This window comes from Natrix helvetica (genome assembly GCF_964273705.1).
Source record: "Natrix helvetica genome assembly, chromosome: 5".
Classification (NCBI taxonomy): Eukaryota; Metazoa; Chordata; class Lepidosauria; order Squamata; family Natricidae; genus Natrix; species Natrix helvetica.
The window spans coordinates 115,653,807-115,725,895 of record NC_138551.1 but is presented as its reverse complement, the minus strand read 5'-3'; positions in this window follow the sequence as shown (position 1 = coordinate 115,725,895).

The window sequence follows — 72,089 nt, the reverse complement described above, 5'->3', positions numbered from 1 at the left end:
TATAACCCCAAAGACACTGATCCTGGTTTGGAAGCCATCCTGGTTGGTTCTCATTACTCTCTAAGTGTTGTGGCCCACCAGCGGTCAGCAGAGCTGGCAGCAGATTCGGACAGTGAGGAGGTTGGGGAGGAACATGGGCCACTCCTGGAGTCTGGGGAAGGCTTGGACGAGGGCTGTGTATCAGAGGCAGAGAGGGGGCCAAGGTCATCTGGTAGTTATTTGCTGCCTCCGAAGCCTCCAGAGTCTGACATCAGCAAGGCAGAAGAACAACGGGAGCCTATTCCCAGTGTGTGCATGTGCAGAGCTGCTGATGCTGCACACTACTGGCTCATATTTAACTGGTTGCCCACCAAGATTCCCCCTCACAGTCACTGCTATGAAGCCTGGTTTCACCCAGTTTATATGTGTACTTTTGGTTTTTCTTACCTAAGTGTAGGACTTTACTTTTCTCTACATTGAATTTCATTTTGTTAGATAGGACCCCGTCTTCAAGTCTGTCAAGACCCATCTGGATCTTGAGCCTATCTTCTAGGGTGTTGGCTATTCCTGCCAGCTTAGTATCATCTGCACATTTGATAAGTTCCCCTTTTATTCCCTCATCCAAGTCGTTTATGAAGACATTGAAGAGCCTAAGACGGAACCTCGTGGTGCCCCACTGCTTACGTCCCTCCATGTAGACGTAGACCCATTATTGGTCTACAGTTGGAAACAAATAGCTTGTTGGACTGTCGTTCAAGTGTGCAAAGGTAGACCAAAGTTTGAGAAAGCACAACTGTTTATTTCTTCTCTCAGAAAGGGTTTTCACAGACCCCTGGGGTGGTTGTGGTCGTTGAACCTTCTCCATTTCTACGGAAAGAAAAAACTGGGAATTCTGGAGTGAGTCGCCTCTTCTACTAGGTGTTGTCATGTTGGAAGGGATGAGGGAGTTTGCGATACTCCCAATCTCCTGCTTGCCACTGTTCACATGGTGCAGCCACAGGCAGTCCATTCTGGTCAAGATGTAGTGTGACTCATTCCCCAGGTTTTCTCCACGTCTCCTGGACTCCAGGCTCATGCTAGCCCAATGTGTTGGGCAAAGAACCGGTTGCAAAATAACCAATAAGGGGATGGAGAGAAGATAGCGGATCTCATAGAAAATCCCATTTTACAGGACAGGAGCAACTGGTTCTGACCGAGGCTTCCTTAGAAAGCAAGAAGCAAAGTCTTGGTCCCTGCAAAACCTCTTTTCTTTATACGACTGTGAATTCCTGTGAAAAGGCGTTTTTGGAAAGAGAAGCGCGGAACTAATGCTTGCGAAACTGGCGCTCAACAAAGAAACTACCCTCAAATGCATGATCTTTTGGGCTTTTTTTCAACTCTTGAAGAAAGCTCCAAATACTATGGAAATGTAGGTAAATAATGTGCTTTTCCATTTCACATATTCCCAGGAGTGACATTCCTGACTTTAGGGGGCGGTGCTCATCTCCGTTTCAAAGCCAAAGAGCCAGTGCTGTCCGAAGACGTCTCCATGGTCATGTGGCCGGCATGACTCAATGCCGAAGGCGCACGGGACTCTGTTCCCTTCCCACAAAAGGTGGTTCCTATTTTTCTACTGCATGTTTTACGTGCTTTCAAACTGCTAGGTGGGCAGAAGCTGGGACAAGTCACGGGAGCTCACTCTGTTATGTGGCGCTAGGGATTTGAACCGCCGAACTGCCAAACTTTCTGATCGACAAACTCAGCATCTTAGCCATTGAGCCACCGTGTCCTGTACAGATGTAGAACATGCAACATCTAGATGGAGGGTTTAAATTATTTGAAAGAAACGTATCTGTTAGGGATGTAACCCTAGGCTTGGCTTGGCAATGTATATAAGCTATGATTACTTTACTGTTACTTTAAATGCTTAAGAAATGTAATTGGTTTGTTACCTCAATGCAGCCATAAGAGGGAGCCAGAATGGCTTTTAGCTCTCTGTTTGTTAGACGCTGGTTGGTGTATACTGAGGTATTGTGGTTTGCTACTGTTAGCTACTTTGAGTGTTAGACTGACTATTTTGATAACTGAATTACTGAACCGTGTATGACTTGGACTGTTAACCAGACTCTGAATACCTCTATATTTCTACATAGTAAACTACTATATTTTTATACTATTTAGTGTCTCTGTATGCTGGTTTGTGCGTGTTATTCCATATCACTCACATTACGCTTCTCTGCATACTCGCTCTCCTAACGGAGAGCTCAATTACTTAACAGTATTTAATCAAAGAGTCGCAGATTTGCGTTTTATATAAGAAGTAGCTACATTTCATTAGAAATGCAGGAAAAAAGGGATGAAGGCTTCCTTGAATGGGTTAATATAAAAGGGGAAAGGAATGACATTGCCATAGGTGTATTCTACAGACCCCCCTCTCCAAACAGAGGAAACATCAACACTGATTTGTATTCTATCCCTGCCTGCAATTTTCCTCGCACCTTGCCAACAGAATCGGAAGGGAGGGGGTGGAAGCCCAGAGGGGAAGGACTAAAGAGAGCCAGCCGCACCCTGTGGAAGTTCATTCACTTCAAGGTTCTGTTACGGGTCCTCTTTAAACGGCACAGGCTGTTTTCCAAAACACAAAGATTGTGTTGGATTGGCAAACAATGGACAGCGGGAAAAGGAGAACTTCACCTACGCAGCTGCCTGTGGCAACCTTCAGAATTGGCTTCACTTCATCTGTACCAGGGGTGGGTTCCGGCAGGCTTAACTGCTGGGTCGCTCGTGCACGTCTCATGCACGCCTCTCGCGCGTACGCTTTATGCATGCTGCACAGGCATGCGCAATGCAGGAAAAATGCTTCTGCGCATGTGCAAAAGTGAAAGACAAGATGGTGGAGCCTATGGCATCACCGGGAGAACCAGTTCGAGGGCGTGGCAGGCCTGAGTCCCTGCTGGTTCCAGCGACCCTGGCTGCCAAACCACTACCTCTTCCGCCGAACCAGTCTGAACCAGTAGGAACCCACCACTGGTCTGTAACTATATCAATCTAAGTAAAATTATACTTTTGGTAAAATTATGTCCCAGGTGGTCGTCCCCCCCCCCCCCCGCATATGCTACTTGCTAGTGGGATGGTTGATATAAATGACTGTTTTGCTAATCGGTTAACTAAGATATGCAGCAGAAAGCACAGTCTAATAGTAATGGGGGACTTTAACTATCTTGACAAGAACTGGGACAGACACATTTGTCTCCTAGATGTAGAGGAGGGAAGTAGAGCATCAGCTATACAGGACTAAATTCTCATTCACGTTTTCATTTAATTTGAGGTCTATTTCACCCCGTTTTCACCTCTAGAGAGATGGGGGGCTCACATTAAGATCCTACGTCGGATTTCTCCCCATTTGCACCCTTATTTTATTTATATTAACTTTTGGAATTACACCTTGCCATCTGCCATACGCAAAATGGCCACGAGATGGCAGGCTATTATTGCCAATGCAATTTCCCATAGACTTTACAAACTGATTTTTCATTTAATTTGAGGTCTATTTCTCCCCGTTTTCACCTCAAGAGAGATTGGGGACTCAGAGTAGGAACCCATGTCGGATTTTGCCCGATCCCCACCCTGATTATTTTTATTTTTATTACCTTTTGCGATTTCTTGTCTCCACCTGTCATACGCAAAATGGCCACGAGATGGCAGGCTATTATAGCTAATGCAGTTTCCCGTAGACTTTAAAAACCAATGTTTTGATTTAATTTGAGCTCTATTTCACACCGTTTTCAGCTCAAGAGAAATTGGGGACTCAAACTAAGATCCCTCGTCGGATTTAGCCCGATCCCCGCCCTGATTATTTTTATTTATATTACCTTTTGTGATTTCTTGTCTCCACCTGCCATATGCAAAATGGCCACGAGATGGCAGGCTATTATTGCTAATGCAATTTCCCAAAGACTTTGAAAACCGCTGTTTTCATTTAATTTGAGGTCTATTTCTCCCCGCTCTTCTGCAGAGACCCCTTGGAGCAAGGACAGGAAGGCTGAAGGAGGCCGAAGGGCAGGCAACCCTCCATGGAAAACCAGACCTTTGTCGACCCTTCACAATTACAGGGGCACTGAAAAAGGTCCTCAGAGTTACAGCCTTCGCAACGTTCTCACAGTCCCATGATCAGCCTTTGGCAGCCAGCAAATGTGGAGATGATACTAAGCTGGCCACTTTCCCATCTGGCTCCCAATAAACGGAGTCAATGGGAGAAGCCAGTTTCCCTTAAGGATCTCGGGGTTCCTTCCGCAACTGCAGTGGTTTCTTTACCATCTGGGGCACAAGAGGTCGAGAAATTGGCTGTGACTCACTGAAGGGCAGTCCTTTGGATGGAATGGTCTGGGGTCTCCTGCTTGAGCAGCGGGTTGGGCTAGATGACCTTCAGGGTTCCTTCCAGCTCTATTCTGATTGAATCTTAAGGGCAGGAGCCTCGTTGTCAAAAACTGCCCTGAGGACAACAGCTCATCCTCGACTTACAATGATTTGTTTAGTGACGGAAGTTACAACAACACTGAGAAAAATGACTCAGGACCAATTTTTACATCTACGACCGCTGCAGCACCCCCTGGTCACATGATCAAAACGTAGGCACTTGGGAACTGGCGTGTATTTATGACTGTTGCCGTACCTTAGGGTCATGGGATCACTATAAGATTTGCTTAACGACCGCTTGATTTACTTAACGACTGCACTCATTTGCTTAGCAACAGTGGCAGAAAGGTTGTAAAATGACACAGAACTTACTTAGCAACAGAAATTGTGGTCATGAGTGGAGGACTACCTTGATTGCCTGATAGTCCATTGTAATTTATCTTCAGAGACTTTCAGGATCCCATAATTAGAACTTCCCCTTTCTTCTCCCTTCTGCTCACTTCCTGGGAGCCGGGAGCAAAGTCCTTCTGAAGGGCTTATTTCTGGGGCTTCTGGGGCTGGAAGCAGCCTGAGATGACTGAGGGGAACCCCCCAGATCAGGCCTTCAAGGGTTGCACTGCTGGGCTTCCCACATTGGAGAGAGAGAGAGAGAGAGACCTTCTTTCTTTCCTCTGATGGAGTTTGAGACACACCCGATCTCCTGCTTGCAACTATTCACCTGGTACAGCCACAAAGAGCCCAATCTTCTCAGGATGCAGTCTGACTCTCCTGTGGGGTTTCTCCACCCACACCTTCTGGACTCCAGTCTCAACCTGGCCCATGCACTGGGGAAAAGAACTGGATGTTTCTGCTGTCCTTATAACCCAAAAAACAGGATGGAGACAGGATGGTGGATCTCATGGAAAAGCCTCTTTCACAGGGCAGGAGCAACTATGGGAAAGGTGAACTAAGCAGGTCTCCTTGGGTGAGAACATCTAAGCAAGAGGACCGGGAGGCCCCCACCTTCTCTGGCTTGGTGGGATGGCCAATGGTTCTCATGGAGATTGTCAAATAACATGGTAGTTGGAGCTTGGCTCCCATAGAATCTATCTTACCACTTTTCCTATTCATTCTCTCACACATACACTTTTAGTGCTGTCCATAGGAATCTTTTTTTTTAAATGTTTTTTAAAAGGTGTCAAATTCATTGGCAGTTGGTGAACAACAAATTCCTCTGAATGACTTTCACAGAGTTCTCTTAAGCAAGATTTATTGAGGTGAAAAGAAAGGCAGTTATAAGAATTAAAAACCTTCAACAATTTCCCATTTGGAAACATATAGATATGTTCTTTGATTCCTGCATACTATCTAAGTGGAAATAATAAGGGTATTCATTCAAATAAATGGACATTATACCATTCTTAAATATCATGGTGTTTTTTCTCATGTTTTTACATTTGTTCTGGCTGTGAGATGCTCCTTTGTGTTCAGGTCTGGCCTCAGAAGGATAATGTAGCACTTGGGGATGAAGATGCAGACCAGCAGACCAGCACTGGAGGCCAGGATGGAGAAGACCTGAACAGCCACCATGTATTTCCCTTTGGTGCTCAGGTAGGTGGGCACAAAAGTCACCCAGACGCTGCAGAAGACCAGCATGCTGAAGGTGATCAGCTTGGCTTCATTGAAGGCACCAGGCAGATTCCTGGCCAGGAAAGCCACCGTGAAGCAGATGGCAGCCAGGAAGCCCATGTAGCTGAGGGTGACGTAGAACATGACAACGGCCCCTTCGTTGCATTGCAGGATGATCTCTCCAGGCTGGGAGTGGAGGTCAGAATCAGGGAAGGGGGCAGAAACTCCCAGCCAGATGGAGCAGATGATAATTTGGAGAGCAGAAGAAGAAAGGATGATGGAGTTGGCCAAGCTCTTCCCCAGCCATCTCTTCACTCGGTTTCCTGGTTTTGTGGCCAGGAAAGCCAGCACCACCGTGATGGTTTTGGCCAAGAGAGAAGAAATGGCAACTGAGAAGATGATGCTGAATACCGTTTGTCGGAGAAGGCAGGTGGCTTTCCTTGGTTGACCAATGAAGAGAGTAGAAGACAAGAAGCAAAGCAAGAGGGAGACCAGGAGGATGTAGGAGAGATCCCGGTTGTTGGCTTTGACAATGGGAGTTTCTCGGTATTTAGTGAAGATGATTAAAACAAGGCCTGTAGTTAGGAACAAGAGCAGGGCAAAAGAGACCAGGATGATGCCCAGATGTTCTTCATAAGACAGGAAGGTTATAACTTTGGGGATACATTGGATTCTGTCCTCATTTGGATATTTGTCATCCGGACACTTGGTGCATTTTCCTGCATCTGAGAGAAAAAAAACATATTCCCTTACTATTCTCTCCTTTTACCTTTCAGGAAATACCTGATTTGGACAACAAGTGATACCAGGAGATATTGTCTAGGACACATTTATTACTACCTCTAGTGAGAGACGGTAAGTAGTATAAGACTTTTTTTTAAATCAATTTTTGTTTAATCATCTATGAAAGTGAGAGAAGAATTGGGACCCAAATAATTTCCTGTGTGATGTTCAGAACCAAACTTTATTATTTGATGTATGTAATGAATCAGTTCCACTTCCTTTTCTCCAATGTCACCCACCTTTCTGAGTGGAGAAGGTCCCCTCTGGACAAGGAATGCAGTCATAGCAGCAAACTGGGTCTCCTTCTCGAGCCCTCTTGACAAATCCAGGATGACAACTTGCCACACATCTGGACTGAGGCAGGGACTGAGCAGAAAAAACAAGGAATGCCAAAGAAAAGATGTTAGGACTCTCCGTCCATGGAAAATGGAGGGAGAAATGGATGGAGACAAGTTCCTTTTCCTTTTGGAATTTAACATTGCAATAAGGTACTTTTCTACTTAATAGTCTAGAGGGATGGAATTGAAAAAAAGATTTAATATGATGATATATTCATATTCTCATAATACTGAGAAGAAAGTTTACTATAAAAATTTTAGGAAACTTTTATTCCATTAGATTTTTTAAAAGATAGAATAAAACTGGGATGAAGAAAGAAACTTCTGACCAGTAGGATCTTGAAAGGTTTTCATAAAACATGGCAAAGCCACTTAGGTCCCATCTGTTGAAGAACTTCCATTAGATGATACCAACTGGCATGGAAGACCTACCACCCTGCAGACTCTAGGCTTTGCCCACTTGCAATGGGACCCCAGGCTTTGGAAAACAGAGAAAAGACACCAACATTTATCCCACCTTATTGAGCAACTTTAGCCCTGAAAGAGCATCTTGTCTGATAAAAAGTCTCTGTTTTTGAAAAAGCGCCAGAATCTTTTCCTTGACATCCTCTTTGGGGACAACAAAGGAGCCCGAAATGGCCAGATCTGCTGTTATCTCTCCATTTTGGTCCAAGTACAGTTTTCTATCAGAAATATTCCAAAATTCATTCTTCTCCAGAAAGGGATGAAACTAGAATGGGAACATCCAGGAATTTGAAAAGCAGAAAACTTTGTTTCTTATCCCACATTGAATCTTTCTTCTACAATTGTCTCATGTCCAAATATGGTTAAATAGGATACAAATACTACCATAATCTTCATAAGTGAATGAAAAAGTTTGAGAAAAATTTATCAAACTATAGAGAAAATATAATAGACACAGTTGGTCAATTATAGGGAACATTTTAGAGCAGATAACAAATAAAATGAACAGAGAAAAAAAAGATTATTCATAAACTCTTTGAAAACAACCGATTGATTCCCAGAAATCATGGGTTGATCAAGAAGAAATCTGTCAGGCTAATCTTCTCCCTTGTAATCCTGATGGAAAACACCTCCAGATCAGAGGTGGGTTCCTACCTGTTTGGACCACTTTGGCTGAAACGGTAGTAACCTGGTGGCCTGGGTGGCTGGAACCAGCAGCAACCCAGGCTGGCCACGCCCCTGAACCGGTTCTCTCGGCCATATTGTTTTTGGCTTCTGTGCATGCGCAGAGCAACCGGCAGTAGCAGTAGCCAGAACCCACCACTGGCTCGATCCCACTTAGGAGCCTCAGTTTACTCGTGAGCCCCATTGGCCTTTCTCCCTGCCACTCCTGGCCAATGTTGCTCACGAGTAAACTGCAGTTAGGATCTCCCATGTGTTGCGCGCCCGAAAACGACATGGAGGCATGGTCGAAAGCTGGGAGGGGGGTCCAACACACAGGATGGGACCTGGCCAGCCCTGCTGTTGCAGTAGCTGCCTGGGCGAGCCTCTCCCCACCTCCCCAGACCAGGCCCTCAGCTCATGGCAGACTGAGGCCGCAGCCGCCACCCGCTCCTTTGTCCACCCAGCCAACGGCAGCCACAGCAGCGCTGGTCATGGCTGAGAGCTTTCTTTGCCAGCTGGCAGCCGAAAAGTTCTCCCTCTTAAAAGCCTCCAGTGATGGAGCTTTCAGATCCAAGCGCACTTTAACCAACCAACCAACCAAACAACCAAACAACCAAACAACCAAACAACCAAACAACCGGGGCTTAGTTTGGAAACAGAAGAAGAAAGAACCGGTGAGTGTCTGTGCCCAGGCATGGGGGATGTTGGGGGGGGGGGAGGCTGGTGGTTGAGCTGGAGGGTAGGAGCTCTCTGAGCAAGTGCTGGACAAGAAGGCGGTGGAGGACCTCACTTTCCAGTCGCTGGTGAGTGGCTGCATCCAGCCGGGGGATCAGAGGGGGCAGCTGAGCGAGCGCTGGGCAAGCAGGCAGGAGGGAGGCCTCGGAGGCTCATTGTCAACCCAGCTTTGCGCTCAGTTTCCTGTGGTTGCATAACCATCGGTTGGCTTAACGGTTGGGCACGGGGAGTTGGGGGACACCGCTTGGCAGGAGCGGTTTGGCTCAGTTGTTCACCGGGCGGCAAAGTGGACCGATTCAAAAAGGATGAAGGGGATCTTCGGTGGAGCCGATCGAGGGAGCAACCCTTGGCTTATTGAGTCTTATTGAGTCTTATTGAGTTGATGGGCCTTGCCTTGGGGTTAGGGGTGAGCCCAAATTGTACCCCACTGCAGGCGTCTCTCAGCTGTTGTGTGCAGGGAAAAACCTTGCACAGTAAAGAAAACCTTCTCAATGAGGTGCAATTTGGTGGTGCCGGGTGGGGCAGGGGATGGGCTGGGCCAGGCCACAAGATGCACATCTTACTGGAGATTGGCAGCTCCAGATCTTGTGGCTTTTGGGGGGTTTACTTAAAAAAGAATGCCTCTGCAGAGGAGCTGAAAACCTCCGAGGTTGCTTTGGGAGAGGGAAGACGGACAGCATTCCCCCCTCCCCCCCCCCGGTGCAACTCTGGGCCCTTCCACAGTAAAGAAAATCTTCTGGCGAGTGAGAAGTTGTTAATTTCCTTTGCTGTGCAAGGAGTTGCTGCAGGCTCCGAGGCTGCAGACGCCCAGGGAGGGGGAATACTGCCCATCTGCCTGCCCCTCCAGAAGCAACCTGGGTTTTTTTGGGAGGGGGATCCCCAGAGCACCCTGGGAAAGGACTTTGCCAATCGGCCCGCCGCTAAAAGCAAACAATGAGGTGAGGCACAGAGATGGTTGGAAGAGGGAGGGAGGGAAGGAGGGAGGGAGGGAGGGAGGGAGAGAGAGAGTGTGTGTGTGTATGTAATGGCCGGTTTCATCCAAATGAGTTTTTGTTTCAGGTGGATCTTCTAGTTTTGAAAGGAGGAAAGGAAGGGATACAAAGAGAAAGAAAGAAAGAGGGTGAAAGGGAGAGAAAGAAAAAGAAGGGAGAAACAAGAAAGAAAAGAAAAAAGAAAGAAAAGGGAAAGAAAGAAAGAAAGAAAGAAAGAAAGGGAGGGAGGGAGGGAGGGAGGGAGGGAGGGAGGGAGGGAGGGAGGGAGGGAAAAGAAAGTGAATAAGATATAGATGGGTGGATGGATTTATATATACATACATGGAGGGAGGGAGGGAGAGAAAAAAGAAGAGAGGAAGGAAGGCTCCAGAAGACTCTTTGAAACAGCACAGCAATCTAGGATTGGAAGGGATCTCGGAGGTCATCTAGTCCAACCCCTTGCTCCAGCAGGAGACCTGATATCCTCTGGATTATTTTGGTGCCTCTAAGAGAGAGGAAAATTGCCAGAAAAGGGAAGGAGTTTACTAGGACAAGGCTGCCATGCAGAGGAAGGCAGAGACAGTCCTTGACTTATGACAATTGAGCCCAACATTTTGGTTGCTAAGCAAGAGCGTTGTTAAGTGTGTTTTGCCACATTTTACTCAATCCATGACGTCACCTGGCTCTAACAGTCATGTGCAGGCTAGGGAAGAACATCTGAAGGCCTGTGTAATGTTCGAATGGGCAGAAGTTAAAGTTAAATGTGTGGCAGAAAGTGGACTGAGTGTGTTTAAATGCAGTAAGTGAGGTTGAATGTGTACAGTTTTAGAAGAGCTCTGTGTGTGTGTGTGTTTGTGTATGTGTGTGTGTGTGTGTACATACACATACAGTATATATAGTAGATAATGTATCTTTTTGTGTGCCTATACACACACTATACTATGTAATATGGATGTACACATATGGCATTTATACATAGGGTTCAATTGTGTATTTTGGATGTTCAGTAGTAGTAAATAAATAGACAGGGAAATTGTATCTGGTTGACGCAAGGAGAGGCCAGGCAAGGTACCCCTTGTCATGAGTGATGTCAAGTTGGCTACACCCACCCAATCATATGACCACCAAGCCACGCCCACCCAGTCAAATGACCACCAAGCCATGTCCTCCCAGTCACATGCCTACCAAGTCACACAACCAAGCCACTCCCACCCAGTCACATGACCACCAAGCCACACCCACAGAACCGGTAGTAAAACTTTTTGAATGCCACCACTGGATACAATCCTCTTCCAATAACTGACTCCTGTTACACACGAGTGTAAGATCCGCTCACTATTATTCCAGAGTGTAAGACATGGAAAAAGTGAATTCAGTTACAAGAGAGGAGATTTTAACTGAATGAGAGAAAAAAAATATGATAAAAGGATGAGCTGTTTTAGAGCTGAGCCAGTAAAGCAGAGAAGTTCAGTCTCCTCTTCATGGATCGTCTGAGAGCAAAGACTGAGCAGCCATCAGTAAGAAAAGCTTGAACTGGGATTCCTGCAGAGAGGAGGGGTTGGGCTAGATGGTCTCAGGGCCTCCTCCTAATTTATAAAGGTTGTCATGCCACAAAATGTACCATATTTTTAGGAGTATAAGATGCACCAAGGTTTTGAAGAGGTATTTTTTTTTTAAAAAGTAGGTAGGTAGGTAGAGGGAGAGAAAGAGAGAGAAATACAGTAGGTAGGTAGGTAGGGAGAGAGAGAGAGAGAGTAGGGAGGGAGGGAGGTAGATAAAGGGATAGAGAGAGAGAGAAATAGAGAGAGATATAGAGATAGAGAAATACAGTAGGTAGGTAGGGATAGAGAGATAGAGGATAGGTAGATAGAGGGATAGAGAGAGAGAAATAAAAAGAGATAGAGAAATACAGTAGGGAGGGAGGGAGAGAGAGAGAGTGGGTAGGGAGGGAGATGTTTCCAGGTGTATTTATCCATGTCCTGGAGAAGGAAATTGCTGACAATCTGCAGCACCTAAGACTTTGTTTCTGCTGGCACAGCACTTGATCAATGTAATTCTCATCAACCAGTTAAAGAGCTTTCCAAGAGGGGGGAAAAAATGTTTTTACACTCTGCAAACCTCCCCAAAACAGCCCATTTTTGTGAAAATGCCCCCCCCTTTAAAAAAAATTTCATGAATAGCCTTTGGGGGGGGGGGTTGCAGAGTGTTCCTGGGGTGGTGCAAAAATGAGCAAAAAATGGCCCGTTTTTCGCAAAAAACAAGCCCATTTTTGTAAAAAAAAAATTACATGCATAGCCTTATGGAGGCTTATAGAGTGCTGCTAGGGGTTGGGGGGGGGCAAAATGGTCCATTTTTTGCTCATTACTGCCCTCCCCAGCCCCCAGGAGCTCTCTGAAAGCCTCCATAAGGGTATGCATCGCCATTTTGGTGAAGAGGCGGGGCTTCAGGAGGCAAAAAATGCTGTATTCGATGTATAAGACGTACCCAGATTTTCAGCCTCTTTTTTGAGGGAAAAAGGTGCGTCTTATATTCTGAAAAATACGGTAACTGGTGTGCTGTTGTTGCTCTAGCCCCACCTAGTGGCCGGGGGCAGATAAGCCTCACTATAAGGTCTGAAGCCAGACTCCATTTTCTGTTGGCCTTTGGAGAAAACGGAAACAGCCGTTGTGACCGAGACCCCTGGTCATCCGGAGACGCCTCCCTCCCTCACACGGAGCATCGCTGGGAAGGTTCCAGCTGCTTCTTTGTTGGCTGTTAGTTAATGCTGCCTATCTCGTCTTTCTATTTGATTTCGACTCTTTGCATCTCCTCAGTTTCACCTGCCCTCTTCTCCCAATAAAGCATCCAGATCCATGCCAGGCTCCCGTTCATTGGAGGAGAATAGGGGGGCTTAGCTGCCTGTCCAGCTGCACACAGACCCACCTGCAATGGGGACGGAAGAAAGGTGGAATTCCACCAGGCTAATCACAAACCCACAAATATGGGAAATTATTTTAAAAAGAATACAGCATTTTCCAATTAGCAGTGCTAAATATAAAAATGCCATGGTATCTACTCTTTGGAACCATTCATTCCCTGAGTAATTAAATTGGCCAGATCTGTTGAGATGGTTCCCCTCCTTCTCCTCTGGATTCCTCCTCCAAAGGATCTAAGATTAATGGATCCATATTGGGACCCCCATACCTGCCATGGCTGCAGCCTTGGAGACCCCAAGATCTTTTCATCCTCCTTCCTTCCCCTCCTCGATCTGGAGGAATAGGCAGCATTCATGGCCTGGGCCAGAGTCTTCGTGACACTGTAATAATTATAGTCATTTGGGGCCCTTATTCTGTCCCATTTCCACTGGGTCTCCAGTGGGGCTTTCTGGGTGCATCTTCTGCGGCCTTTGACAGAAAAGACATTCTTTGAAAGAGAACAATGAAAATAAGGATCTGGAAACTTTTTTTCCACAAAGAAAAGGGGTTTAAAGGCAGAATCTTTTGGCCTTTCTTTTGCCAGATAACCAAACCTCCAAATACTATGGATGTATTTGAGAAGTCTGTGCTTGTTTATTTCATACCCTGCAAAAATTGTGAGGATCCAGACTTTCCCCTCAATGGGTCCTGGCAAACGCATAAGTGCTAAATGGAAAGGAAGAATTCTGTCCCAAATGAAATCATATTCCATGAAGTGAACAAAGACATTGACTTGTCTCCACTTAGAGAGGGAATCCCTGAGGGCTGCTGTATGTCCAGTTGTTGAGAACAGTTGTGATATAACCACACAAATTCCATTCCTGACAAGCACAGGAGGGAAAATCCTCATGAAATTCTCTCCATTCTCTGTGTCTGAAGCAAAGAGGCCAATCAGGGTCCATCTGAAGTGGAGGAGCAGCTGGACAATTGCTAGGTTCTGGAATCCTTCTTTGAGGTCCATCTGGTGGAAAAAGGGGAATCGACTTTTATCACTTAGAGCCCTTGAAGCTCTTAAATGACTGATCTGAAAAAGCAATTGAAAGGATTGGAGCCGTGATGGGGAAACTGAGGCATGCAGAGCGTCTTCTCCTGGCACGCCAGCCGTCCCAGCCCAGCTCCGCTAGCATCCACATGCAGGTGCACCTCCTGCCAGCCAGCTGGTTTTCGGGCCTTTGTGGAGGGCTAGGGCGGGGGACGCGTGAGTATGCAATGGGGGGGGGGGGGCTCACATTGTGCAGGAAACTCCGGTGGGCTGGAAGTGAGTGTGAATGGCCTCCCACCCCCAAGTGCTTCCTGGCTTGTGGGTTGCTAACAGTGGTGGGTTTTAAAATTGCCAAGGGCCAGGGCGAGGGATGCATGAGTATGCAGTGTTTGTGTGTGTGTGTCTGTCTCTCTCTCTCTCTCTCTCTCTCTCTCTCTCTCTCTCTGTGTGTGTGTGTGTGTGTGTGTGTGTGTGCTCACATTGTGCAGGAAACTCTGCTGGGCTGGAAGTGAATGGTCTGGGCCTCCAGTGCTTTCTCGCTCACTTGGAGGTTTCCTTCAGCCTTCAAACAGTTGCAGGGGTTTTATTTTTTATTTTTTACTTCCAGGTTGGTGCAGGAGGCTTTCCAGGGCCAAAATGGGGTGCAGAAAGCACAGGTTTTTTTTTTCATTTTGGCCCTGGAAAGCCTCCTGCACCAACCTGGAAGCAAAAAACCCCAAACAAGCCCTGCAACTGTTTGAAGGCTGAAGGAAGCCTCCAACTTCCTTCTACGCATGCCCAAGATGGTGTCCTGTCGCGTTTGAGGAGAGCTTCGGGGAGATGATTGTCCTTCTTGGGGCCTGCAGGGGTACCCTATTCCATCATTGGTTCCAGGTCCAGCTATGAGAACTTTCTGGGACCTCGGGGGATACCCTTGAGCTGCGATGTCCTGCCTTATAGCCGGAACATCGTGAGTGAAATGGGGCGGTGAAAGGAGAATGGAGAGCGTCGGTCGGCTGCCGGCGTGGGTGTTGTCAGCAGCTGCGGCGGGACACCCGGCGGGACGCCCGGCCTGGGGTCTCTGCAGCCGGCGTGGGTATGGTCAGCGGTGGCGGTGGGACGCCCGGTTTGGGGTCTCTACAGCTGCCACTCCCCACGCCATGGTGTTATCCCGGTTTCTCCCACCCCCTCCTTGCTTGTGAACATGATAAATTAGATCAGCGGGGAGTGGCTGAGGCAGCTGGCATGGATACTAACACCAGCGGAAGATGGCTTCAGGAGCTGGAGTAGGCGTGGCTGGAGTGGGGGGATCCTTCATTGTGCCCCCCCTGGTATTACTGCCATTGCCTGGGCCACCGTTCTGTGATATTATGGACTGGGTCAACGGAGTGTGGCCCTGGCGATGGATGTGAGTGCGGCTGGCGTGGGCGGAGCCTAGCTGTTGGAGTCGGAGTTGGAGCAGCCGCCGATGCGGCTGCTGTCCTCATTGACGCCATCGCTGGCCGCTTTACCACCTCGCAAGCTAGCATCTGCTGCAATTTTGGACAGCTGGCCGTTACCCTTACATATTGTCCCCAACACTGACAATTTTTAATGGACATAAGCTTCCTGCTACCCCCTTGAACACTGCCAGCTGCCGCCCCCCGTGGACATGTCATCTCCTCATTCCATCTCCCCATGATGTCATCCCGTTTGGTTGATGCCACACTCTCCTCTATGCTATACTGCGACATAACTTTATTCCCTCCGGGAACTCCCCCTTTCCCGGGGATGGCCTTCTGACCTATCAAGATGCTTCCTTAATGACGGATCTTGGGATCTGGAGAGGTGGCATGCGAAGAAGAGACTTCTTAAGGGTTTTTTACAGGGGCTTTTAAACCAAATTTTAAGGGGGGGGGAGGGGTTGATTTGGATGGCTCAGACAGGCTTGGGGGGGAGTCTGCCAGGGCACAGGCCAGCGCTAACTAATGGGCACGGGTTGAGAGGGCTAGGAAGGGTTGGGATTCCAGGGGAGACATTAAGCCACTCCATTGGGGGGTTCACCATCTCTACTGTTTGTGGGACAGGCAGATATGGTTGGGGCCGAGGGCAAAATGATGTTCGGAGGACGCGGGTTTGCTGTTTAAGAGCAATCACGCGTTCCGACCCTCATCGCCCTTCTTGCACCCCCGGGTGCCCGGGATTACAGGACCCTAATCTCCGGGTGGTGTTGCTTAACACCAGGTCTGTGGTACATAAGGCTCCCTCATTTACGACCTCATACAAGAGGACCTGGCGTGCATTACGGACACCTGGTTGGGCCATGAGGGGGGTGTGCCCCTTAGCGAACTATGCCCACCAGGCTTCCGGGCGTTTCACCGGCCGAGAGGCCAGGGCAGGGGCGGGGGGGTAGCGGTGGTTATTAGGGAGAGTCTCAGACCTCATGAGGTCACTGTGCCTCAGATAGGTGGGTGTGAGTCCCTCTTTGTGAAGTGGGGCCTTGGAGCTCAGGTGGGCCTTTTTGTTACATACCTGTCTCCCTGCTATGTTTCATCGGCCCTGCCGGAGCTGCTAGATGTATTACCTGGATTGGCGGTTGATTTCCCCAGGCTCATGGTCCTGGGGGATTTCAATCTGCCTTCCATTGGCGAGACATCCGAGTCAGCTCGGGAGTTCATGGCTTCCATGACAGCTATGGACCTAACTCAGTTAATTTAAGATCCCACCCATGATGGGGGACACACGCTCAACCTGATTTTTGTCTCTGGGCAGTGGATGAATGATCTAGATTTAGGGGATTTTTCTATTCAATCCTTGTCATGGTCTGATCATTTCCCCATCAGGCTTGACTTCCATACTGCTACCCCTTGCCGCAGGGAGGCGGAACCGACTAGATGGTTCCGCCCCAGGAACCTGATGGACCCCGAAATGTTCCTGATGGAGCTTGGGACTTTTCCTGAATCCCTTGCTCACAACTCGACCGAAGCCCTAGTGGAAGCCTGGGATAGGGCTGCCGCTGGGGCTTTGGATCGTGTTGTGCCTTTGCGGCCTCTGACCCGGTGTCGATCCCGGATGGCTCCCTGGTTTACCGGGGAGCTCCGGGAGATGAAACGCTGGAAAAGGTGCCTAGAGAGTGGCTGGAGGGCCAGCCGGTCCAAATCTGATCGAACAATAGTAAGAATTTATATTAAATCCTACTTAGTGGCGATAGAAGCGGCAAAACGGCAATATTTTTCCGCTCTTATCGCGTCTGCAGATAACCGCCCAGCCGCCCTGTTTAGGGTGACCCGCTCCTTACTTAACCAAGGAACTGGGGAAGACCCCTTGCAGGGTAGGGCTGAAGAATTTGTTCAGTATCTGCAGGATAAAATCGCTCAGATCCGGACAGGCTTGGACTCTGACTGGGTAGATTCGGGCGAGCCGACGGGGATGAATCTTGAGGAGAGAATCTGGGATGGGTTTGACCCTGTGACCCCCGAAGGCATGGACAGGATTATGGGGAGACTTAGTGCTGCCACTTGTGTGCTGGACCCGTGTCCCTCTTGGTTAGTTTCAGCTTCCCAGGAGGTGACACGAGGCTGGCTCCAGGCGATTACCAACTCTTCATTGAGAGAGGGGTTCTTTCCCACCGCCTTAAAGGAGGCGGTGGTGAGGCCCCTCCTCAAGAAGCCTTCCCTGGACCCAGCTTCTTTAGCCAACTATCGTCCGGTCTCCAACCTTCGCTTTGTAGCGAAGGTTGTCGAGAGTGTGGTAGCACATCAGCTTCCCCAGTACCTGGATGAAGCTGTCTACCTGGATCCGTTTCAGTCAGGTTTCAGGCCCAGGTACAGCACGGAGACAGCATTGATTGCATTGGTCGATGATCTCTGGAGGGCCCAGGACAGGTGCTGTTCCTCTGTCCTGGTCCTATTAGACCTCTCGGCGGCTTTTGATACCATCGACCATGGTATCCTACTGCGACGACTCGGGGGGTTGGGAGTGGGGGGCACCGTTTTACGGTGGTTCTCCTCCTACCTGTCGGATCGATCACAGTTTGTGTTGACTGGAGGGCAGAGATCGACCCCCAGGCACGTCACTTGTGGGGTGCCCCAGGGGTCGGTTCTCTCACCCCTCCTGTTCAACAAATACATGAAACTGCTGGGCAAGATCATCCGTGGTTTTGGGGTATGGTATCATCAATATGCTGATGATACCCAACTTTTCATCTCTACCCCAAACCACCCAAACGATGCCCTCGACATGATGTCCTAATGCCTGGAGGCTGTGCGGATCTGGATGGGGAGGAACAGGCTCAAGCTCAATCCCTCCAAGACTGAGTGGCTGTGATTTCCGTCATCCCGATTTGTACATCTTGTTCCATCTTTGACGATAGGGGGAGAAATTTTAGCCCCCTCAGAGAAGGCTCGCAGAGGAGTCCTCCTGGATACGTGGCTTAGTTTAGAAGAACACCTGACGGCCGTGACCAGGGGGGGCTTTTACCAGGTTCGCCTGGTACATCAGTTGCGCCCCTTCCTGGATCGGGATGCTCTGTGCACAGTCACTCATGCCCTCGTCCTTTCTCGCCGGGACTACTGCAATGCTCTCTACATGGGGCTGCCCTTGAAGAGCACCCGGAGGCTTCAGCTGGTCCAGAATGCGGCCGCGCAGGTTGTCATGGGGGTACCTAGGTGCTCCCATCTTACACCCCTTTTAGGCGGCCTGCACTGGTTGCCAGTTGTTTTCCGGGTGCAATTCAAGGTACTAATTATGACCTTTAAAGCGCTCCATGGCTTAGGCCCAGGGTACCTGCGAGACCACCTACTGCCACCAGTAGCCTCCCACCGTCTAGTACGATCCCACAGAGTTGGCCTCCTCAGGGTGCCGTCGGCCAGGCAGTGTCGGCTAGCGACCCCCAGGGGAAGAGCCTTCTCTGTGGGAGCGCCTTCCCTCTGGAATGAGCTGCCCCTAGAGCTTCGCATAATCCCTGACCTCCGGTCCTTCCGACGCGCCCTAAAAAGTTGGCTTTTCCAGCAAGCCGGCCTGGCCTGAATAAAATAAATTATTAATTTTAATTGTTAATTTTAATCTAAATCTCATTGTAAATGTCTATTGGGTTTTTTTGGATATTCTATTTAACCTTTCTTTTAACTTTTGTCATATGTGTTTTTATGTTGTACGCCGCCCTGAGTCCTTTGGGAGAAGGGCGGCATAGAAGTCCAATAAATCAAATCAAATCAAATCAACTGACCCAGGAAGCACTGGAGAGCCAGGCCATTCACACTCACTTCCAGCCCACCAGAGTTTTCTGCCCCAGGGCAGAAATGAAAACCTGTCCTGTGGAGCCCACTGCCACTTGGGCGGAGGAGGACGACGGCACGAGGAAGAGGAGGAGGAGAATGGCGAGGCTTTGCAGGAGCCGGCAGGGAGCAGGTCAGGTGGGGCTGGCTGGCTGGCTGGGGAGGGGGCAATCATGGTGCTTAGGTGGCAGCAGCCTTCATGCCCCAAGTGTGCTGGGGAGGAAATAAGAGGCCCTGCTTGAATGGGGATGAAAGTACACACACACCCTGCCTCCCTGCTCAGGTGTCGGCCACAACAGTTTGGGTGCCCTGGCTGAAGCACGCTTTCTCTGACACACACACAAACACACACACAAACACACACACACTTAGATTACTCTCTTACACTCCCTGTCTCTGTCTGGCCCCATTTGCATGCTCAGCTGTCGCCCACACCATTGGCAGCAGTTTGGTGCCTTGGCTGAAGTATGCTTTCTCTACCAAACACACTTGGATTGCCTGTCTCTGTCTGGCCCCATTTGCTGCTCCTTGAGACAAAGAAGCCTCATTAAGTAGCTAAATGGAAAGTAGTTGGGGGGAGGGGAGGAGCAGGAGACCTGCAGGTAACCACTTTCCCCACCCACCCACCCCCGAGAATGAAAGTTTCTGGATCCCCGACTCTGCAAAAGAAGATGGGTGCCTGAATCTGCACAATATTATAGCACCCAGGAGCGTCCATTCTCGGCACATAAAGCATTTCCCAGCCAACTCTCCTCTCCCTTCTTCAAGGGCAAAGAAGCCGAGAAACAAGAGAGGAGACAGAGGTTTGGAAAGTAAGTGAGTCCTTGTTGCAGGAAGGGAGGGAGAAGCAGGAGGTATCTTAGTGGGTTGGGGAGGCCCTGAAGGTCTCTTCTATCACTAGGACCCCCATGGCCTTCCCCACCCTGAGATACAATACAATAGCAGAGTTGGAAGGGACCTTGGAGGCCTTCTAGTCCAACCCCCTGCCCAGGCAGGAAACCCTATACCGTTTCAGACAAATGGCTATCCAACATCTTCTTAAAGACTTCCAGTGTTGGGGCATTCACAACTTCTGGAGGCAAGCTGTTCCGCTGATTATTTGGTCTCACTGTCAGGAAGTTTCTCCTCAGTTCTAAGTTGCTTCACTCCTTGATTAGTTTTCACCCATTACTTCTTGTTCTACCCTCAGGTGCCTTGGAAAATAGTTTGTGGCAACCCCTGAGATATTGGAACACTGCTATCATGTCTCCCCTAGTCCTTCTTTCTATTAAACTAGACATACCCAGTTCCTCCAACCGTTCTTCATATGTTTTAGTCTCCAGTCCCCTAATCATCTTTGTTGCTCTTCTCTGCACTTTTTCTAGAGTCTCCACAACCTTTTTACATCGTGGCAACCAAAACTGAAAGCAATATTCCAAGTGTGGCCTTACCAAGGCATTATAAAGTGATATTATCACTTCACGTGATCTTGATTGTATCCCTCTGTTGATGCAGCCTAGAACTGTGTTGGCTTTTTTGGCAGCTGCTGCACACTGCTGGCTCATATTTAAATGGTTGTCCACTAGTACTCCAAGATCCCTTTCACAGTTACTACTGTTGAGCAAGATACCACCTATACTGTACCTGTGCATTTCGTTTTTGTTGCCTAAATGTAGAACCTTACTCTTTTCACCATTGAATTTCATTTTGTTAGATAGTGCCCAATGTTCAAGTTTGTCAAGATCCTTCTGTATCTTTAGCCTATCTTCTGGAGTGTTGGCTATTCCTGCCAGTTTGGTATCATCTGCAAATTTGATGAGTTCCCCATTTATTCCCTCATCCAAATCATTGATGAAGATGTTGAAGAGTACTGGGCCCAAAACAGAGCCTTGGGGTACTCCACTGCATACCTCCCTCCATGTAGATGCAGTTCCATTGAGGACTACACATTGAGTTGGGTTGGTCAGCCAGTTACGAATCCATCTGGTGGTGGTCATGGGCACATTGGTATCCTTGAATTCTGAGCTCTTAGGAAAGTATCCCCTCCTTGTGGGTTGCAAACACCTGTTTCCAGTGGGGAAAAAAGGACAAAGCAATTGGGGAAATAGTTTCCTTTGCTATATTTCCAGTCTGAATTAGAGCATGGCAAGGTCCCTACGGAAGAGATCTTTCAAGGATCATAATGTATTCATAGTAAAGCAACTAACTTTGCTCTGCTCTTAAATGCTAAAGCTGTTGCACATAAAAAACAGAGGAGCTCTGATCAACTACCAGAGCCATCATTTTGACACTTTTGCTGTCCTGTAGTCTGTCCCCATGAAATGCAAGCATGGAATAAACTGAGCCTGGTTTGTTCTCAGTCTTTTCAGTGGCCACAAACTACTAGCAAAAGTGTCATTTGATCACAAGGCAAGGAATGTTTCCCCTTTTGAATTGGAGCATCCAAGAAGGGACAGGAAAGACAAAGAAAAATAACGAAAGAGGAGAAGAGAACAAGGAAGCAAAAAGAAGGAAAGGGGGGAAGAAAGAATGAAGAGGGAAGGAAAAAGAAGGGAAGGAAGGAGATTATAAGGAGAGAGGGTGTGGGTGTGAGGTAAATCCTGCCTTAGCACTTGATCACCAAGAGGCCTGTTGCCTTTTACCATCTCCTTGTCCCATCCTCCTGACCTCTCCTGGTGGTCTTCCATCCTATCATTGAGGATGCTTTGGTTACAAATCTAGGTCTCGTAAGGAGAGGGAATGGGCCTCCCTCTGACCCACATACTTTGACCTCCAGCACACACCATGGGCAACCAAGGAGAGTGAGCACAGCAGCAGTGGGAGCTGGCCGTGCCCACCATGGCCTCCAAAGTCAACCACAATGGGTCCCTCATTGAAATTGAGTTTGACACCCCTGGACTAACAGATAACCTGAGTGCTGCATGTGTTGCTCTCAAACTTACAACGTATGAGTCAAGGTTAGAAAAATTATCAGCTTGCATTCAACAGCAAAGGTCACATTAATCAAAAGCATGCCAAATGCAAATGTTTACCTTTCCATAAAAAGGTGTTTGTATCACTGAAAGCGCTGTTATTGTGGGGGGTGTTTTCAGAGAAAAGATGTTAATCATGTATGAGTTGTTTTTCTAAACTAAAACCTCATTATTCAGGTTAAATTGCCTTGTTGGCACTCCGAGATAAATAAGTGGGTTTTGGGTTGCAGTTTGGGCATTCGGTCTCTAAAAGGTTTGCCACCACTGCATTAGAGCATACACAGAGTGTAACCTAATTCAGCTTTTGTTAAATTGCTGTTGAGAGAAGCTCCATTGTAACCTAACGTGCCAACTACATAGATAAAACCTCTAGGCAAATTCCAAGTTTAGCCTAGCAAAGTGACTTCTTGATAAAAGTAAAATGTGGATTCTGCCACGTAGCCTTGCTTGTAACTTAAAATGTTTGTTCAGCATTCCCTAACAAAGATCTGAGTTATACGCCAGAAAATGGATTTCTTTTCCCTTCTAAAGTCTATTGTTTTCAGAGCGCTGATAAAAATCATGAAATCTGTGTGATATCAAATTTTGTTTCCATAGCAATGACGTTCTGTGCAAGCTGTGCAAGCTATAAGATGTTTGGAAAAGTTTTTGGCACATGCCTGTTTTTCTCTCTCTGCCTGCTCTGTTAAGGTGGGAGACAAAAAGGTCACCCAGTCTTTTGCTTTCTGCAGAAATAAAAGCTGATAATCCATAGCTTCGTCTTCAGGGTTTCACTGGACTTATCAGATTCTGAGCTGCATTCAAAAACCTTACACAATGAAGAATGCTGTGTTATATTTGGGGTCAGATCAAGTCCAAACTATTATATTTTAATAAATCCAATCTTGTTTTCATGAAGGCATTCGAATAATTTGTTAATTAGACATTGTTTAAAATATTAAAGACAGAATATTAGCAAGATTGTATTTTAAAAGTGGAAAATAATAAATAAATTTAAAAACTATAAACAATATAAATCATATTACTGTATCTCACCCCTACAATTTATTGCAATTAGATTAACATGTGCAAATGCCAACTGAAGTATTCTATTCCAATAAAGGGCCTACTATAATTTTTGAGGATTGCTGCATATTTTAATGCTTCTAAGGCCCAGATTCTTTGTGGAGGAATCTTTTTAGCTTCTTCTCCAATTGTACAAGAAACAGGGAGACCTCAGTTCCTCATATAATTTGTCAGTAGTAGAATCCAAGATTGGTCTTTAATTGAAGTTTTGTCTCTTCTAACAGCCACAATTTTCAGAGTCTGTTAGTTTCCATAGATTAAATTTAATGCCAATACCCATATTTTCTGATTTTAGACAAAGTATAAATTGTGTAAATTCCCAAATCAGCTCTGAGGGGCATCAGCTGGAGTCCTTTTGTCCACCCCAAGATACTCCTCGGAGGCTGTGATTGGTTTGGTTCTGCTGGTGGTTTCTCTCTGAAGCTCCAAACATCAGACTGATGTAAGAACATGGGGGAAACCTTGGCCTCATATACTTCAATAATTGGGCCTGATTGGGCCCACTTTCACTCATGTCTTTGATCTAACTGAGCTCCTTTGATGATGAGGGAGACAAGATTCAGTCTCAGAGAAAACAACCCCAGGTAAGGAAAGGTCTTACTTGCTCGATTGGCTGACCATAAATGGCTAGGATGTCATTTGCCAAAGACCATAACTTTTGAGCTTGATTTATTAATTATGAGAAAAGAACCCAAGTCTTCCTCACAGGGTATATAATCCAATGTGTAAGTATGATAATATCACAGTGTAAATCAGCATGTTCCAATAGGTATTTAGCATGCTAAATATGTGTACCTATAACAGAACTTATAACAAAATAAAAGGGTTGGAAAGGACCTTTGAGGTCTTCTAGTCCAACCCCCTGCTCAAGAAGGAGACCCTATACCAGGGGTCCTCAAACTACGTCCCACGGGCCGGATACAGGCCACTGAAGCCATTAATCCAGCCCACGTGGGACCATGAGGCTGCCCTGCCCAAATCACCCTGCCCACTTGCCAGTCCCCACCCACCGGCTGAGTGCACGCCTTCCCTTCGCAAGCCCCACAGACGGAAACTGCAAGGTAAGACCAAAGCTTTTGGCCGGCAGAGTGTTTCTGTGGTCCTGGGAGGCCAAACATGGGATGCACGGAGGCCCCAGGAGGGGAAATGGTGCCCTCTGCTTCAGATTCTTAGCTTGGGCTAAGTGGAACACAAAGCCATGTTGACTGGCACGCGTGGCCTTGCCTGTTGCACTTCCGGGTTTCTTGTGGACATGTGAGCATGACGATCAGCTGGCCTTTGTGCGCATGGCAGTGCCAGGGACTGGAAGAGCTGGTCTTCCAGTTTCCACGAGCACATTCGTGCCACCTAGCTGATCGTGGCATATGTGCGAGCCAGAAACCGGAAGAGGAGCTGCCTGGTGCACATGTATGGACCAACATGCCCACTGGGCAACTCCTCTTCCAGATTGCATCCCTGACAAGAGCACTTGGTGCCAAAAGGGTTCGCCATCAATGCCCTATTCCAAAGGTGGTTTTACCAAGGAATTATAAAATGGTACCAATACTTCCCGTGATTTGGATTCTATCCTTCTGTTGATGCAGCCTAGGATTGCAGTGGCTTTTTTTGGCTGCTGCCACACATTGTTGGCTCACATTTGAGAGATTGTCCACTAAGATTCCAAGATCCCTTTTACAGTTCCTGCTATTGAGCCAGGTTTCACTTAATCTGTTCCTGTACATTTGGTTTTTCTAGCCTCAGTGTAAGACTTTACTTTTCTCTACATTGAATTTCCTTTTGTTAGATAGGCCCAGGGTTCAAGTCTATCTAGATCCATCTGGATCTTGAGCCTATGTTCTGGTCTGTTGGCTATTCCTGTCAGTTTAGTGTCATCTGTAAATGTGATGAGTTCCCCATCTATCCCTCATCCAAATCCTTCATGAAGATGTTGAAGAATACTGGGCCTAAAATGGAACATTGGGATTCCCCACTGCTTGTTTCCCTCCATGCAGATGTAGTTCCATTGAGGACCACAGGCTGAGTCCATCTGGGGGTGATGCTGTCTATCCCACATATTTTTAGCTTACCAAGAAGTAGATGGTGGTTTACTTTGTCAAAGCCTTTCTAAAATCCAAGTACTGGAAACTGTGCACTGCATTTCACTGGTTCACTAATTTAGTAATTTTTGTCAAAGAAAGAATTAACATTTATTTATGATGTGTTTTTGGATCCTTCATTAGTTGAAGTAAATTGTCAATATCTAGACTGAATAATAAGGGTTCAAATATGCTTCCTTCCCTTCCTCCTTGGTAAGTATCAATCCTTGTTCTCATTGCTCCATTGAGCCCAAACCTCCCTCTCAAACAAGGACCTGGAGAAAGAGCCTGGATCAGGGCCAACAGGTGGAGCTCCATTTTGAGGGCAATCAATTTCCTATAATTTCTCTGTTAATTATGACAAATACATTAACATCTACAAAGCCAGAAAACCATGTTTTACTTCGCTGATATAAATGAGATATTTCAAGAGAAATTTGATACCATTAGATTATTAACATGCAATATTTATTATAAAATCTATATAGCTGTTCACTACCTAAAACTTTCTGTTTCTTCTGCAAGGAATGCATTTTTCTCAAATTTAACTAAAAGGATTATGGCATAAATGTTACCCACAATATCTGCTAGTCTATTTGGCCTATAATTGCTAGACTCCTTTTTATTCCACTTTTTAGATAGATAAAATGCTACTATTGCCAACTTCAATCCGACTGGATATTATTTATATGTGGAAATGAATATGTCAATAGAGGCCCCAACAACCAGGGATGTTTTTTGATCAGTCAAATAGTTGGTAGAATGTCTTCTCCAGGGAATGTATTGCTTGCATTTCAGGCCTTTTATGATTCATCTCAACATGAACATAAAGGGGTAAAATATTGATATTTTTGCTTATATGGAGAAAAGCAGCTCTTGGATTCCATGGAGAAGACATGATTGCATCTATTGCTCACCCACCACCACCCTCCCCTCACTTTACCAGAGAGAGAAAAACACACACAAACCTGTGGGAGTTTGTAGATGCCTACTAATGTTGACATCTGGACGGAGATGTCCCTGAGAGCTCCATCAATAAGTGCCAGAAGGTTCTCCTTCCTTCCACAGCTGTAGTTGGGGACATTGGCTTCTCCAGTGGAGAGAATGTCCAGCAAGGCATCTGAAGTGCGGAAAGTGCTCCAATAGTTGTCATGGATGTTGTAGCCAAGTGTGAGATTGTTCAGGAGCTGGGAATTCTTGTTGACCATTTGAATGTTGAAAATGAATCTTAAGGCAACTGGAAAACCATGAACATCCCTATTGTAAAAAAAATGTTGTTATAATGGGCAGCAACAAATACTTTTTAAAAATATATAAGCCTCCAAAAGCCTACTGAGCCTTAAGCCATCATTGATCCAAAAGCAATGATCAGTTATACAAATATGGGAATGGGCTGAGGTTCAGCAACTACAACTGGTTACACCACTACTTTAAATAAAATTCATTATTCAAGTGATAAATTAAGGATTGAACTGAGAGAGGAAAATAACCTGCAGCCCTTTCAGCTTTTTTTTCAGGCCTATTTTTCGATTTGAGTTTCTTTCACAAAATCCGACAAAAGAGAGAAGCCATGGAAATCAAAATCACTCAGGAAATTAGACATAATCCCCAATATAGGAGTAAATGAAAAATAAAAACAGAAAAGAAGGAGAGTGTTAGAATGGAGGGAGTGCAACTCTATCACCCTGGATGACTTACAGATCACGAAAAACAAACTGAAGAGAAGGAGCCACGTTGAAAAGCAACTTTGTATGCAATATTTCCGCTCCAGTGGTGACTATACCAATGAGATGGTCTCCTGTGCTGAAAAAGCTCTGTGGTTGTTTTCCATCCTGGTGCTCCAAACTCAGCGGGCATTTCATTCTCAGCTTCCCAGAGACTGGATGGGACAAAAGCAGCATCAGAAGCAGAAGCAGGAGGTCCATCATTCATGGGATGAATCAATGAATCCCTTTTCTGTTTCTAAAGAAGAATTAGAAGAATTCAAAGGACTCTCACAAGATGGAATATGATCCAGTGTCTTTCCTGATTGAAACACAGAGAAACACTCAGCTTTATCTGGAAAGGAGAGAGACGGACATTCAAGAGCACACACTCTGCCTGTCCCTAAACTCCATATTTCTCTGCCCAAAGTCTCCCCTGGAGGATTCGGCCAAAGAGCAGAGCTGAAACTTTTATCATAATTCTCCCTCTCAGGAGGGATCCCTGGATAATTCAACCAGTTCTTGGACTCAAAAATTGTTGGGAAATTCTCTGGAGGGAAATGAAAGGGAAATAATCCCCGTGTGATTCATAATAACAGGGGCAGATATCAAATTAAAGCCATCATCTAGAATTGAGAGATTTGGGGTCTCCATGCTTGAAACTGAGCCCAGAGGGAATACACAGCACCTGTGGCTGAAGAAACAAATAAATCTTAGATTTGTTGGCATAGTGATAAAAGACAAAACTCCAGGGACCAGTTAATGGCAGAGCATATCACAGAACTGAAATAGTGAATAGTGAACTCAGCTGGCCAGCGCGCGCATGCGCGCTGGCCAGCTGACAGGGCAGCGCCTCACGTGCCCTGACAAATGGCTCCATGTGCCACTTGTGGCACGCATGCCATAGGTTCGCCATCACGGCCTTAGGAGATAAATGCCTCTTTGTTGATGTTATGATATTACTTTTATAGTTTCAATTTGGGTTTTTGAGAAGAGTTGGTTCCTACTGTGCTAATAATTGCTTTAAAATTAATAAATGAAAGTCAACAGTTAGGGTGTTTGGAAAATAACATCATAGCCATAGAAGGCTATTTGATGGTGAGTCAATAGAGTGAATTAACATCTTTCCTTATTTAGGGTACTTTTATCCAGAACTGAAAGTTCACTCACTCTTGTTCAATGAAGCCCCTTTAGAGCAGGGGACTCAGTGAATTTGCTGCTTAAATTTTGAAAACCATCCAGCTTCCTTAGCCCAATATGTTAAAGTCTGTATTTCCAAGGTCCTATATCAAACTATAGTTAAAATAGTTCATGCTTAGTACAATTCCAGTCCCAGCATCTGAAGAGTATCTTAGAGATGGATAAAAGAATTTTAGCTTCTGCCCTCAGAACCAATTTAGGAAGTTGTTCATTTTTCTCTCTCACTAAAATTGGGGAATATTATTATTGATCTAAAATGAAATTAGTGGAAAATGAGAGAACCCCAAAATCTGGTCTGTCAGAACCAACAAAATTTCAATTACAGCCCACTTTCCTTGAACATCTGACAAATCCTATTAGGAGCTGTGGTTTCCCTGTCTCTTGCGTCCTCAGAGAACAAGTTCAAGAGAAGGCTGCACAAGGAATCTGGGATATCCGAGTAGAGAAAGATACACCCAACTTCAGTAAGGTTGGCACATTGAAGTGAATGAGCTGCTACAAACAGACCTCCCAAATTTCCAAGTATTGAGACACAGAAATGCCTTAATATCTCAAGGTCGTATTTATCTGAACAAGATTTGAAAAGCTAGTCATAATGGTTAATTAAAGAAATATAATCAACTGCTTATAATGAAAAGGATTTTATTTGTGGAGCCCCAGCTAAGAAGATGTCATGCATCTTAATATATTGGGGTATGAACTTAGTAGTATAGGTTGTAGGCTTATCTTTTCAGAGGTTTTACCTGTATATAAGGAACAAAAAAGGAAGGGCCAGTGTGTAGCAGAGTTTAATGTGTGGCTAAAGGAGTGGTGTAAAAGGGAAGGCTTTGGTTTTATTAGTTATGATGTCTGCAGCTGGTCCAATGAAAAACTGTACAAAAGAGATGGGTTGCACCCATCCAAGAAAGGGACTGAGTTACTTGGCATTAAATTCACAGATTTTCTAGATAAACATTTAAACTGAACAGCGGGGACAGAGAATTAATTGATACAGAACATTTCTGTCCCCAGCACTCTAAAATTCATAGGGTTATCAGTGCATGTAACATAGACGTTTGTGCGGGTAAGATTATCGCTCCCGCTCTCAAGCAAAACCAAGCATTTAATAGTGAGTGCCATACCATGTGCATGAATCAAACAAGTGGCAAGAAAATAGGGGCAGTCAGGCATAACACAGGTTATGTAGACAGTAAACACAAGGTCAATCAAAATGGACTCAAATGTCTATACACCAATGCACAGAGTATGAGGAATAAACAGGGCGAATTAGAAATTCAAGTAAAAGTGGGCAGATACGATGTTGTTGCCATTACAGAAACTTGGTGGGATGAAACCGACAAAGGGAACATACAGCTAGAAGGATTTAAATTATTTAAAAGAAATAGACCAAATAAAAGAGGAGGTGGAGTTGCACTATATATAAGAAATAATTACCTCTCTACAGAAATAGAGCACAACAATGATGAGAACTATCTTGAATGCATTTGGGTCAATATTAAAGGTTGGGGGGGGGGGGGATTGACATTGTCCTAGGTCTATACTACGGGCCACCCAACCAAGCAGAGGAAGTAGAAAGGAACTTTTTGCTAGTCAGCTAACTAAGGTATATAGGAAGCACACACAATAGTAGTGGGGGATTTTAACTATCCTGACATCAACTGGGAAACAAATTCTGCACCAAGTGGAAGATCCAACAGGTTCCTAACAAACCTAGCAGACAACTTAGTTTCCCAAAAAGTAGAGAAGGGAACAAGGGGATCAGCCATATTGGACTTAATTCTCACTAACAGAGAGTAAATGATAGAAGGTGTTGAAGCCACAGGAACCCTGGGGGCAAGTGACCATGCAATATTGGAATTCAACATTATGCAAACACAAGTAGTAGAAAAAAGTGAAACCAGAGCCTTGGACTTTAAGAGAGCTAATTTCAATAAACTTAGAGAGAGCTTGGCAAAAATTCCATGGATGAGAATCCTCAAAGGGAAAACAACTCAAGAAGCATGGGAAATTTTGAAAAAAGAGATTACAAAAGCCCAGTCTAGCACAATACCAATGAAGAAGAAAAATAACAGCTCCCAAAAGAAACCAGCATGGCTGCATAAAGAACTCTCTGACAAATTGAAAGACAAAAAAGATAAGTACAAAAAGTGGAAAGGGGGGGGACATAACTAAGGCAGAATATCAGCAAATAGCCCGAGCTTGTAAAGATGAAGTGAGGAAAGCTAAGGCTCACAATGAAGAAAGGCTTGCCACAGAAGTAAAAAATAACAAAAAAAGCTTCTTCCAACATGTTAAAAACAAGAAAAGAGTTAAGGAAACAATTGGTCCATTGCTGGGAGAAAGTGGCAAGAAGGTGACAAGCAACAGGGAGAAAGGAGAACTATTTAACTCATGTTTTGTATCTGTCTTTACAGAAAGGGATAAAACAGTCCAACCTATCAAAAACAGCACCACAAAAATCAGATTAGGAACAAGTTGAAATAGGGAAGAAAATGGTAAGTGAGCATCTGTCTACCCTAGACGAGTTCAAATCACCAGGACCGGATGGATTACACCGCAGGGTTCTGAAGAAACTGGCAGACGAGATCTCAGAACCACTGAACTATAGCTTTCAGAGATCCTGGAACACCGGGGAACTACCAGAGGACTGGAAAAGAGCTGATGTGGTTCCCATCTTCAAAAAAGGGAAAAAAACAGATCCAAGAAACTACAGACTTATCATCCTGACCTCAATACCATGAAAGATTCTGGAAAAGATAATCAAGCAACGAATAAGCAAACACCTAGAAGCAAACAAAGTAATAGCCAAAAGCCAACATGGGTTTGTCAAAAACAGATCATGCCAGACTAATCTTATTGCATTCTTTGACAAAGTGACAAAATTAGTGGACCAGAGGAATGCCGTCGATATAGGTTACTTGGACTTCAGTAAGGCATTTTATAAGGTAGACCATAACCTACTAGTAGATAAAGTAGAAGAATGTGGGTTGGACAGCATCACCACCAGATGGATTCGTAACTGGCTGACCAACCGCACTTCACATGTAGTCCTCAATGGAACTGCATCTACATGGAGGGAGGTATGCAGTGGAGTACCCCAAGGCTCTGTTTTGGGCCCAGTACTCTTCAACATCTTCATCAATGATTTGGATGAGGGAATAAATGGGGAACTCATCAAATTTGCAGATGATACCAAACTGGCAGGAATAGCCAACACTCCAGAAGATAGGCTAAAGATACAGAAGGATCTTGACAAACTTGAACATTGGGCACTATCTAACAAAATGAAATTTAATGGTGAAAAGAGTAAGGTTCTACATTTAGGCAACAAAAACGAAATGCACAGGTACAGCATAGGTGGTACCTTGCTCAACAGTAGTAATTGTGAAAGGGATCTTGGAGTCCTAGTGGACAACCATTTAAATATGAGCCAGCAGTGTGCAGCAGCTGCCAAAAAAGCCAACACAGTTCTAGGGTGCATCAACAGAGGATAGAATCAAGATCACGTGAAGTGTTAATACCACTTTATAATGCTTTGGTAAGGCCATACTTGGTAAGGAATACTGCATTCAGTTTTGGTCACCACGATGTAGAAAAGATGTGGAGACTCTAGAAAGAGTGCAGAGAAGAGCAACTAAGATGATTAGGGGACTAGAGACTAAAACATATGAAGAACGTTTGGAGGAACTGGGTATGTCTAGTTTAATAGAAAGAAGGACCAGGGGAGACATGATAGCAGTGTTCCAATATCTCAGGGGTTGCCACAAAGAAGAGGGAGTCAAACTATTCTCCAAGGAACCTGAGGGTAGAACAAGAAGCAATGTATGTGAACAAATCAAGGAGAGAAGCAACTTAGGAGAAACCTCTTGACAGTTAGAACAATTAATCAGTGAAACAGCTTGGCTCCAGAAGTTGTGAATGCCCCAATACTGGAAGTCTTTTTTTTTTTTTCAAAAAGTTTTATTGGTTTTTTTAAAAACATTTATGCGGAAAAGGGTAAGTGGAATGATTACAAATTTTGGCAGTTGCAAGTGTGGCAGACGCCCCCTCCCTCCAGACTCCTAGGTTACATCAAAATATCAAACCTTAATACATAATCATAAAGAATCAGCATATTAATTCTAGAAAAGATAATTTTCAATCAATTTATATAATTATAATATATAGTCTAGTTATAAATTCATTATTACTTTCGGTCTGTTTATAACATTGTGGTTTTCTTATTTATTTTTGTGATCTGAGCTTTCTTGGTGTTGACCCTTCACCCCCCGCTGGCAGAGCTCCGGCCCCTCCCGTGTCCTGTATGACCGTTGTAGTGTCTTCTGTTTTTTCTAGGTTCGCTTTATTTTTTTCCATAAAGGCCTGTGCCTCTATGGGTGTGTTAATTCTAATTCTTGTCTCCTCCCAGAATATCAACATACCTTCAGGCATCAACCATCTAAACCACACCCCCTTCTGGTATAATTTATTCGCCAATTGCGAATAGCTTTTCCTTTTTTCCCTAATTTTTTTGGGAATCTGCTTTAGAATGGTTATCTCCCTGTCGTGGTATGTCAGTGTTTGCCCCCTTTGTACACCCAGGATTTCATCTCTTGTGGTTTTCCTAAGGAATTTAATGTGAACCTCCCTGGGTACATTATGTGTTCTGGCATATGCTGAATTCACTCTATAGGCTAGGTCTATCTCCCATTCTATCTGCTGTTTATCTTTGTGTATGTATTCAGCTAATATATTAGTCATAATGTCCCTTATGTTTTCCCCATCTGCTTCTATTACATTTTGAAATCTAAGATAAAAGGACATTCTCTCAAACTCTATTTTCATTTGTTGGATGTCGAGTTCTTTGTTCCCCTTCTGTAAAGCCTCTACCCCCCCCCCCTCGCCTCCGCCACCCTACCCTCCACAAGGTCCAGTCTCTGTGAGTTCTTAAAGATTTGGGCTTGGTTCTGTTTAATTTCATCTTTCATTTCCCTTAACTGTTTCTTAATTTCCTCCTGGCCCTGTAGAATTTGTTGAAGCATTTGTTGAAAGTCTATCTCTGTAGTCTTGGGTTGCATCAGTTCTGTTATCTTTGACTGTGTAGCTGGACTGGACGTTGCAGACGTTGGGGCAGAAGTAGCAAAACCAGGCTTTCCAGGAGGTGGTCTTTTTGGAGACATGGTTTATGAAGCAAGGAGATCAGTCAGAGTAGAACCTGGGCAGCTGGAGAAGTAGAGCAGGCAGGCGAATTCAGAAGGCAGAGGATCCAAACAGATGGGGGTTTCTTTAGTCACTCTAGCAGTAGATGAAAGTTTTTTCTCCCAAGAGTTCAGAGAAAAACAATCCACAAGAGATTCCTCTGGGTGACTCGGAGACAAAGACCGGAAGCCTGAATTTTAAAGGTGGAGTCAGGTTTCACAGTTCATGAAGACAACGGAAGTGTGCCATCTTGCCCTGCCAGCTTTGGGCTCAGAGGCATAATAAAATTTTAAAAGTTCAGAAAGTTCTCAGTTCACCCATAAGTTCTGGAGCTAAGTCCAATGAAAGTCACTTTTATAAGGGTGAGGCATCATTAGTTGGCTCTCCCCCCTCCTCCTTCCCCTGGGGGCGAAAGCAAAATCTTCTCAAGCCGCTTGTCCAAGGGAGGGGGGGAAATCCCCCTCCCTCTAGCCGCACCTCTAGCAGAAATCTGAAAGTTTAACTTTTTTTTTAAGAATGCTGAAAAGTCCATAAATTCAAAACAGAGGGAGTGAAGAAGGGAAGCCTCTCACCATGCTGCCGCTGCTTCGTTCAAGAGTGCGTTCTCCGATCGGCATGGGGCGAGGCGCGCGCACACGGGCGCCCTCCGAGACTGCTCCCCGGTGCCTAGAACGAAGCGGAGAAGCCCCCGCCAGCCGACGCCGACGCCAGGACCCTCCGCGAGCCGTTCCCTCAGCAGGACGCCTCTCCGGGGCGTCCTGTGCCCCCCCAGAAGCGGGGGAAGCCCGCCGGGAGAGCGGGAGCAGGCAAAGGCTTGCCTGTCGCCGTAGCCGCCGGAACCGGAAGTGTCAATACTGGAAGTCTTTAAGAAGATGTTGCATAGCCATTTGCCTGAAACGGTATAAGGTTTCCTGCCTAGGCAGGGGGTTGGACTAGAAGACCTCCAAGGTCCCTTCCAACTCTGCTATTATATTGTATTGTATTGATTGGTTGTGGGTTGTCATGACAATGGGGGCGGGAATAGAAACAACCATTAGAGAGAAAGAGAGACAGGATTTTTGTCTTCCCTGAGAACTGGAGGATTTGAATGCAAAATTTGCTTTCTTTTAGGAAATCCTGCTCAGATGAAGCCCAGAATCAGAAGGAGAGAAGAGACGGAGAAAATGAAGGAAACTTTAAAAGATATATTTAAAAAATGAAAAATGATTGTGGGTTGTCATGACAATGGGGGCGGGAATAGAAACAACCATTAGAGAGAAAGAGAGACAGGATTTTTGTCTTCCCTGAGAACTGGAGGATTTGAATGCAAAATTTGCTTTCTTTTAGGAAATCCTGCTCAGATGAAGTCCAGAATCAGAAGGAGAGAAGAGACAGAGAAAATGAAGGAAACTTTAAAAGATATATTTAAAAAATGAAAGAAAAATTAAAAGTTTGAGAGAACAAGCAGAGAAAACAGAAACTGAAAACAGGTAAAAAAAATTGAAGTCTGTAGCACAAATAATTCAGCTTTATAAAGAGTGACTCTTGAGATACATATTGCGATTAAAACCAAAGAATTATCAATGTCGGCCTCAAGCGACTATTTTGGAAACGTGAGGCGTATCTGCAGTTTCTCGGCTTGTTCCTGGCTTGTTGCTGAGGCTGCTAATCAACCCAGAGATATAAAACAACAGCTTAAAAAGCCTAACCAGAGATTAGCCAAAGAAACTAGGATTCATCATAAAATTGTCTCTGACTTATTAAGCAACGTGTGAATTAGCCAAGTTTTGGTTCAGGGCTTTAATTCCTGACAGAAGGGAAGAATGTCGACCAGCATTTTTCAAATTTGGAACTTGAACATGATTGGACTTTAATTCCCAGAATCTCCTGGCCAGCATGGCGGCCAGTGAATCTTGGGAGATGAAATGCATGAATTGCTGGGTGTGGAATTCTGGGGGTTGAAGTCCATTCATCTTAAACTTTGGCAAACACAGATGCAGGCCAACAACTTTCCACATGTTACTTCCATTTTGTTTTTTTTTATTATATACGTTTTTATTTTTCAACAAACATAGACAGAGAAGACATGTAACATAAAAGTATCTTCCATTACATACAGTGTGTCAATTGATCACAGAGTTTTTGTGCATCCTTTCCATAGTCATAACTTATTTTATAATTTTACATAGAATCACATATTTTCAGTCAAATATATTTATATACATCACTATTATAATACTGCATTTGTTTGACTATGACTATTATTACTTCATCTTAAATGAGATATGCTGAGTATGGGTTCATTTATATTATAGTAATTCATTACATCATCTTAAATATATCCAGTAATAAAGTATTTTTATGTCTTATTCTAAATCATTCTATTCTAGTATTAGTGACATTCTTCAATAATTTTAATTTCCATGTTTTTTTATCTAACCACTGATAAAATAGATCCCATATCCCATAAAATTGTTTATCTTCCTGTTCTCTAATTTCAAATGTCAACTTACTCATTTCAGCACATTCCATAATTTTATAAATAACTTCCTCCTGCGTTGGTGTTTTCTCATTCTTCCAGTTTTTAGCAAATACAATTTTAGCTGCTGTTAACACATTTACAATCAAGTATTTCAATTCTGTATTCTATGTTTCTGGTATGATTCCCAACAAAAATTTCTCTGGTTTAAAGTCAATATGTTTTTGTATCATTTTTTTCCAACCAAATATGGATTTTAGTCCAATATCTTTTAGCTTCTATGCAAGTTCACCACATACAATATGGTAACATGAACCCGGTATCTGATGACATTTCCAACACTTTTCCAATTTATTCTTGAACATTCTTGTTATTCTCGTCAGGGATAGATGCCACCTGTAAAACATCTTATACAAATTTTCTTTATACACTGTTGACATTGTCATTTTATAATTTTGAGACCACAATTTCTGTCAGTTCTCTAAATCAATCCTATGCCCAAAATTTTCCCTTCAAGCAATCATATATTCTTTAACTTGTTCTTCTAATTTAACCTCTAATAAATATCCATATAGTTTTAAATCACTTGTTCATCAGTACCTGTCAAAATTTTATCTAATTTAGTCATTTTATCATGGAAACCTTCCATTTTAAGATCTTTATCATATCTAGAATGTATTTGCACATATGAAAATCAATTCATCTTTATACCCTGCTGTTCCATTTTTTGCATACATTTAAGTTCACCCTTTGCATTCAATATTTCACCATATCTGTTTGTTCCTTTTTGTATGATTGGATATGAAAATGCCTCAATAGTTGATAACCAGACTGGAATTTTTAAATAATGTTGTCTTTTAATCTTTTCCCAGTTTAATAACAAAGCCTCATGTATATAATGTCTTCTAAAATATTCTATATTCTGATTTTCCAGATAAAATATTAATTTATTCCTATATATCAGTGAGCTTATATAGAAATATTTTCCTCACTTGCAATGTATTTCAACTTATCCAGACAAATGGCTGGAATAAGAACTGAAGGAAGCCACGGAGCAGAATTCGGTGTAAAATTTTGTAGGATGAATATAGAACACTAAGGAGACCTCAGCTATTCCTTGACCTCAGTTCTGACCAAATTTTGGGAAAAAATCTGGGAATAGCTATAAGTTCAATTGTTTGGATTTTAATTGACCAATCACATTTTCCATTATTGTCAACATTCAATGATTCCTTTAAATTCCAATTTGCCCTGGCTGTCCAACAATTGTCCTAAAGGATCGTTGAGGTTAAAAGAACTGGAAACCACATAAATTTAGAATATTATGTGTTCTCCTGGATATTGTCTCTCAAAACCTATATTCTGATTTTCCAAACAAAATATTAATGCTATTACTTTATCTTCTGACTGACAACTGTCACTATTTGATGAAGGCATGAAACTTCCTTCAGAGAATGGGACTCCATGAAAAGTCTCCAAAAAGAGAAAACAATTCTTCATGGGCCACATTAAAGACTATCAATGTCTTCAAATCCATGTCAGTAACTTTGTCTTTTTAAGTGCATTTTTTCAGCATTTCAGGAAGAATAATCTGGACTTCCTGCAATAACCTCTATGAAGCATCTCTTTACTGATCACAGAGGGTCGTACTTGTGGGTCAGCCAGGAGTTCTCCCACTTGTGCATTGCATGAAAGAGCCCCAATGTGAAGCTTGTCCTGGAAAGAGGAGCCCAAGGGGTCTCTGGAGCCCCCTCCTCCCACCAGGGAGTCTTCCTGCCTGCTGCATTGGAGGATGGAGGCAGAAAGCAGGACAGGCTGGGATAAATCCTCTCCATTCTTTTTTTTTTTGTAAAGAATTTTATTGGTTTTAAAACATTTATGGGGAAAAGGTAAAAAGGTACATAGAAAATTTTGGTAGCTCCCATGTTAGTAGAAGTCCCTCCAAATCTCACACTTTTACAATTTTAAAAATAACATATAAAAGATAAGCATAAACAGAATTCTTACTTTATATCAACCATGTGTTCAATCATCTCTTTCTTTGTCACTTTCTAGTATATCAACAATTACAATAATATTTCAAATACATTTATTTTTGTGACCTGAGCCTTTTCGATATTGCTCCCTCCTCCCTGTCCCCAGGTGGAACCATGCCCCCCCCCCTTTCCCCATCTCTTGTATATTGCTGTCTTTTTCCCCACCTCCGCTATCTTTGTCCTCTGGGAGAGAAAAATATTTTTTAATAAAGGCTTCGGCCTCATCCACTGTCTTAATTCTAATTTGGCTTCCCTCCCAGAAAATCAGCATTCCTTCTGGCAATAACCTCTATTGTATAGTTTCTTTGATAAGGAAGAATACTTCCTCCTTTTTTCTCTTATCTTTTTCGGAATTTGCTTTAGAATAGTTATTTCTTTATCTTGATATGTTAAAGGTCCCTCCCTTTGGGCCCCTAGCACCTCATCCCTCGTGGTCCTCCTGAGAAATTTAACATGTACCTCTCTTGGAACATTATGGGTTCTAGCATATGCTGAATTAATTCTATAAACCAGGTCCATATCCCACCACAACTGTTCTGTGTTTCTCTTAAGGTATTCTTCTAAGATTGTGCTCATAATATCTTTAAGATAATCCTCTCCATTCTTGAAACCTGCAGAGACCTGGCTGACTCCTTGCACACAGACTGGGCCTCCCCAAACCCCCCATGTCCTCAGGACTGTGTGGTAGACAGGAGAGAGGAGGGGTCGTAGCCACCCTCCCCCTCTGTTGAGAGAGGGCTGTTCAGTTTTAAGATAGATGGCCTCTTGGACCCCTCTTTCCAACCAGGGGTCTCCTCTGTCCAGAGGGTGGACTTTGCTCTCTCCGAAGACAGCAACACGGTCCTTTCCCCAGTTCCAAGAAGATTCCCCCCCCCCATTTGCCCTCTGATTCAGGTGACCCTGAGGGGGCAGATAAACCCCTGGGTGGCCTCAAGGCCTCTCAGAGAGCTCATGGCTGACCTTCACAATGCTAACCAGTAAATGGCTGCAAAGAGGACAAATCCTTCCATTCCCCACCATTCAGTCAGAACTGAAGAAGCTCCTTGGATGAGAAGCGAAACGTTTTCAAGGAAAAAACCGAAGAAATTCCAGCTGTCTTTTGAAAAGCACCTTTGGGATGTGCACTGAAGATGCCCCAAAGAAGGATGGGGCTTTTGAGGTCTGTTCCATCTCTAAACAAGGAAAAGGGATGAAGTGGGGGAGCCTTTCTTTTAGGCTGCACCTCAGGTCTTGTGCAGGAGGCTCCCTTTGCAAAGAGCAGGTGAGCCTGTCGGCCCTTCTTAGCCTCCCATCCATGAGCAGGGGTGTCCTCTGTGCTTTCCCTGCCACAGCTGGTTGCTGGCGGGTTCAGGCAGACAGAATTAAACAGAATAGCAGACTTGGAAGGGACCTTGGAGGTCTTCTAGTCCAACCCCCTGCTTAGGCAGAACCCCATGGATTCCCCACTGCTGAGTGACACTCAACTGTCAACCTTCCCTTCTGAGCTGAAGGGGGGGGGGATTCCAAGGGAGGGAGGGGTCAAGGGTTGAGTAGAGGGAGAAGTGTTGTTTGACCTCTAGGTTACCTGGATACCTGGATTCTGTTGGAACTCTTTTCTGTTGATGGGTGGGGCCATGCAGGCTATAAAAGCTTGACTGGATGAGAGAGAGAGAGACAGAGAGACAGAGAGAGAGACAGAGAGACAGAGAGAGACAGAGAGACAGAAGAGAGACAGAGACAGAATGAGAGACAGAAGAGAGACAGAGAGAGAAAGAGAAAAGAGAAAGATAGGGTCAAAGACTGAGAGGTGAGTAGGACTTGGTTTCTGGTTTCTGGTATTTTTTTTTCCTGCTTGGGAGTTTGACCTTGGGACGAATCCCTTAGTTGTTGAGGAAGCACCAACCATTGAATCCAGAAATTGACTCTTCTTCCTCCATCCCTTTTCTCTTTCAGAAATGGATCCAAATGAGCAGCTGCGGCCATCCAGCAACAGACCCCAGAACCTCCTTGGGGACCCCTGGAAGGCCACTTTGTTCGTCCTTGGGGTCTATGTATTCGTTGGCCTCTGCGTATTTCTCCACCTATGCAAGTAAGTTGCTCCTGTTAAAGGGAGTATCATCACCACAACCTGGGGAGCCCTGGGGCACTGAAAGCCCCCCAAAATGTTGGTGGAACTAATTGGAGAAAGTATAGAATCCCCCAGGGCTGGAAGGGACCTTGGAGGTCTTCTAGTCCAACCCCCAATCTTGAAAATCTGGAGCCCCCATTGAGAATTATCTTTGTTATCATTGTTAAGAAAACAATGTACCAGTCAATAATATTTGATTTTTTTCTTCTTCTTCAATCCCCAGAAAAAGGTGTCTGCAAGTGTCGCCAGAACAACGAAATGAAGATGTGGAGGCCGCCATAATCACGGTGGAACCGTACATACCGGAACCCATTTACCCCAACATCCCCATCATTGATGAGCGAAGGATGTCGGACGTTCTGCCTTGCACGACAATGTGATGGTTGGTAAGTGAACTAATTTGGTTTTCTTTATTTTTCTATTTTAAAGGCATTCTGTTGTTATTATTATTGTTGTTGTTATTGTTATTTCATTCTTAATACCTTTTGTTGTTTTGCATTTCTTGCTTTTAGGGTTTTGTGTGGGGGTGGTTGGACTATGGAAACTAATAGGAAAGAAAACTAGGAGCCTTTAATTTGGTTGCTCTATTTTTTTATTGCTTTGTTTCTATTTCATTATTCTTAAAATATTCAATCTGTGTTTCTTTTGCCCCAGGACAAATTGCGGCAACCATTACATTGTTGACCAGGGCTGAACGTCTGACATCGTCTTCTATCAATGATGGTGATGTTGGGATCGATGGATTCCGGTATGGAGGTTCCACCGTGATGGAGGCCTCCTCATCTTCAGTGGTTCTGGTGACACTTGCAACACCTTCAACGCAGAGGCCAAATCATACATGGACCCCAAGGATGACAAAAGTCATTTTCCAGAGTCTCCGAGGAAGTTCTGAGGACTCTCACTGGATGGCTGCACCAGTTCTGACAGATGGACCTGATGGATGGACCCGTGGCTGGATGAGTAACGAGCACAGAGCTCCACTTCGACTCAGAGGTGACCTCCTCACCTGGCCTAAACCCCATTGAGATCTTGTGGGTCCTCCTTAAAGGGGAGATTTATGGTGAAGGGAAACAGTTCACCTCTCTGAACAGTGTCTAGGAGGCTGTGGTGCCTGCTGCACAAACAGTGGATCCTCAACAGATCAAGAAACGGACAGACTCCATGAATGGAAGGGTTAGGGTTAGGGTTGGTTAGAATGGTGGCTATATTGGTCACTTATTTCTTTTTGTGAACTTTCAGAAATGTTTATTTGTACATTTTGAGTTGTTTGTTTATTATTCTGTAAATAAATGAGTGTATGGGCAAATTTTCATTTTGTTGTGTAATAATTCTGCAGACTAATAGTTGCCCAATAATTGTGCAGACACAGATATTCTCCTAAGAAAGCCAAAACCTCACTTTTACTTTCTTCAATGTTCAGGTTTGAGGTTTATTAACATTTTGGATTGACCGAGAACACTGGAGTTGTTCAATAACACAATTAATCCTCCCAAATACAGCTTGCCTAATAACTGTGCACAGAGTGCAGGTACCACTTTGGTGGGAAATGTGGTCCGTTTCATGGAGATGGTCAGGCCCCCTGCCAGTGCTGGACATGCTCGGATGGGACCCCCAACTGTCAGCAGTGGTGGGATTCAAATAATGTAACAACTGGTTCTGTGCCCTAATGAGGATTTTAAATATAAAAAAATGGATATTAAATCTTGGGGGATGTCTTACTTTACAGCAGGTGGTGTGGTGGTGGTGGGGACTGCACATAATTCAGCACCTGCCACCAAGATGCCCTCGCTTATGTTTCTGTACATTTGACTCATCCCATGGACAGTACAAACCTTATTACCTGTTAAGATTATAGAGAAGAGCAGACTTAACAGCATCAGAATGAGGATGGTATATATTTTGGATGGTTTGTCCTAAGAGCATCAACCAGGCAGGGCAACAGAGTCATCTTGAAAAATGAATTTAAGTAGTAAAAACAGTAAAAATCTGGCTGTTTGAGACCCCTTGTCATCTGGAGCAGTGGTTCTTAACCTGGGTGATATTGCCCCCCAGGGACTAATTTCGTTTTTCAAGGGGGCGATGGAACGAAAAGGGGAAATTGTCCCCTTGTTGACTTAGCTGGTGCAACTTATTCCATCCCGACCCAGCTCCCTCGAGACAGCTGAAGCTAGTGGGCAGCATCTCCCCTTGCCCCTTCCTCTCCTGCTGGGTCGCCCATCTTATTGCTGGGGATGCTTTGCTTACAAAGCCTGGTCTCCTTGCATGGAGAGGGAGGGGGCCTCCCTCTGACAGCCCCCCCCCCACACTTTGCTTTCTGCTGCCACAGGTCCCTTGAGATCTCCCAAGGCAGAAGTTGGACTCAAGGGCTTCCTGCAAACTTTCTCCTCTGCGCTTCCACGTGCAGCAGCCTCTGCCTCCCAAATGCCAAGGATGCCTGGGATGGGGAGAAGAACGTCTCCATTCACACACTCACACACACACACACACACACACACACGCACACGGACCATTCCAAACTTGATGCTTTTATCCACTCAGCTCTCAAAGGGCTCCTCCTTTCAGGATTTTCTCCCTCTCATTCGGCCAGAATCTCCTCTTTTGTCCCTGAGTTCATGTTACCAGGACTGACTCTCTGGAATAACCCTGAAAAGATTCCAAGCTTTTGTCTGAGCATCTTTCAGTTACACCAGTGGTGGCAAAACTCTTTTGGCAAAAGCGGGGGGGGGGGGAGTGCAGGGGGCGTCTTGTGCGGCCGTCGCACACCCATAATGCCCCGCTGCCTCGCTCTCAGGTCGGGCAGGGCCATCCCTGGCAGGCGGTCTCTCTGAGCCGGGGCCTCTTCCCTCCCGGGCCACGTCGAGGCTCCGTCTGCAGAGGCTGCGACCAAGGAGAGTCTCGGGGGGGGGGGGCAGACTCTGGAAAGTGGGCAGGCACTGCGGAGGGGGCGGAGGGGAAGCCGGTCTTGGGAGGAGCACATCAGGCACCGCCGGACTCTGGGACACGTTCTCTCCGTCCAAGGGTGCAGCTGTCGGGTGGGGGAGAAACGGCGCCCGGCTCCGCGGAGGGAGGAGGAGAGGCCAAGAGCAGCAGCTGCAGTGGGGGTGGGGGTGGGGCAACGTTGGAGGCTCTTGGAAGGGGGAGGAGGGAGGGAAGGGAATCTCCTCTTTGAGGGGGAGGTTGAAGGTGTCAACATCCCCCCTTTTCTTGGCTGCATCCTAATAAGGCTGGAAGAGCCGCCGCATCCCCTGGAGCTTCTCATCAGCCGCAGATTTGTGCTTTCTCAATTCTGCCCTCCCCCCCCCCCCCCCATGATCTGAAAGGAGGACCCGACTTTCTCCCCCTCCACTTCCACCCCACCCCCATCACTTCCCCGGTCTTTGTCCGACCGGGCACTCCGAGGGCGGCGGTCCTTCAGCCTGCCAAGAAGCCTCTGGAGGGGCAGCCGAGGGGCGCTGCCCCCCAAGGAGAGAAAAGCCCCCTTTCTGCCTCTGCTTTTCCCAGCGGCTGTTGCGCTGAGGCTCCTCAGCTCATTCTTCTCCCCCCACCCGCCCCATCTTCTGTATCCTTGGAAGGGGCAGGTGGGGGCAGTGATGACACAGCCGGCCCTTCTTCACTCCCCCAACTACCCCCGGAGAAGGAGAGGTGTCCCCCCACTTGGAGGGGGCGCATAAAAATGACAGGACATCACATGGGGGGGAACTATGCTTTTCGTGGGGTTGAGGTGGAGCTGATCCCTCCCCCTCCAGACCTTAGCAGCCACAAAAGACCGTGGAGGCTCCTGAGTGACCCTGACTGACCGACTGACCGGGGTCCCTTGGGGCTTCTTTTCAATCCCAGCAGGATTAAATCCCCCACATTCTTCCTCCAGAGACTAAGAGAGGCCCCTCCTTTCCTCTCCCCCCCCCCCCAGGCTGCCAGAATCCCAGCTCCTCCTTTCCCTCCGCTCTGCCCGGCAGCTCCAGAACTCGCCCCCCAGGACAGCTCCCACTTGCCCCCCCCCCCTCATTTATCCAGAGCGCAGCCTCCCCAGAGGGACTGGTAGGTCTCAAGGGAACAGAGTCCTTTGTAGGGAGCATCGTACGTCTCCCGGTCTCTTCCCAGCCTTCAAAGAGACGCTGAGCTGGTTCCTCTCCGTCTGGACTCTCCCAGATCGTCTGAATGGGAGCCCTGGGCCTAATAGTGATGCAAGAAATGGTCCTGGGGGGCTTCTCTCAACTCCTTTTTTAATTTCTCTCATACATATTTTATAAGTGCCTGAAATGATGATGAATGCCCATCTCTCTCTGTTAAATAAGGTCTCTTTTCTGTGTGGTCTCCTGTCCAACGAGATACTCGAGGTTATCCTAATGATTGAGGAATTTGCCTTAACTCCTTGTCAGCTGAATGCGAAAGGGGGGAGAAGAAGGAAAAGGGAAACAGAGTAAAAAGGAAACAAACAGGAAGGGGAAAGGAAAGGGAAAAGGAAGCAGAAGGGAAATTGGAAGAAGAGAAAGGGGAACAGAAAGGGGAAGAAGAACTGAAATAAACCCCTTCACATTTCCTTCCCTTCGGATTATTTTGCAACTACAAATAACTGAAGAAGAATCAGCCTGACCCGCTCACAACTTCAGAGATCAAACCAATCAGATGGCCTCTTCGGAAAAGACCCCTCTTTGCTTCGTTTGTTGGTCTCCTTCTCTCCCCCTCCCCCCCTTCCCGTCTTTTCCTTCCTCCCGTTTTCCTCCCTCATCAGCTGCCACGGAGTGCCTGGAGGAGCCTATTTGTGACGTCCTCTTATTACGTCACTCTTACACAGCTGAGCAAAACCCACCCAGCCAGTGGGAGCCTCGATCAGCCCCAGGAAGACGGAGTGGAAGAGAAAGGGATCCAGCGGAGGGAGCAAGAGCTTCCTAGGGAGGCGGAGCTATGTGAATGGCCGTCACGAAGGGCCACCTGCACTTTCCCCGAGGGGCCCTTCTGGCCCTCCAGCTCCGCCCGGCTGCCAGGCTGAAGTCCGAAGGGCGCTGGAACCGGAGCGTCTCTGGGGGGTTGCGGAGTCCTTGGTGGGAGGCAGCACAGGCAGAGGCCGCTGGAGCGCTCACGAGTCCCTCGGTGGGGCTGAAACCTTCGGCTAATGGGGAGGAAGGGCGCCCCCTGTGGGAAGGGGGGGGGAGTTTTGGAACTCTTGGGCAGAGCGAAGGGAAAGGAGGAGCTGCGATTCTGGCAGGTAAGTAAAGGAGGGGGGGCTCTTTTCTTTGGGGGAGGAAAGAGGAAGGGAAATACTCACCTGTTGGCTGGCTGGCTCTTCTGCAGCCATCGCCCATCCAGGTGAGACCCTCCGCATCCCTCCTTTTTCTCATTAAAAGCTTCAGATGTGGGGAGCCAGTTTCAAAGGACTACAAAGCCCCAGATCCTTTGAAGTTCGATGACAAATGTTTGATTTCTTCAGAGTAGATTAAATGGGGGGGGGACACAGATTACCCCCCTTGGGTTAAAATGACTGATCAAGATTGAATGAGTGTGATTCATTGAGGGAGTGTTTATCTCTACCCTTCTCATACTGGGGGTAATAATACTTCCACATTATAGAGTGTGAAGTAACATAAATATACTAAATAAATGCATATGTTAAATAGGAAAATGAAAGCAGTTGATGGGCTCAAAGTTTTTGTACAGATTTCAAACAGAGAGGAGTGTGTATTTATGACTCTGAGTGTTTGCCAATAGAGATCATCCTTGCTTTACCCCAGTTGAGAGGGGAAACTCTGTTGCTATGCAACACAATTAAGCAAGCCACCCCATAACTCCACCTTATAATTTCAGGTCAGCTTCTTCACTGACTGCTTGATGGAAGTTAGCGGGGAAGCATGGAAATGGAAATCACATGACCGTGGGATGTGGGGGGGGGCACTCTCATAAATTCAAAGACTGTCCGTAATGTTACTTTTTCAGTGCTGTCATAACTGCTAAACAATGGCTAAACAGGGCAGTTGTTAAGTGAGGACTACCTCTATGCTTGGGTCCAAGTCAAATTAGGAAAAATGTCAGAGGCAACTTTCAACAATGACCAGCTGGGTACATCAGCAGAAGGAATCCCTTGTTCTCATTCCACCCAAGAGAAATGGATTGTGTTGTTCTACACCCCAGGAAAGCAATCCAGCACAACCTGTGTGCCCAGGAAGGCTGTGAAAGCAACTGGAAATGATGAGTCTCCTTGCATGGTATCTGACATGTACACTTCTGTTGAAGCTATGCAATGACGGTCTTAAATACACACATTTAAAAAGCCTAATGTGTGTCATCCTTACATGAATGAAAGGAAAGGTCTTCCCTGAATGTTTACAGATGAAGAGGGAGTGTAAGTTGCTACTGATTTTTCACTCTTGTAAATGGATTCCTTCCTTCCTTCCTTCCTTCCTTCCTTCCTTCCTTCCTTCCTTCCTTCCTTCCTTCCTTCCTTCCTATTTTTTTCTTCCAACTCAGCCGTCAGCTATTTTTCAGATCTGTGACATGCTCAGGCATTAATGAGACTCAAAAAGGTTTAATGGTGGACAGGACCACCTGGAGCTGAAAGGGAGGGATCTGTGTTATGTAGAATAGACTGGCCCAGGCCTTAATGGCTCATTGCCAAAAATGGGGGGGGGGTGAGTTTCTTCCTCCCTTGTAGAGGGAAATATTCTGCCCTTTAATATTTCCTAAAATATTTCATTTTCTAGGAGAGAGGTGGGTACTAACTTCCTACAGGAGAAACTGCTGGTTGTTATAACAGAAATAGCAAAATTGGATTTCTAGACATATAGACGCACACACACACAAATACATGAAGTTATATTTAATGTTTGCAATTTAAGAAATTGTTCCAAGTTTTTTAGAAAATGGAGTCTAATTGCTTTCTGTTCTCCATAACTGACAGGAACACAACATAAAAATCTCAAACTAATTGCAGAGAAGGAAGAGCTCTGCATAGATTTGAAAGAGAGATGGAGAACTTTTAGACAGCAACCCCAGCTTTTCTTCCAGAATTTCATATTAAATTCTCGACAGCTTCCTTCCATAAACAAATATTCTCTAATGTTCTGAGTTGAACTGTGTTGCCTGGAACAAAGTTGGGGAAAATAAGAGGTGACTCTTTTCAACTTGTTCAAAACATAGGAAAACTACATTAATGAAAATGTAAGGCTATGAATAAAAAACAGACTATTGTTTAATTAGGTTTTATTTTAAACAAGCCAGATCATTCAAGTAAAAACCTAAGGGGGCTAATTTTATTCTGGTCTAAATATTTTAGAGAAGAAATATTTCAAATGAAGCTTTGCAGATAGAAAACCTTAGAAGGGAGAACAATTGTCTCCTTTGCTTGGGTCTAAAGCAGTGCTTCTCAATTAGTGGGGCGGGCCCCCCAGGGGGGGCGCGAGGCTCCGTAAAGGGGGGCTCAGCTCAAATTATTTTATATATTTTTGTTTTGCAGGTTAAAGTTTTTTTTAATATTGTGTTCCTTTAAATCCTGTGCTCCTTTAAATCTTTTCTGCTACAGTTAATAAAGCTATTCTTTGTTGTAAATTGATCCACATTTCTTTCTTTTTTTATTCTCTTATACGTTAATAAGGATACAGTGTTATGCAGAGGTGTACTTATAACAATTTTATAGACAAATGATACTATTTACAGTCGCGCGGGGGGCGCGAAATGTTTTCTTCTTCCTAGGGGGGGCATGACAGAAAATAATTGAGAAGCACTGGTCTAAAGCAAGATGGGAGAAGGCAGAACTCCCAAAAGAAAACAAGGATCTGAAAGATGAACTTAACAGGTGAGAAATATTTAGACAGCAATCCTGACTTTCAAATTTCTTTATTAGAGCCCTGAGTCTAAATATAAACAAGCAATTGAATTCAAGATGTATTACAGTGTTTTATATATATGTACTGCATACGTGTATAAAGAAAACACAATAAGCATAAGGTAAGTTTAATCGTCTTTGGGATCTCTGTGATGGTTGGCCTCTGTATTTTCCTGCACCAGGGAAAGGAAGTTGCTCCTGAACAAGGTTTTGTTACAGAGATAGTTACACAGGTACTACATAGATAGTTGTATAGATAGGTATATAGATAGATACAGAGAGACACAGGGAGAAAATCCATTCTGTAGATAAGCAGGACTTGGTTTTTAGTCTCGGGTATTTTTCTTTCTTCCTTGGGAGTTTGGCCTTGGGATGGAGAGTCTTGGAGGGAACCACCAACCATCAAAACCAGAAATTGACTCTTCTTCCTCCATCCCTTTTCTCTTTCAGAAATGGATCAAAATGAGCTGATGTGGCCCTCCAGTGAGAGACCCCAGAACTTCCTTGGAGACCCCTGGAAAATGACATTGTTTGTCTTTGGGGTCTATTTATTCATTGGCCTCTGCGTTTTTCTTCACCAGTGCAAGTAAGGTGGCCCTGATCAAGGGCGTGGTGTCATCACAACCTGGGAGCCCTAAGAGACTGAAAGCTCCCCAAAATGTTGGTGGAAGTAATAGAAGAAAAGATAGAATACCTCAGGTCTGGAAGGGACTTTGGAGGTCTTCTAGTCCAACCCCCAATCTTTTCTTGAAAACCTCCAGTAATGGAGCCCCCATTAAGAATAAGCCTTATTATCATTGTTACGAAAACAATGTAGCAGTCAGTATTTTATATATAAATATATTTTTAAATATTCCTTCATTTCCTCTGACCCTTCCCTCCCTCTGATTCTGGGCTGCATCTGAACAGAGTTTCCTAAAGGAAAGCAGATTTCACATTCAAACCCTCCAGTTCTTTTTTTGCTCTTCAAACATTTTATCAATTACAAAATAAAATACAAAAATACAAAGTCAAATAGGAAGAAACTGGTAAGGGGGATAAGGGGGAAGAAAAATAAGGGGGGAAAGAGAATAGAAAAAAAAAAGAATTGACTTCTGACTTCCTGTGTTGCAATAAAATAAAGCATTAAAATCAAACCTCAACTTTTTATTTTTCCATAATAATTTAAAGGGTTTCTTAAAAGAAAGTAGATTTCGCATTCAAATCCTGAATAATAATAATAACTTTAATTTATAGACCGCGCCCTTTCCTAAACAGGACTTGGGGCGGTGTACAGTCATATAAAACAATGTAAATACAAAAATATAGATATATACATAGATAGACGGAGGAGGTAAGATAAGCACTGTACAATAATAAATTAAGATTCAAATAACAATTAAAAATCACCCTTAAAAAACTACCCCAAAGTAAGGTGTTTGCCAGGAGGTTGGAAGTGGGACTATGAATCAGCTAGGCCAGCTAGTTGGAACAGGTGGGTCTGAAGTTCTCAGGGAAGACAAAAATCCCGCCCCTCTTTCTCTCTAGTGGCTGCCTCTATTCCTGGCCCACCCCCTTTGTCATGACAACCTTGTAGCCAATCACACGTGGGGAAGAGACGGTTGCCTGGGAGCTTCCCTGCCCTCAGCCTGATGGAGAAGAGGCTGAAGAAGCCAAGCCAAAGGGGAGGGGATGAAGAAGAGACAAAACCTCCCACAATTGCAGAGGGAGGAGGGCTTAAGCCCCCAACCCAGAAAAGGCTGCAATGAAGAGGGTCTCCTCAGCTGGGGGCTCTGAGAGCCAGGAGGGACCACAGGAGAACCCCATCTTCCTCAGAGTCACGGAGGGTCTCCTCTTTTCCTCCAGGGCAACCCCAGATCCCCCTTGGAAGACCCAACCCTACATGGCTTCTCTCCCACAGGAGCCTCTCCTGGAAAGACATGCAGCCCAAGCAAGGCTGGAGGAACCCCGGGGGCTACATCCCCCCAACATTCAACCCTGGGACCCATAAACCCATTTTCTTCCCAGGAATGCCCCAGATCCCCCCTCCTCCTTCCTGGCCATCCTGGGCCTTTTCTGTGGGTCTGGGCTTTGCTTTCCCCTGGGTGCCCCATGCATGGAAAGAGGTGGCTGAGCAACATGGGATATGGTCTCCCCCCCTTCCCAGGACTCAGGAGATGGAACCTGGATGGGGATTTTGCAGATCTGCTTCCATTTCCCAACATGAAGCTCTCCAGCATCCTTCTCCCAAGAGGGGCTCCCCACAGCTAGGCAGAGTCCTGTCTGGCATCCCTGCAAGAGCCCCCTTGGCTGGCCTCTGCATGGCCTCTGCAAAGGTGGCAGGGGAACATGGGATATGGGCTTCTGCATTCCCAGTCTCTGAAGATGGAAATTGGATTTTGTAGGTCAGCTTTTTCATCTGCAACACGAGGGTCCTCAGCTCCCCTTCCCTCCCTCCTTCCCTCTCCTTCCTTCCTTCCTTCCTTCCTTCCTTCCTTCCTTCCTTCCTTCCTTGAGAGGCAGACTTGATTTCACAATCTCTTTTCACTTGCTATTTCTAACTTCGCTCTGTGTTTCTGTCTCTGTGTGTTTCTTTTTAACTCTGCAAAGTTCTGGTAACTAGTTTTTCACTAAAGTTGATTTTGTTCAACAGACTGGCTGCACTATTGCATCAGACCTTTTCCGGTGATGCCCTTGAGCATTAGCTTTCAAATTAAATATTTTTTAGTTCCAACTCAGCAGGCAGCTATTTCAGATCTGTGACATACTCTGGTATTAACTGGCATCTGGGTTTTTTCTCTTTAACCACAATGCCAACAAATGTCACATTTCTTTTTTTTCTTCAGCCACAAGTGCCGTGTATTCCCTCTGGGGCCAGTTTCAAGCCTGGAGACCCCAAACATCTCAATTCTAGATGATGGATTTAATTGCATCTCTGCCCCTGTTATTATGAATCACATGGGGATTGTTTCCCTTTCATTTCCCTCTACAGAATATCCCAACAATCTTTGAGTCCAAGAACTGGTTGAATTATCCAGGGATCCCTCCTGAGAGGGAGAATTATGATAAAAGTTTCAGCTTTGGGCAAAGAAATATGGTGTTTTGGGGCAGGCAGGGTCTGTGCTCTTGAATGTACATCTCTCTCCATTCCAGGTGAAGCTGAGTGTTTCTCTGTGTTTCAATCAGGAAAGCAACTGAATCATTTTCCACCTTGTGAGAGTCCTTTGAATTCTTCTAATTCTTCTTTAGAAACAGAAAAGGGATTCATTGATTCACCCCATGAATTATGGACCTCCTGCTGCTTCTGCTTCTGATGCTGCTTTTGTCTCATACAGTCTCTGGAAAGCTGAGAATGAAATGTCCGCAGAGTTTGGAGAACCAGGATGGAAAACGACCACCGAGCTTTTACAGCCCAGGAGACCATCTCATCGGTATAGTCCTAAGTGGAAAGGAAACATTGCATACAAAGTTGCTTTTCAATGTGGCTCCTTCTCTTCAGTTTGTTTTCCGTGATTGGTAAGTCATTCAGGGTGATGGAGTTGCACTCCCTCCATTCTAACAATCTCATTCTTTTCTGTTTTTATTTTTCATTTATTCCTATATTGGGGAATATGTCTAATTTCCTGAATGATCTTGATTTCCATGGCTTCTCTCTTTTGTCTGATTTTATGAAAGAGACTTCAAAAAGATGTCTGAAAAAAAGCTGAAAGGACTCAAGATTATTTTCCTCTCTCAGTTCAATTCTTCATTTATCACCTGAATAATGAATTTTATTTAAAGTAGTGGTTGAACCGGTTGTAGTTGCCATACCTCAGCCAATTTGCATATTTGTATAATTGATCATTAGTTTTGGATCAGTGTTGGTTTAAGGCACAGTAGGCTTCTGGAGGATTATTATTTTTTTAAAAAAAATTGTTGTTCCTGTTCATTATAATAACACCTCTTTTTACCATAGGGAGGCTTATGATTTTCCAAATGGCTTACGGTTTATTTTCAACATTCAAACGGTCAACAAGAATTCCCAGCTCCTGCACAATCTCACACTGGGCTACAACATCCATGCCAACTATTTCAGCACTTTCTGCACTTCAGATGCCTTGCTGGACATTCTCTCCACTGGAGAAGCCAATGTCCCCAACTACGGCTGTGGAAAGAAGGAGAACCTCCTTACTTTTCTTGATGGAGCTGCCAGGGACATCTCCGTCCAGGCGTCAACGTTAGGAGGCACCTACAAAGTCGCACAGGTTTGTGTGTTTTTTTCTCCATCTGGAAAAGTGAGTGGTGGATGGTGGTGGGTGGTCCTCAATGGAATTACATCTACATGGAGGGAAACAAGTAGTGGGGGACCCCAAGGTTCCATTTTTGGCCCAGTCCTCTTCAACATCTTCATGAAGGATTTGGATGAGGGATAGATGGGGAACTCATCACATTTACAGATGACACTAAACTGGCAGGAATAGCCAACAGCCCAGAAAACAGGTTCAAGATCCAGATGGATCTAGATAGACTTGAACCCTGGGCCTATCTAACAAAAGGACTTTACTTTACAAAAGTAAAGTCTTACACTGAGGCTAGAAAAACCAAATGTACAGGTACAGATGAGGTGAAACCTGGCTCAATAGCAGGAACTGTGAAAGGGATCTTGGAATCTTAGTGGACAATCTCTCAAATGTGAGCCAACAATGTGTGGCAGCAGCCAAAAAAAGCCACTGCAATCCTAGGCTGCATCAACAGAAGGATAGAATCCAAATCACGAGAAGTATTGGTACAGCTTTGTAAAGCCTTGGTAAAACCACCTTTGGAATAGGGCATTGATGGTGAAATTTTTCGGCACCGAGTGCTCTTGTCGGGGATGCAATCGGGAAGAGGAGTTGCCCAGTGTGCATGTTGGTCCATACATGTGCATCAGGCAGCTCCTCTTCCAGTTCCTGGCACTGCTGCGCATGTAAAGGCCAGCTGATCATCGTGCACACATGCACACCAGAAACCCAGAAGAGCAACTGGCAAGGCTGCGCGTGCCAGGCGACATGGCTCTGTGTGCCACTTACCCCGAGCTAAGAAGCTGAGGCAGAGGGAGCCATTTTCCCCTCCTGGGGCCTCTCTGCATCCTCTTTTTGGCCTCCCAGGCCCCCAGAAACACTCTGCCGGCCAAAAGCTTTGGCCTTACTTTGCAGCTTCAGTCCATGGGGCTTGCGAAGGTAAGGCCTGTGCTCAGCCAGTGGGTGGGGGCCTGTGGGTGGTTGGGGTGATTTGGGAGGGGCAACTTCAAGGTCCTGCATGGGCCGGATTAATGGCTTTAGTGGCCTGTATCCGGCCCGTGGGACGTAGTTTGAGGACCCCTGGTATAGGGTCTCCTTCTTGAGCAGGGGATTGGACTAGAAGACATCAAAGGTCCTTTCCAACCCTTTTATTTTGTTATAAGTTCTGTTATGGGTACATATGTTTAGCATGCTAAATACCTATTGGAACATGCTGATTTACACTGTGATATTATCATACTTACACATTGGATTATATACCCTGTGAGCAAGACTTGGGTTCTTTTCTCATAATAATTATCTGGTAATTAATAAATGAAGTTCAAAAGTTATGGTGTTTGGGAAATGACATCCTAGCCATAGATGGTCAGCCAATAGAGCAAGTAAGACCTTTCCTTACCTGGGGTTGTTTTCTCTGAGACTGAATCTTGGCTCCCTCATCATCAAAGGAGCTCAGTTAGATCAAAGACATGAGTGAAAGTCGTGCTTAAAAGAAAACCTCATAGCTTTCCAGCTTCCTCAGCCCCAATTATTAAAGTATGTGAGGCCAAGGTTTCCCCCATGTTCTTACATCAATCTGATGTTTGGGGCTTCAGAGAGAAACCACCAGCAGAACCAACCCAATCACAGCCTCCGAGGAGTATCTTGGGGTGGACAAAAGGACTCCAGCTGCTGCCCGTCAGAGCTCATTTGGGAATTTACACAATTTCTGCTTTGTCTAAAATCAAAAAAATATGGATATTGGCATTTAATCTATGGAAATTGACAGTCTCAGAAAATTGTGGCTCTTAGAACAGACAAAACTTCAATTAAAGGCCAATCTTGGATTCTACTACTGACAAACTGTATTGGGAACTGAGGTCTTCCTGTTTCTTGTTCAATTGGAGAAGAAGCTAAAAAGATTCCTCCACAAAGAATCTGGGCCGTAGAAGCATTTGAAATATGCAGCAATCCTCAAAAATTATAGTAGGCCCTTTATTGGAATAGAATACCTCAGTTGGCATTTACACATGTTAATTTAATTGTAATAAATTGTAGGGGTGAGATACAGTAAAATGATTTAAATTGTTTATAGTTTTTCAATTTATTTACTATTTCCCACTTTTATTATACAATCTTGCAAATATTCTGTCTTTAATATTTTAAACAATGTCTAATTAAACAATTATTCTAATGCCTTCATGAGAACAAGATTGGATTTATTAAAATCTAATATTTTGGCCTTGGTCTGACCCCAAATATAACACAGTATTCTTCATTGTGTAAGGTTTTTGAATGCAGCTCAGAATCTGATAAGTCCAGTGAAACTCTGAAGATGAAGCTATAATAATAATAATAATAATAATAATAATAATAATAATAATAATAATAATAATAATAATAATAATAATAATAATAATAATAATAATAATAATACTTTAATTTATAGACCGCACCCTTTCCTAAACAGGACTCGGGGCGGTGTACAGTCATATTAAAAACTATGGATTATCAGCTTTTATTTCTGCAGAAAGCAAAAGACTAGATGACCTTTTTATCTCCCACCTTAACATAGCAAGCAGAGAGAGAAAAATAGGCATGCGCCAAAAACTTTTCCAAACATCTTATAGCTTGCACAGCTTGCACAGAACATCATTGCTATAGAAACATAAATTGAAATCACACAAATTTCATGATTTTTCTCAGTGCTCTGAAAACAATAGACTTAAGAAGGGAAAAGAAATCCATTTTCTGGCATATAACTCAAATCTTTGTTAGGGAATGCTGAACACACATTTTAGGTTACAAGCAAGGCTACTTGGCAGAATTCACATTTTACTTTTCACAAGAAGTTACTTTGCTAGGCTAAGCTTGGGAATTCGCCTGGAAGTTTTATCTATGTAGTTGGCACCTTAAGTTACAATGGAGATTCTCTCAACAGCAATTTTTTTTTTTTTTTTGGTAATAAAATTTATTGGTTTTTCAAGATTTATAGGGAAAAGGGTAAATGGACAGGTATACAAATTTTGGCAGTTGCAAAATGTGAGAGGCGCCCCTCCCTCCATACCCATAGTATACATTTATATATAATGCATTAGTATATAATTGATTACAATCAGCATATTAGTTCTATTATTAAATTCAATCAAATTAAACATTACAGTATAAAATCCAAATATAATTCCATTTTCACTTTCGGTCAATTTATAATAATATGATTTTCTTGTTTATTTTTGTGATCTGAGTCTTCTTGCTATTGCCCCATCTCCCTCCACTGGCAGAGCTCTGGCCCCTCCCGTGTCCTGCGTGTCCGTTGTAGTGTCTGGTGGTTTCTCTAGGAGTGTTTTGTTTTTTTCCATAAAGGCCTGCGCCTCTATGGGTGAATTAATTCTGATTCTTGTCTCCTCCCAGAATATCAGCATACCTTCAGGCATCAACCATCTAAACCACACCCCTTTCTGGTATAATTTATTCGCTAATTGCGAATATTTTTTTCTTTTTTCTCTAATCTTCTTAGGGATCTGCTTCAGAATGGTTATCTCCATATCATGATATGTCAATGCTTGCCCCCTTTGTACACCCAGAATTTCATCTCTTGTGCTTTTTCTAAGGAATTTAATGTGAACCTCCCTGGGTACATTGTGTGTTCTAGCATAAGCTGAGTTCACTCTATAAACCAGGTCTATATCCCACCCCATCTGTTGTTTTTCTTTGTGTGTGTAGTCAGCCAGAATGTTTGTCATGATGTCCCTTATATTTTCCCCATCTTCTTCTATAACATTTTGAAATCTAAGATAATAGGACATTCTCTCAAATTCTAATTTCATCTGTTGGATGTCAAGATCTTTGTTCCCTTTCTGCACAGCTTCCACCCCCCCCCTCACCTCCTCCACCCCCCCTTCCACAAGATCCAGTCTTTGTGAGTTCTTATAAATTTGGGCTTGATTTTCTTTAATTTCATCTTTCATTTCCCTTAGCTGTTTCTTGATTTCCTCCTGGCCCTGTAAAATTTGTTGAAGCATTTGTTGAAAGTCCATCTCTGTAGTCTTAGGTTGCATCAGTTCTGTTATCTTTGACTGTGTGGCTGGACTGGATGTTGCAGATGTTGGAGCAGACGTGGCAAAGCCAGGTTTCCCAGGAGGTGGTCTTTTAGATGCCATCCTTTATAACATTAGAAGTTCAGTCCATATATAAGATAAACAGTTAGAAAAGAAGGGTAGTCAGGTGAGGTCCGGGAGCAGAAGAACCAGGCAGAAGAGAATCTCTCTAATAAGTCTGGCAATAGATGAAAGGTTTCCCCTAGAAAGTTCAAAAAATACCAATCCACAAGAGATTCCTCTGGGAGACACGGAGACAAAGACCGGAAGCCTGAATTTTAAAGGTGGAGTCAGGTTTCACAATTCATAAAGACAACGGAAGTGTGCCATCTTGCCCTGCCAGTTTTGGGCACAGAGGCATAACAAAGTTTTAAAAAGTTCCAAAAGTCCTCAAATCACAGTAGAAAGTGAAATTAAATTGAAAAGAAAATCATCTCAACCTGGGTGAGGCTTCATTCGTTGGCTCTCCCCCCTCCTCCTTCCCCGGGGGCTGGGAGCAAAATTATTCCTCGCCGCTTGTCCAAGGGGGGGGGAAACCCCCCTCCCTCCAGCCGCGCCTCCAGAATACTCCGAAAGTTATTTTAAAGAAAGCTGACTAATTCTTCGTGCAAAATAGGGCATGAAGAGAGAAGCAACCTCACCGCACCACAGCTGCTTCCTTCTATTGCTTCATTCTCCAGTCGGCTTTAGCGAGGCGCGAGGCGCAAAAACGCGAGGCGCCCTCCGATCTAGCTCCCCGGTGCCTTGGGTGCACGAGAGACCTCCCGCCGGCCGCCGCCGCTGCAGGAGCTCCCCACGATGCCGCCCCTCCGGCAGGACCCCTCTGCGGGGTGTCCTGTGCCCCCCAAGGAGTGGGGAAGCCCACCGGAGATCCGGAGCGGGCAAAGAGCTGCCCGTCGCTGCTGCCGCCGGAACCGGAACTCCTCTCAACAGCAATTTAACAAAAGCTGAATTAGGTTACACTCTGTATATGCTCTAATTCAGTGATGGCAAACCTTTTAGAGACCGAGTGTCCAAACTGCAACCCAAAACCCACTTACTTCTCTCGGAGTGCCAACATGGCAATTTAACCTGAATAATGAGGTTTTAGTTTAGAAAAAACAACTCATACATGACTAACATCTTTTGTCCGAACCCCCCCCCCCATAACAGCGCTTTCAATGATACAAACACCTTTTTTAAAAAACAAAGTTTTATTGGTTTTGAATATATAGGGAAAGGTAAAGGGATATACAAAAATTTTGGCAGCTTCCACACTGGCGGTGGAGATCCCTCCAAGAAACTCACAGATTTAACAATCTTAAAAACAAAATATAAAAGAAAGCAGCAGAACAAATCTTACTCTATATTATCAGTCATGTGTTTCTACATTTTTATTTGTCACTTTCTAAAATATCACCAATTGCTATTATTCCAAATACCTCTATTTTTGTGATCTAAGCCTTTTCGATATTGCTCCTTCTTCCCTGCCCCCAGAAGAGGCCTCCAAGCCCCCCTCCCTCCCGGCTTGCGTCTTGCTGTCCTTTTTACTATTCCCACTAAATTCCTCCTCTGGGAGGGAAAAATTCTTTTTAATGAAGGCTTCCGCCTCCTGAACTGTGTTAATTCTAATCCTATTTCCCTCCCAGAAGACCAACATCCCCTCTGGTAGCAGCCATCCAAACCAGACCCCTTTATAATATAATTTTTTTGATAAGGAGGAGTATTTCCTCCTTCTCTCTTTTATTTTTTTGGGGATCTGTTTAAGAATGGTGCCTCTTTATATATCAATGGTCTCTCCCTTTGGGCCACAAGCACCTCATCCCTTGTGGATCTCCTGACAAATTTAACATGTATCTCCCTTGGAACATTATGACTTCTGGCATAGGCTGAATTTATCCTATATACTAGATCCATATCCCACCATAATTGTTTTTTGTCTCTCTTAATGTAATCTGCTAAAATTGTACTCATAATATCCTTAAGATCTTCATTTTCTGTCTCTGGTAGGTTCTGGAATCTAAGAAAAAAGGACATTCTTTCAAATTTTATTTTTGTCTGAAAATTTTCCATGTCTATGTTTCCCTTACGTATTGTTTTCACTTCTTCCCCCAGTTCTGCCGCTCCCTCCTCTAACACCAAAATTCTCTGCCTATTCCCAGCTATGTGTTCTTTAACCTCTCTGAGTACTTCTTTAACCTCTGCCATTTCTTTTCTTAGTTCATTTTGCCCCCTCATAAGTTCTTTAAACATTTCAGTAACAGATAGTTCTTTTGGTTCCTCTCCAGCCCCTCCTTTCTGCAACATTGAAGTATCTTAGTCTGTTGAATTATGGGGCTGGAGGCAGCAGATGAGGGGGCTGAGTGAGACTTGCCCATCAGTGGTTTCCTTGAAGCTATTTATTTAAATTCAGAGATGCAAGTCTTTTCCAGAGAATATGGTGTCCGTGGATTTCGCAGCTGCACTGGTCTCAAAAGGCAAACAAGAGCAAAGGACCCAATTTACAGTTCCAAGAGAGAAATACTCCAAGAAAATAATTCCAATAACCAAAGTTCAGAAGAGTCACATACAGGAAAAAGTCCCTGTTTCCCTTTGAGAGAGTAAAACAAACAATCCACTTTTCTTTGTTTTCCCTTTGGGAGTAGTTTCAAAGGACAGGCTTCATTTAAATGTAGACAAAGGAAGGAGGGCGGGCGCCATCTTGGCCCTCCCTTCCGCAGGAAAAGAAGTCACAAAAGTTTTTTTATTTTTTTCCCGTTTTGAAATATCTGTTCCGAAATCATTTCCAGCAATTGTGAGAGGTCATTCTCAATCTACTATTTCAAGTGACAAGTCAAGCCTTTATTTTCTCTCTTCAAGAGAGTTCATTTAAATGCCGCTTAGCCCGAGGGGGGGGGGGTTAATAGAAAAACCACCCCCTCTAATTTCCATTGCAAAAACCGGAACACACAGACTTACAAATGTCTGCTGTTTTTCTTCTAAGTAGACAGAGAGTTCCGGACAGTATCCACACCTCCAGTACCCAGCAGCACTTCTCCTGCTGTTTTAAAACCCTCCAGAGCCATTCGGCAAAAGGGCGAAGTCACTCGCCCACCCCCTTTGCCCCCCAGCTCCAAGGCGAAGCTGGGAAAACGCCCCCGCCGGCCGCCAGCAATTGCGGGGAGTCCCAGCAAGACGCCCTTCAGCAGGGGACCCGTCCAGGGTCTCCTGTGTTCCTTTTGGAACCCACCAGGAGAGTGTCCATCGCCATCCGGACCCGGAAGCAGAAGTCGATACAAACACCTTTTTATTGAAAGGTAAATGTTTGCATTTGGCATGCTTTTGATTAATGTGACTTTTGCTATTATGTGCATGCTGATAATCTTTCTAACCTTGACTCATACTTTGTAAGTTTGAGAGCAACATATGCAGCACTCAGGTCATCTGTTAGTCCAGGGGTATCAAACTCAATTTCAATGAGGGCCCCATTGTGGTTGACTTTGGAGGTCATGGTAGGCGTACTCCCACTGCTGCTTTGCTCACTGTCCTTGGTTGCCCATGGTGTGTGCAAGAGGGCAAAGTATGTGGGTCAGAGGGAGGCCCACTCCCTCTCCTTACGAGACCTAGCTTTGTAACCAAGGCATCCTCAGTGATAGGATGGGAGACCACCAGGAGAGGTCAGGAGGAGGGGACAAGAGGATGGTAAAAGGCAGCAGGGCTGCTGGTGATCAAGTGCTAAGGCATGATTTACTTCACACCCTCACTCTTTCTCCTTATAATCTCTTTCCTTCCCTTCTTTTTCCTTCCCTCTTCATTCTTCCTTCCCCTCTTTCCTTCTTTTTGCTTCCTTACTCTCTTCTCCTCTTTCCTTCTTTTTCTTGGTCCTTCCTGTCCCTTCTTGAATGCTCCAATGCAAAAGGGGAAACATTCCTTGCCTTGTGATCAAATGCCACTTTTGCTAATAGTTTGTGGCCACTGAAAAGACTGAGAACAAACCAGGCTCAGTTTATTCCATGCTTGCATTTTATGGGGACAAACGACAGTACAGCAAAACTGTCAAAATGATGGCTCTGGTAGTTGATCAGAGCTCCTCTGTTTTTTATGTACAACAGCTTTAGCATTTAAGAGCAGAGCTAAGTTAGTTGCTTTACTATGAATACATAATGATCCTTAAAAGAGCTCTTCCGTAGGGACCCTGCCATGGTCTAATTCAGACTGGAAATTTTCCCCACTTGCTTTGTCCTGTTTACCCCACTGGAAATAGCTGTTTGCAACCAGGGGTCGATTGTTCCCAGTTCTAATCGGTATGGTAGAAGAGGTTCCTGAAATCTACCGTATGTTTTATTACCCCTTCGTCCTGTGGGACAGTATCAGAATGCTGCCCTGGCCCTCTTGCTCGCTCCCCCTGCCCATTATGTCGCAGCTCGCGGGGGGTAGCTTGCACGGTGTGGCTGCCCTCCTAGGACCTCCCCGAACTTGCCTAGGGGGCCTGGCCACCAGCAAAGCATGGGGGCGGCAGTTGATAGCTGGCGCGGCATGGCCGGCCTCTTAGGACCTCCCCGAACTTCTTTAGGAGTAGGAGGCCTGGCTGCCAGCAAAACAAGGGGGCAGCAGGAGGTAGGTGGCGCAGAGTGGCCAGCCTCCTAGGCAAGTTCCAGGATGCCCCCCACCAACTGGTTCCATGCCTCCCTTCCCGGTGAAGTTTTCCAAGGTGTGGTTTCAACATCAACCTCCCAACCCTTGTGCCCGGCTCCCACTGAGCTCCTGGAAGGAGGAGAAGAGTCTTTGGGGAGTGAGGAGGAGGAGGCAAGCACATGGGGCCGGGCCAGCTGGGCAACTGGTGCTAAGAAAGCACCTCACAGCTTTTGAAGGGAGAAGGGGAGAAGAAACGGGAGAATGTGGAGTCGCCTTTCAGGGATGCGGAAGCCGCAGGAAACCAGCACCGCCATCAGAGTCTAAAGCTTTCGGCGGCTCCAGACAGGTGAGTCGGGATCAGAGACCCAGGCGGTTTCCTTCGCTCCCCTTGCAAGGGAGTAGTATGCATTGTTTTTGCATTCCTGCTTCCACCAGAGTTAGACCAGGAGTTTACCGTCTTAAAGAGAAATGGACGGTCAGACCTGTGCGGCCCCGAGCGATGTGGCTCTCTCCAGGTGAGCACCCGCTCTCCTTCCTGCTTTTTTTTTGTAGCCGAGGGGCAAAAGGCGGAGTGGGGCACCCCGGATAGCAAAGTTCAACAGGGGGGGAGGTAAGTGGCTCTCCTGTTCCTCCACCTCATAGTGCCCCCTTCCAAAAAAAACCCAATCTTACCTTGCTAAGAGGTCAGTGCTTTACTTAGGGGAGCTCTGGGGATGATGGATCTTATGGAGGTGGTGACCAGCTGCCCTCAGGAGGGCGAGGAGGGTGAGGAGAGGTTTGACTGGGAATGGCAAGCCTGGCTGAACTTTTAGGGGACAAGAGTCTCTGAATAGTTACGTTGGATAAACATGCATAGAGTGGTGTGGTTGCACCTTACTTGAAAAGTACAAGATACAAAGACCCAAAACCAGTTGGGTTTATTCCTCAGTAAGGTTCGGTTTTCTGTGAGTTGTGGAAACTGGGAAGATTTATTCTGAATGCCCCCAAATCTTGAGGCTTGAGTGAGTAATTATTATTTCTTTAAAGGTTGGGGGGAAGAGGAAAATCTGCACTTGATTGAAAGCAAAGATAAGTTAGCAACCCATGGCAGAGAGGAATGTGAGTATGGTGTGCTGTGTTGGTGGAATAATAATTCACCTTACAAAGCATTCCTGTTTGCTTGGGTAAAATAATACACCTTTGCTCTGGAAAGGGCAAGTCAGCTCAACTTGATGTAAGAATAAAAGCTTATTGTTGGACTTCTGAGTGTTGAAAGATAGTGCCTGCTCCTTCCTTACGCATACTGAAAACAAACTTGAGTAGTTATGTGGATTTAATGTGATATTTTGCAAGGACTGGGAAATCACTCATGCAGTCTCTGAACAAGAAAAATGTATTTGCATGTTAATGGGGGAAACAGGTGGACTAATTATAATCTTAAAATATTTTTCGCTTACTATACAGATAATTTAGTGCAAAGCCATGCACAACAGTATTAGATTTCTGTGGTTTTATCTTCCTTGGTTGGTTTTGGGGAGAGCTATGGAAAGCTAAAACAAATGGTGTGTAACAAGGAAGCGTGAAACATTCCTTTTGATTCATTGGAGAATTAAAACCAAACATTTCAAAGAAGAGAAGTTTCATATCATGCAACTTTCATCAAAACTATTTCACATGCCCTTAAATATTGGGAAGGTGGGGGGGGGAGAGAAAGACAATAGTGAACATCTAGGAAGTAGGGTAGTAGTGACAAATATCTTAGAATAATATTGTGATGAAACTGTTGTGGCCCAGCCGGTGCCGGTGCCGCTGCCACCAGACTCCGACAGCGAGGTGTCCTCTGAGTCGGCTCAAGAGGAGGTGGGGGACCCTGGACAGGGTTCCGACGCTGAGCAGGGCGCAGAGAGGCTGGTTGGCCACCAGGGGGCGCCTGAGGCATGGAGCAGTGGTGAAAGCCAAAGGAAGGGGGCTCCTGATGTCATGCCTTGGAGCAGTGGAGAGGAGTCACAGGACAGTGAGTCAGACAGCAGTGAGCTATTAGATGCTCGTTACCGACGTGCTACCCGGCGTAAGGAGCAATTGAGCAATTACCGGAGGTAATGGCTCTCAGCTGCTGATCATTAGACTCCTCTCCAGACTATAAAGGGACTGCTTGTGGACACACCCTTTGCAGGAATCAACTGATCATTGGAGTTGGAGAAGCTCAGATCTGTGTCGTACTTTGGCAGGCTGGATTGCTGCTAAAGATTTTACCTGGATTACTGTCAATCTGTTCCCTGGACCTTGGCTGCTAAGGTGATTATCTGGAGCTTGGTAGCTGGATTGCTGCCAAGGGGTGTCGCTGTAGCTGGATTGCTGCCCAGAGTGCTATCTTGACCTTGGCAGTCTGGATTGCTGCCAAGGTGGAACCTGTATGTCAATAAACATCTTTGAAGAGACTTTGTGTCGGAGTGTCTTGGTATACAAGAGGAGGGGGTCAGAACAGATTGATTCCTGCCCCAAACAAAACTCCATTAAGTTGCAATGGAGCAACTACAAGCTGAGATGGCCCAGTTGGCTCAACTGATTGCTTTGCTGGCTGGTCAGGTCTCTCAGCTCCAGGGGCTTGCAAACCCCCTCCAGCCAAGGAGGAAATGTCCAGTGGCTACACCAGACAAGTTTGATGGCAAACAAGCAATGTTTGCAGCGTTCCTGGGCCAATGCCAGCTGTTTATCAGCTTGAGAGCGGAGGACTTTCCCACTGACCGGACGAAGGTGGGATTTATCATCAGCTTGCTCTCAGGCACAGCAGCGAGGTGGGCCACTCCATTGCTCTCCCAACCGAGCCCCCTGCTGGACGATTTTCAGGGTTTTTGTAACCATCTCCGGCTGATGTTTGAAGATCCCATTAAGGGGGAAACAGCCACCAGACTCCTGAAAGAGTTGCACCAGGGGCGTGGTTCTTTGCAGGATTATGTCAGCGAATTCCGGCTGCTTAGTCAGGACTCTGCTTGGAATGAGCCAGCACTTATGGACACTTTCCAGGACGGCCTATCAGATGGCCTGCAGGACGAGCTTGTGAGGGTGGACAGGCCTCCAACGTTCGACGCGTTGGTTCATTTGTGCCTCCGGATAGACGCCCGGCTGCAGAGGCGGAGGCCTCGCCGCGTGTCCCAGGAGACCAGTAGGGTGCCGGTCCCTCATGAGACTGCAGTTGCACGGGAGGAGCCCATGGAGTTGGGTGCCGCCAAACCCCGCTTGTTGCGCACGGAGATGGACAGACGGCGTGCAGGGGGGTTGTGTTTCTACTGTGGGGATTTTGGACACTTGGCTTTGGTTTGCCCCAAAAAGGGTAGGGGGGCTGTGCGGACTGCGGCCTCCCCTCAGCAACGTGTCGGGAAACGGGCGGGGCCCAATCTGAGGGAGACTTCGGGTCGGGCACAGGCCGGAACAGAGGCGGAGGGGCCTCCACGACATCTGATTCTTGCAGCGCACATTCTCTTGTCGGGTAGTCCGCAGGGAATTCCAGCCCATGCCTTGGTCGATTCCGGGGCTACCACGAATTTTATGGATGCAGCGTTTGTCACGAAATATCACGTCCCTCTGTGCCCGGTAGACCCTCCGATGCGAGTGGAGACCATTGACGGCCGGGTGCTTCTGTCTGGACCCATCAAGAACGCCACGCAGCCTTTGTGCCTGATCCTCGGGGAGCATGAGGAGGCCATTCAATTTTACGTGGCTTCGGGTCTGCATTTCCCCGTGGTGTTGGGCTTGGCTTGGCTGCGGGCGCACGATCCCCAGATCTACTGGTCGCAGAACCGCATCTCGTTCCCGTCCTTGCAATGCGTGGACCATACCCGTCATGTTTGCGCGGCTCAGGTGCCCAGTTCGGCCGAGGTGACAGTGCCGCCGGATTTAGCGGAGTTCGCGGACGTGTTTAGCGAGCAGGAGGCGGATCAACTGCCACCGCACCGGCCTTATGACTGTCCCATTGACCTGGTACCTGATGCAAAACTCCCGACGGGCCGCCTATACTCCATGTCTGAACCGGAGTTGGCCGCATTGCGGGACTTCCTTGACAAGAACCTGGCCCGGGGTTTTATCCGGCCTTCGTCTTCGCCCTTGTCTGCCCCGGTTTTGTTCGTCAAAAAGAAGACCGGGGATCTAAGACTTTGTTGCGATTACCGGCGCTTGAACGCCATCACGATCCGTAATCGCTACCCGTTGCCTCTGATTCCCGAGTTGTTGGAGCGGCTCCGGGAGGCCGTGGTGTTTACAAAACTGGACTTACGTGGAGCTTACAATCTGGTTCGAGTCAGGGCGGGGGACGAATGGAAGACAGCTTTTGGCACCCGATATGGACATTTTGAGTATACGGTCATGCCGTTCGGGTTGACCAATGCCCCAGCTGTCTTCCAACATTTTATGAACGATATCTTTCGGGACCTTTTGGATCAGTTTGTCGTCATCTACCTGGACGACATCTTGATCTACTCTACATCTCGGAAGGATCACCAACAGCACTTGCGTCAGGTCTTGCAGCGCCTTCGAAAGCATCGCTTGTTTGCCAAGCTGGAGAAGTGTCAGTTCTGGCAGACCACCATCGAGTTCCTGGGGCACCGTATATCCCCTGAAGGAATTGCGATGGAGCCAGGCAAGGTGGAGGCATTACGAAGTTGGCAATCTCCTCGACGGATGAAAGACGTTCAGAGACTCCTCGGGTTTGCCAACTACTACCGGTCCTTCATCCCCGGCTTTGCTTTCTTGACCGCGCCCCTCACTCGGCTCCTGCAAAAGAAAGTGCCGTTTCACTGGGGGTCCACGGAACAACAAGCGTTCGTGGCCTTGAAGCGCGCTTTTACAAAGGAGCCGATCTTGAAACACCCTGATCCCCATCGCCCCTTTGTAGTCGAGGCGGATGCGTCCGACATCGCGGTGGGGGCGGTGTTATTGCAGGCTCACGCCCCTGATGGCACCCTTTTCCCTTGCGCCTATTACTCTCGGAAACTCAATCCTTCCGAGCGCAATTATACCATCTGGGAGAAGGAGTTGCTGGCTATCAAGGCGGCGTTCGAAGCCTGGCGACATCACCTGGAGGGGGCCAGGCATCAGGTCGAAGTCCGGACAGACCATCGGAATCTGGAGTTTTTGACAACAGCCCGGAAGCTCAATCAGCGCCAGATCCGGTGGTCTCTGTTTTTTGCCCGGTTCCACTTCAAGGTCACGTATATCCCCAGTGCCTTGAACCAGAGGGCGGATGCCCTATCTAGAAAGCCGGAGTACTCAGACCCTGCTGACTCACTGCCCCCCCGGACGGTCCTACCCGTCGAGTCCTTCGCTGCAATCCAGGAACCCGTGGATTTACGGTCGTTGATACGGAATGCGCAGCGAAACGACGAGTGGGTAGAACAACGGCGGGCAGAGGTAGGGCCGACATCCCCGTGGACCTTTGACGAGGACCTTTTGAGGTATCGGGATCGGCTCTACGTGCCTGCAGGACCGCTCCGTGGATTGGTTCTCTCCCAATGTCATGACACTCCGGCAGCGGGACACTTTGGCCTGTTCAAAACTTTGCACCTGGTTTCCCGTACGTTTTGGTGGCCTCGCCTGCGACACGACGTGCAGACGTACGTCACGTCATGTGTGCAGTGTCGACAGGCCAAATCAGCGACGGGAGCTCCTCCAGGCTTGCTACAGCCATTGCCGACCCCGGACAGACCCTGGGGAGCCGTGTCCATGGACTTCTTGACGGAACTGCCTCCGTCGTCCGGTTTCACTACGGTCCTAGTGGTGGTGGACATGCTCACCAAGATGGCGCATTTCATCCCCTGCCGGAGATTGCCGACAGCCCGCGCCACCGCCCGCATGTTCATCCAGCACGTGTTCCGGCTGCACGGCCTACCTGACCGGGTCGTCTCCGATCGTGGTACACAATTCACGGCCCAGTTCTGGAAAGGGCTGATGGCCGCTCTTGACGTTCAAGTTTGTCTGTCCTCGGCGCACCATCCCGAAACCGATGGAGGGACGGAGAAGGTGATTGGGATTCTGGAACAATATCTGCGCTGCTTCGTGAACCAGCAGCAGAACAATTGGGCGGAGTACCTCGCCGTGGCGGAGTTTGCGTTCAACAACTCGCAGCACTCCTCCACACGGATGACGCCTTTCATGGCGAACGTCGGGTACCACCCACGTTTTTTCCCTCTCACCCCCATGGACTCTCCGGTCCCCGCAGCGCAGGATTTCCTCTCTGAGCTTCAGGCGGTTCACCAGATGGTGCGCCGCTACTTGAATCAGGCGAAGGAGGATTACAAGAGGGTGGCGGACAGGTCTCGTCGTGCGGTGCCGGAATTGGCCGTGGGTGATCGCGTGTGGTTGTCCACGCGGCATCTTCCGTCCCACCGGCCTACGAGGAAGTTGGACCACCGGTATCTGGGGCCGTTCCCTGTGGAGGCCGTTATCAATCCAGTGGCCTATCGCCTGACCCTCCCGCGCTCGATGCGAGTACACCCGGTGTTCCATCGCTCGCTCCTGATCCCTGAGCGGTCGGATTGTCCTCTCCGACATCCCTCTTCGCCCCTGCCGTCGTCGCCTGAGGTGCATGCACGGCCATTGCACAGAGTGACCCGGATCCGTGACTCGAGATGGCTCAAGGGTCGGTTCCAGTATTTGGTCGACTGGGCGGACGAGGACTCGGACGGTGGGACCTGGACCGATGCGACGGCTGTGCATGCTCCAGCTTTGGTGCGGGCCTATCATGGACGTTTTCCCTTCCGACCGCATCCCGAGCGTCAGGCCCGGGGGAAGGGCCCTGCGGTGAGGGATAGTGTTGTGGCCCAGCCGGTGCCGGTGCCGCTGCCACCAGACTCCGACAGCGAGGTGTCCTCTGAGTCGGCTCAAGAGGAGGTGGGGGACCCTGGACAGGGTTCCGACGCTGAGCAGGGCGCAGAGAGGCTGGTTGGCCACCAGGGGGCGCCTGAGGCATGGAGCAGTGGTGAAAGCCAAAGGAAGGGGGCTCCTGATGTCATGCCTTGGAGCAGTGGAGAGGAGTCACAGGACAGTGAGTCAGACAGCAGTGAGCTATTAGATGCTCGTTACCGACGTGCTACCCGGCGTAAGGAGCAATTGAGCAATTACCGGAGGTAATGGCTCTCAGCTGCTGATCATTAGACTCCTCTCCAGACTATAAAGGGACTGCTTGTGGACACACCCTTTGCAGGAATCAACTGATCATTGGAGTTGGAGAAGCTCAGATCTGTGTCGTACTTTGGCAGGCTGGATTGCTGCTAAAGATTTTACCTGGATTACTGTCAATCTGTTCCCTGGACCTTGGCTGCTAAGGTGATTATCTGGAGCTTGGTAGCTGGATTGCTGCCAAGGGGTGTCGCTGTAGCTGGATTGCTGCCCAGAGTGCTATCTTGACCTTGGCAGTCTGGATTGCTGCCAAGGTGGAACCTGTATGTCAATAAACATCTTTGAAGAGACTTTGTGTCGGAGTGTCTTGGTATACAAGAGGAGGGGGTCAGAACAGAAACTATTATAAATTGTTCAGCAATAATTTAACTAAAAAAATTGTGCATACTATATATAAATTGTTACTTCTTAGCAGGAAGTTCAATATTTTTTCTTTGCATTTTCCCATTTGGCTGAGTTTTTCAGTATTACGACATACTATTCTTTTTTATTGGTGATATATTTATTGGGTTTCAGTCTCCCACCAGTTAAGAAGACAAGAACTGCAAAGCAGGTGGTTGTGCAAATACCATAAGTATTTTTCGAATGTATGTGTGATGCTGCCATTGTGAATTTCTTGTTAAGAACACTTATCAAGTTTTCATATTATGACTGCCTAACTTATTTAAAGGCTGAGTGCTTGCTTGTTGCAGTAAAGTACAAATGCCATAAGCAAAATATATGTTCACTCAGAGGTATATTCCTGCTTAGATTGCTTGATAGCAGTGTGCAGAAACTTTAAATTGTATAGCTCACAACACTAAAGAAACCTTATATAGCAGTGACTACTCTTGAGGGTCCACATTGGCTGTTTCTGCTTCCAAGTGATGCTTTTGAAAGCTAACTGAACATATTAGAGATTTCTGCACTGAGAAGCAGAAGGATGGACTCTCACCTTTATGATGGGCTTTTGAGACACTGGAAAGCAGTGGGAACTTTTGCTACTTCTAAGTACTTCCAAGTCCAATAAGAAATTGATTATCTTTCCTTGAGCCTCTTTATGCAGGGACAGGTGCTGATAAATTCTTCAAGTAAATAGACCACCTGTGAACCATCTGTAAAATCACCCTGATTGCCATATAGAAGAAAGTATGAAATAGGCCTGTATAAATCATTTGGTGGGATTTTAAAGCATTGGAAAGTTGTAGGAGGACTTTGGAACATCTGCTTCATTGACCAGATCTGGAGGAGTGCTCAGAACCCTGTAAAATAACTTGCCCAGGTTTAGTACAAATGCTAGGACTGCATGATACTTTGGATTCTGTTCCAAACAAAGTACTGAAGAGAATACAAGACTGTAAATATAGTACCCACCCACAATTCTTTAAAGTAGATATTTCATGAATCCAGGAGAAAGGTGCCACTGCTTTAAAAAGTACCAAGTAGATGCTGTGGGCTTTACATTCCTATACATTCTAGAAGATTCACTCCAGAAGATAGGCTTAAGATACAGAAGGATCTTGACAAACTTGAACATTGGGCACTATCTAATAAAATGAAATTCAATGGTGAAAAGAGTAAGGTTCTACATTTAGGCAACAAAAATGGAATGTACAGGTACAGTATAGGTGGTACCTTGCTCAACAGTAGTAACTGTGAAAGGGATCATGGAGTCCTAGTGGATAATCATTTAAATATGAGCCAGCAGTGTGCAGCAGCTGCCAAAAAAGCCAACACAGTTCTAGGCTGCATCAACAGAGGGATAGAATCAAGATCACGTGAAGTGTTAATACCACTTTATAATGCCTTGGTAAGGCCACACTTGGAATACTGCATTCAGTTCTGGTCGCCACAATGTAAAAAAGATGTGGAGACTCTAGAAAGAGTGCAGAGAAGAGCAACAAAGATGATTAGGGGACTGGAGACTAAAACATATGAAGAACGGTTGCAGGAACTGGGTATGTTTAGCTTAAGAGAAAGAAGGACTAGGGAAGACATGATAGCATTGTTCCAATATCTCAGGGGTTGCCACAAAGAAGAGGGAGTCAAAGTATTCTCCAAGGCACCTGAGGGTAGAACAAGAAGCAATGGGTGGAAACTAATCAAGGAGAGAAGCAACTTAGAACTGAGGAGAAATTTCCTGACAGTTAGAACAATTAATCAGTGGAACAGCTTGCCTCCAAAAGTTGTGAATGCCCCAACACTGGAAGTCTTTAAGAAGATGTTGGATAGCCATCTGTCTGAAACGGTATAGGGTTCCCTGCCTAGGCAGGGGGTTGGACTGGAAGACCTCCAAGGTCCCTTCCAACTCTACTATTGTATTGTATTGTATATTCAAAAACAGTGCATAGCCCTAACAAACATTATTATTTAATAAATTTAAGTTGTTGCCACTGCTTTGAAGTTAAATTCAGATGTATGGATGCCTCTTTCTTTTCTGTTTATTTATACCTCTATCTTGACTGGGAATGCTGACATCGTCTTGGCCACTCCCTTCCGGTCACATGACTGCCAAGCCACTCCCACCCCGTCACATTTATTTATTTATTTATTAATCATTTTTATATGCCGCACCCTCTCCACCAAGGGACTCGGGGTGGCGTACAATTTACATGGCTGGCAAGCAACTCCCATCCAGTCACATGAACTGGCAAGCCACTTCCACCCGGTCACATGGCTGGCAAGCCACTCCCACAAAGCAGGCTACACCTACAGAAGAGGTTCTAAAAAAATTTAAAACCCACCACTGTTAGCAACCCACAAGGAGGGGATACTTTCCTAAGAGCTCAACATTTGGGAATAACGAGGGAAAAACCTGCGCTTTCCAAGCCCCATTTTGGCCCTGGAAAGCCTCCTTCACCAACCTGGAAGCAAAAATACCCCCCACACCCTGCAGCTGTTTGAAGGCTGAAGGAAGCCTCCAACTGAGCCAGGAAGCTCTGGGGGTGGGGGAGGCCATCCACACTCACTTCCAGCCTGTCAGAGTTTCCTGCGCAATGTGAGCGCCCCCCCACTGCATACTCAAGCGTCCCCCCCCCCAGCCCTCCACAAAGGCCCGAAAACCAGCTGGCCGGCAGGAGGTGAGCCTGCATGTGGATGCTAGTGGAGCTGGGCTAGGGTGGCTGGCGTGCCAGGAGAGGACGCTCTGCATGCCACAGGTTCCCCATCACGGCTCTAATCCTTTCAATTGCTTTTCCAGATCAATTATTTTGCAGCTTCAGAGGCTCTGAGTGATAAAAGCAAATTCCCCTTTTTCCACCAGATGAACCCCAAAGAAGGATTCCAGTACCCAGCAATTGTCCAGCTGCTCCTCCACTTCAGATGGACCCTGATTGGTCTCTTTGCTTCAGACACAGAAAAGGGAGAGAATTTCATGAGGACTTTCACTCCTTTGCTTGTCAGGAATGGAATTTGTGTGGTTATATCACAACTGTTCTCAAAGACTGGATATACAGCAGCCCTCAGGGATTCCCTCTCTAAGTGGAGACAAGTCAATGTCTTTGCTCACTTCATGGAATATGATTCCCTTTTGGCCAGAATTCTTCCTTTTCATTTAACACTTATGCGTCTCCCAGGACCCATTGAAGGAAAAGTCTGGATCCTCACAAATTTTTCAGCGTACACAATAAACAAGCGCAGACTTCTCAAATACATCCATAGTATTTGGAACTTTGGTTATCTGGCAAAAGAAAGGCCAAATGATTCTGCCTTTAAACCCCATTTCTTTGTGGAAGTAAAGTTTCAAGATCATTATTTTCATTGTTCTCTTTCAAAGAATGTCTTTTCTGTCAAAGGCCGCAGAAGATGCACCCAGAAAGCCCCACTGGAGACCCAGAGGAAAAGGGACAGAAGAAGGATCAGAAATTACTACCAACCTTACAGTTTCACAAAGACTCTGGCCCAGGTCCTGAATGCTGCCTATTCCTCCAGATCGAGGAGGAGAAGGAAAGAGGGTGAAAAGATATTGGGGTCTCCAAGGCTGCAGCCGTGGCAGGTATGGGGGTCCCGATATAGATCCATTAATCTTAGATCCTTTGGAGGAGGAATCCAGAGGAGAAGGAGGGGAACCATCTCAACAGATCTGACCAATTTAACTACTCAGGGAATTAATGGTTCCAAAGAGTAGATACCATGGCATTTATATATTTAGCACTGCTAATTGGAAAATGCTGTATTCTTTTCAAAATAAATTCCTGCATTTGTGGGTTTGTGATTAGCCTGGTGGAATTCCACCTTTCTTCCGTCCCCATTGCAGGTGGGTCTGTGTGCAGCTGGACAGGCAGCTAAGCCCCCCTATTCTCCTCCAATGAAAGGGAGCCTGGCGTGGATCTGGGTGCTTTATTGGGAGAACAAGGCAG